The sequence below is a fragment of the Lissotriton vulgaris genome, chromosome 9, assembly GCF_964263255.1.
Source record: "Lissotriton vulgaris chromosome 9, aLisVul1.2, whole genome shotgun sequence".
Classification (NCBI taxonomy): Eukaryota; Metazoa; Chordata; class Amphibia; order Caudata; family Salamandridae; genus Lissotriton; species Lissotriton vulgaris.
This window is the reverse complement of record NC_141697.1, coordinates 300,447,826-300,519,914: the sequence shown is the minus strand read 5'-3', so window position 1 is coordinate 300,519,914 and position 72,089 is coordinate 300,447,826.

Sequence of the window (72,089 nt, the reverse complement as noted above, 5' to 3'; positions counted from 1 at the left end):
TCCTCCCCATACAGACCGGATTTGTCGCAACACACCCGCTGCTGCAGCGGGGCTGTCGCAAACGACTCCCCAAGGTCTCAGAAGAACGCATCGCTTGTTCTCCACCACACCAGCTTCTGCTTTTGGAACTTTGTTGCAACTACAGGTACTGTCAACCAAAGTGTGACGCAACTGTGAAATTTTCTCACGCAACTGTGGATTATTTTTATCGCAACCTTAAGAACTTTTTTGCAACCATATTCTTGAACTGTGTATGTAGGATTTTTGTCGTTTTGGTCTTGTGTAGTTTAGAATAAATACCTTTATTTTTGTAAACTGTTGTGGAGTCAGTTTGTGGTGTTTTCACTGTGTTACTGTGAGTGTTGGTACAAATACTTTACACATTGCCTTTTGATTAGCCTTGACTGCTCGTGCCAAGCTACCTAGAGGGTGAGCAGAGGTTATCTCTGGAGTTTCCTCCTTACCCTGACTAGAAGCAAGGGTCTGTATTTGGACAGTGGTACCTACCCCTGCCAACTAGAGACCCCCAGATCTAACACTATGGTTGAAGCAGCAGCAGCTACAGTGTTCATCATGAACTTGGCTCAGCAATTTTCTGCACATTGGGAATCTATTAAAGCTTTACTTTGCTTTGATTTCTTTTTGGAATCTTCAGGACAGGCCCTGCTACAACCAGCCTCTTCTGTCAGCACCACTGCTGCACAGAGCTAAAAGCAGCAAATGGTCTCCAAAATCCAGTACAGCTCTGACAACACTGACTATTGCCATTGGGTTTTTGAAGGATCTGGTCACAGTCGATCAGGCTGACATGCGCCTAACACCCCTGGCAAGAGTATGTGATGAAAGCAGTACCATCAGCAAAGTCAAGTGACACGCTCCAGCTCCTTCCCAGCTAGGAATCAAATGATGGTGCTAGCCCCAAGTGAGAACTATTCAACTGCTTTTGCAACACTGCCTCAGGCCTCCTTGCAGTAGCACTGTTGTGAACTATGCATGTTTTACAGGGGCACACAGAAGCTCGACTTTAATAGTAGGAGTGTGCTAAATTGGTGCAATATGTATTCGTGTAATTACATGAAATGTTGGCAAAATTACATGAAATTATATGTAATTATGGCAAATCCATAACCATCATTTAGAGGTATATTTTAGGGAGAAATGTGTCCTTGTGTCAATTTTTGATGCAAGAATGCATTTTGCACCAACATTAGTGCAAAGGGCCCCAAAAGCACTACAAATAAAAGTTGCTCAGTTTTTACTGTTCCTGTGCATTTCTGTGAATGGAGCATAATCACATGAAGTGGCGTATGCCATCACTTTGGAAATTTGAACAAGCATAACATGTAATTCATGAAATTATGCAAATTTAGCATGTGTTCTTTAAATTTCACCCAAGCTTACTTAAAAATATGCATAGTTCTAAAGGATAGTTATCTGAGCCATAAACAGAGATGCCTGCTTGTTCATCAAGGGCTACACACTCTTTTGCTAAGAGTCAAATAATTGTTGAGGCAGAACCCACACACTCTTAATGAATGAACCACCACTGCTACAGTTGCTTCAAAATATGCTGTTATGTTATGTTATGTTATGTTATGTTATGTTATGTTATGTTAGTGCTATTTGTTGAGAATGTAAACATAATCTAGATAGACAATGTGCCTAAACTGTAGCTCACAAGTTTAAATACAAACAAGATAGCCTATACTCCTGCACTTCTGCATTGAGAGTCATACCTAGCTCCAGGAATACTGTGGAGTGAGAGAGGAACTTAAAAGTGTAGATGAAGTAGAGTCACTCTGCATTTATCTGTGTCTTATTATGCAATCCCCTATCCTGTAAGATCAGGTTGTCTGAAGGAAGACTGCTAGGGAAATAAATAACTACTTCTTGTGGAGCTTTCTAATGAAATGGTCAATAATAAAAGCCATAATAACAAGATAGGAATGAGTGAGACTGCAGAGGGTGTAAACTAAGCAAATGTGTTCGGACCATAATACCTTCTTTCTGTGAGTATGGCAGAGGGCATATCTTTGAATGCAAACAGTGTAATGAAGAGAGCTAGCAAAGTTGTTTTATTAGATCCCAATTCCCTTCCAAATAGCTAATCCCAAATGTTAACCTCCTTCCCCAGTATGAGTCCCTTGTCCCTATCACCATGAACAAAGTTTTAAATGGTCTGCTTATCCTACTTGAAAGGGTATTTTCACCACATTGCTAAGTTTTTAGTAATGTCTTCTAGTCTAAATTAGCAAAGGCAATAGGCCTGATATGTGCACAACTTGTTGAATATTTTTGTTCAATTTTACTATTATTCTAATTTTTAAGTCAGTTGAAAATGAACAATCTTTTACAATGAAATTAAACAAAAAACAAATAACCTTTTAAATTTCATTTTCTAGAAACCTTTCCTACTTCATATATTTTATAGCTCCATCAATTTAGTGAACAGTGATAGGACTATTCAGATATGTGATACTTTTGTCTTAAATTGAGGCAACTTCAGTTTTGAGAGGAACTCATATTCTCTCATTGTATACTTTATCAGCATAGCAATCGTCGCAGAAGGAGCAAATTGATCACTGATTGTTTGCTTCAGAGAATGCCAAACTAATTTCTAATTACATGAATCCTCTTCCTAGGCAATGAACTATCAATTTGTCATTCTTTGAAAACCACCACCCATTAACCCTGTCACTTTCTAAAGAGAGCCTTGTATTCTAAATATACTTATCTCTCACTGATGTGTTCGGATTTAATTGATACTGTTGTGTAGCGTTTTAGGACCCTAATGTAATTTTCCCTATTCATGAAATCATATAGTTATAAATCACCTTGTCCTTATACAGGCATAGAAATCATAACCATATTTAGACATATCCCATGCAGCCCAAATACGGCATGGCTAATACGGCATGGTTACTTCCACTAGTTCTGAAAAGCCACAACGATTTCTTGGAAAACTCTGCTTCAGCATTTAGGGACTTCCCCTTGCTTGAATATTGATTTGTCCAAGAACTCATGGAGTTTTCAAAGAACTGAGACTCTTTGATGACGTCATTATGTCCACCTTTACGTCAAACTCGGCACCTTCAAGGTAAAAATATGGCCACACTGGCCCACGCAAACACACGGTGGCTTGGAGCAGTTCGACTATCAACTTGCCCGACGCATCTAGCTACAGTAAGTGCCAAAGGAAGCCGAGCCTCCAGCTGACGCACTGAGAGAGACGCTGTCTTTTTTCTGGCTGAGAAATCCAGCTCCAGTGTTTCCAGGCTCCCCTTGCGGGGTGTTGGGAAATCAAGTCCTGAGACAGAGAGATACCAGACCTACTTCATTCTAAACCAAGGTACAGAGCTGATTAGACCCTAAGAGAAATCTTGGATAGATTCTTGGCAAAAGAATACTAAACGTATGCTACACCACACTTACTTCTTCCCTCTTACTAGACTTAGGTTAGGTACATCGGGGTAGGTGTATTTTAGAAGCACCAGTTGAGTACTTTTAGTCTTTATTTATTTATGTATGTATTTTATGGCTTAGAAACCATACCATGCTTTTACAGTATTATTTTATAATACTCTTTCTGCTGTATGCATTATTCTTCTTTACAACCAGTCTTACAATTGTAGAAGTTAATTTCTTCTGCATGAGAAAGTAGACAGTTCAATAAATACATTTATTGAAAACGCCTGTCTCTCTATTTTTCTGCACCTCGGGTGAAACGAAGCATACACGAATGACTGAGTGAAATATCCATCTATTGTTTCCACGACTCTGAAGATACTTTTTATCTTGGGTAAACAAAGTTGTCATGTTTATGCGGTTGTCAGAAACTAATCCCTTCTTGTGAATTCAAGAAAGTTTATAGTGACCTCTGAGCTAGCTGTCACTCACAATTAAGTTTAATATATTCGATAGCGACCTAGTAGACATAAATCCTACGTCACATCTATAGGATATATTATTCCAATGTGCAGAGACTATTGGGGATATAGGAACTACACTACAATGCAAAAATTATCTCCTATCATAAGATTTTCCCCCACTTATTTACCCAAATCTGCATTTCTTGTTATGTACCAGCCAGTTTCTCCCAAGAAATATCATAGATTTGACCTGCCGACATTTATCTGGGAACAGTTTTAATTGCAAAGCTCATAATTTCAATATGTTGGTAACAAACGTTACCACATATATCAGAAGATATATGGCCAATCATAAAGAGGGAATAAAAATAACATGTTTTTTAATGTTTAATTTTTTTTACATAATTTTATGCAATATAGATTTTGGGTTATTTTGAAATGTTTTCTCATTTTGTGTGTCTTATAATTCTGTGATTGTTAGGTTTTGTAATTTGTTTAGTAAATTATATTTTAGAAGTTTTGTTTTTAAGTTTATTTTCATTTTTACATCACTATCAGGTTTGTAGGAGAGAATGATGGGATTTTATCAAAAATATATATTTAAATTCTTAATATATTTTTACATTTTTAAACTTCAATTGGTTAATTAGATTATTAGGTATGTAAATGATTTAATTGGTGTATCTTGATTTGTTAATTGCCAATTCATTTTATTTTTAGTTGGATAATTATATTATTATGTGAATGATTTAACTGTTTGAATTTATTATCGTAAACGTATTTTGTGAATATTTAAACAAACATTTAGTTTGATATTTTTGCTGTTTGTTGTGTTTTTGTTTATTATTTCAAATTTGTCTTGTATGTTATTGGGATTGCAGAAGAAGTAAGGAGGGAAGTTATTTCACTCCATATGTGTTGTTTTTTTTTAAATGGTGACTCATTTTTAAATGTGTTATTTTTGTAATAATTGCATTTTTTAAATGATTTCTCTAATACATTTCTAAAGTATTTCATTGTATATAAACATGATAAATATTTGTTTGATTTGTGTGTATTCATAATTAATATTTTTCTGACATTACTTTTTAAATATGTTATTTTAATTGTTATATATATTTCCAACACATTCCCCACTGTTGCTGGGATTGGATGGAAATAGTAAACCAGATCCCTTCAAAATCCAACCCTTTCCCTACTGTTGCTTATTAGGTCTCGCCTAGGTAGCGTGCATGCGCTGCCCCAGGAGAGGGCCTTAAGCAATCGGTCTTCACTTTTCAAGCACGAGTGCTTGTGGCGGCATCCACATTGTGGGAGCGAGCAGCGCCACACATGGGCCATATGTTTGTAATTAATGTGGCTGTGCCGCTGCTTGCTCCCACAAGGTGGATGCCGCCACAAGCACAAGTGCTTGAAAAGTGCAGACCGCTTGTTCTACTTTGAAACATACAGGCTCCATCTTTGAGCTGGAGTTAAGCAAAGCCATTCTCCCTTTCCCCACCTTGCTAAGGGGGCGGCAGTTTCTGGATAGCACTGAAGCATTTGTGCAGCTCTCCGAATGAACAAAGTTACCTCTGCTATTAAACATTGGTTAAGCATTATACTGGTAGTCATTCAGCTACTGCTGGATGAGCGAATGGAAGAATGGTATTCACTTTAGTCTTCCCTCCGACAAAGGTGCATACACTGTGCAGTTATCTACTTCCGACCAAAAGACTGATATGCCACATAATTCCTAGCTCTATATTATATAACTATGCAACTTTTCCTTCTCCTATGTTATGAATACACCTGTGGCCGGCATAACAGTCATGCCCACTTATACCATTGATTAACTATGTCTTAGATGTGCTTATTCCATTACCTTTATCCACTAGCTAAAAATCTCACAAACACAACGATGTTTTGCAGCACAATACCAAAAGATCAATGACTGTGTGTTTAAATGAGCATCTTGAAATCAAAGCGGAAGAACCCTTACACAACAAGCACTGACAAAGGCAACAGTCTAAGCTTTTTGATCCTATTGGCTTTGCCAATGGTGTTTAATTACGCTATAGAACTTCCCCGAAGCTTTACAGTATGGCTAAAAAAAAAAGAAAAAAAGGTGCTATGGTGCTGTGGTGCATCATTTTGTAGGCATGCACCACACACGTGACAGCTTACAAAATGAAACAAGACTCTACTTATTTTTTACATTTACCGTGTTGGAAAATTAAATAAAAAGAAAAAATAAGTAGCGCAAATCATTTTTATTTCTCAATGTGTGGGTGTGGAGGAGCTATACCAAAGGCCCAGGAAGGAGAACGCGTTACAAAGGATGAGAATAGCAGAAAGAAACAATGAGTTTGTGGGTTGAGGAAAGCAACGTGAAAGGGGTGCGGTTTGAGGGAAGCTCAACTATCGATTGGCAACAAGGCGGAAAAAAGAGGAAGCTAAACTTTGTTTTGTACAAAAGTACCGCATGATCGCCAAGGCCATCAGTGAAAAAGCCGACTCACTGACCTCCTCTCTCGGTGCCCTTCATCACCTTCGCTCTCTGTGCCCTCCACCACCTGCGTTCTGTCCTTGCCCTCCATCATCTCTTCTCTCTGTGCCTTCCACCACCTGTGCTCAGTGACTAACTAACTGACTGACTATCTCACTGACTGACTGACTCAACTGACTCTCTCACTCTCTCTCTCAGACTGACACTCTCTTAACCTTTCTCTCTCACTGACTGACTGACTCTCTGACTGACTGTTTCTCTCATTGACTGACTGACTCTCACAGACTCTCTGACTGACTGACTCTCACTCTCACTCTCTCTCACTGACTGACTCTCTCACTGACTGACTGAGTGACTCACTCACTGACTGACTCACTCACAACTTACTCTCTCAGACTGATACTCTCTAAACCTCTCTCTCTCACTGACTGACTGACTCTCTGACTGAATGACTCTCTCTCTCACTGACTGACTGACTCTCACTGACTCTCTGACTGACTGACTCTCACTCTCTCTCTCACACTGACTGACTGGCTCTCTCACTCGCTCTCACTGACTGACTCTCACTAACTGACTGACTGACTCTCTCACTGACTGACTTTCACACTTACTCTCTCTCACTGACTGACTGACTCTCACTAACTGACTGACTGACTCTCTGACTCTCTCTCTCACTGACTGACTGACTCTCCCACTGACTGACTCACTGACTGACTAACTCTCTCACTAGCTGACTGATTCTCTCACGCTCTCTCTCACTGACTAACTCTCTCTATCACTGACTGACTCTCACTCTCTCACTGACTGACTCTCTCTCTCTGTCACTGACTGACTGTCTCACTGACTGACTGACTCTCTCTCTCTCACTGACTGACTGACTCTCTCTCTCTTTCGCACTGACTGACTCTCTCACTGACTGACTAACTCACTCTCTTAATCTCTCTCACTGACTAACTGACTCTCACTCTCTCACTAACTGATTGACTGACTCTCTCTCTCTCACTGACTGACTCTCACTCTCTCACTGACTGACTCTCTCTCCCCCTTACTGACTGTCTCACTGACTGACTGACTCTCTCTCACTGACTGACTGACTCTCTCTCACTGACTGACTGACTCTCTCTTTCTCACTGACTGACTGACTCTCTCACTGACTGACTGACTGACTAACTCTCTCTCACTGACTGACTGACTCTCTCTGTCTCACTGACTAACTCTCCAGACCATAACACGAAAGTACTCACTGGTTACGAAGCAAGCGGGACGAGAGCAGGCTGAAACGTCCTTGAGCACCGGCACCGGTTTCCGACGAGTGCAGGAGCGCACCAGGTCACACCGCCACCAACCGCGCCGCCGCTCCGGGACTACACATCCCGGCAGCCTTTGCGGCGGCGCGTTGCCCTGACGCGTGCTAAGCGCCAGGAGGGGCCAATAAGTTTCAGAGCCCTCGGTGGAGCGGGGGGGAGACCATAACACGAAAGTACTCACTGGTTACAAGGCAAGCCGGACGAGAGCAGGCTGCAGGCTGAAACGTCCTTGAGCACCATCACCGGTTTCCGACAAGCGCAGGAGCGCAGGAGCGCACCAGGTCACACCGCCACCAACCGCGTCGCCGCTCCGGGACTACACATCCCGGCAGCCTTTGTGGCGGCGCGTTGCCCTGACGCGTGCTAAGCGCCAGGAGGGGCAAATAAGTTTCAGAGCCCTCGGTGGAGCGGGGGGTGACCATAACAAGAAAGTACTCACTGGTTACGAGGCAAGCGGGACGAGAGCAGGCTGAAACGTCCTTGAGCACCAGCATCGGTTTCCGACGAGCGCAGGAGCGCACCAGGTCACACCGCCACCAACCGCGCCGCCGCTCCGGAACTACACATCCCGGCAGCCTTTGCGGCGGCGCATTGCCCTGACGCGTGCTAAGCGCCAGGAGGGGCCAATAAGTTTCAGAGCCCTCGGTGGAGCGGGGGGGAGACCATAACACGAAAGTACTCATTGGTTACGAGGCAAGCGGGACGAGAGCAGGCTGAAACGTCCTTGAGCACCAGCACCGGTTTCCAGCGAGCGCAGGAGCGCACCAGGTCACACCGCCACCAACCGTGACGCCGCTCCGGGACTACACATCCCGGCAGCCTTTGCGGTGGCTCATTGCCCTGACGCGTGCTAAGCGCCAGGAGGGGCCAATAAGTTTCAGAGCCCTTGGTGGAGCGGGGGGGAGACCATAACACGAAAGTACTCACTGGTTACGAGGCAAGCGGGACGAGAGCAGGCTGAAACGTCCTTGAGCACCAGCACCGGTTTCTGACGAGCGCAGGAGCGCACCAGGTCACAACGCCACCAACCGCGCCGCCGCTCCGGGACTACACATCCCGGCAGCCTTTGCGGCGGCGCGTTGCCCTGACGCGTGCTAAGCGCCAGGAGGGGACAATAAGTTTCAAAGCCCTCAGTGTCGCGGGACGCGAGCGGGACGCCTGGGGCTAAGCCCGGGCAAAGGGCGGGCCCTCTACGGCCCTCCAAGGCTAAACAAGGCTTGGCTTGGCATACCCTCTAACTCCTACACTCTGATCCTGGCTGCAAATAACTCACCACACACAAGCTCATACCACCAGAAATGTCTACATCTGTAGTTGATGATCTTCCATCCAGGGTAGGAGTATCCATCCTTGGCCCACTGGATAAATACTTTTCTAGAGCAATTGCAGATGTCGATAGAGATATTGCACTGGCTGAGCGACGTGCGGTATGTCGCCTCTCTATCGAACTATTAAAAAATACTGCTATTGCCTCTATCCCCAAGGACACAAATATATCACATCTAGATAACGCCTCCATGGAAAATACAGATGCTGATTTGTTTAATACTGAGAGTATTACTTTAATCTTTCAAGTTAGCTCGTCCCCAAAAAATACCAACATGTCGATATCCGTTGCCACTCAGTCAGACCTACCTCCCCCTACTAATCTAATTATTGATCTTAATACCCCCATAGCTCCAAAGGCTCTTGAACATCCTAGTCCAAGTCTTTCCGGGGCTCAAATAGGCTCGGGGGCTTATCAGCAAGTGCAAATACGAACTCCCCCTCCTGTGGAACCTAAATCATTAACTGATAATAATCCTCCTAAAAACAAACATGGAATTATTCGCTCGCCTCCTAAAAAACGAAGGAAAAGAGGCACAGGAAAAACAGCGAGCCCTGCTTGTAATTTATTGCCTCCTAAAGTCTCTCTGAGAAAAGAACTACTCGAAATTGTAGAAGGGGTCTCGACTAGTTCATCAAATATAAACCCTTCTCATCTCCCACCATCTTTAAAAGACTTTATTGAGGCAATGGAACACCTTTTGAAAGCTTTGCGTCTACCAATAGTAGAGAGAGTTAAGAGACTAGGCGCCCAACTGGATACACTTGTCGAAGGTTCTAAACTAAAAACTCCAATAAGAAATGATGTAGTAAAACCAATAAACTCAAAGGAGGCAGAAAAAGTAACAACTAAGGTTATAACAACACCCGCAGTAAACACACCTATTTCACAAATGCCTTCTGCTAAAGCAAAACCAGCAAATACTAAGGTCCCCACTTTTACTAAGAAGATGCCCCAAAAATGACAGTCGCAGTCCTCTCAAATAAATGCACTCGTGGAATCAGCAAGAATAGGGAATAAAAAGACCCCTTCCCAGCTGAACAAGGATAAAACTAAATCAACCCAAATTCTACATGAAAGAAACGTGGATTTACCCCCAGATGCTTCTAATAATGTCATTATTTTAACAGGGGTTTCGCCCTTATCATCAGGATCCCTTGAAAATCATACTAGCCTAAAAAATAAAGTCATCTATTGGCTATGTAATAACAGGCCACTGCCACCTCACATAAATGGTGAGATAATCACTGTGCGACGAACAAATTGGGTCGGAGTGCGACCAAAAGACATTGAGGGCGATGTTGTAATTGTTACTTTTAAAGATCGCAGAGTTATCTCGCACATTAGGGACTGGTTCTCAGATTTTAACAGGGGGTCGATTACTCCCAAAATTTTGAGTTACTTTTATCCTGAAGCCTTGATGCCCCGTAAAAATTATCGTCTAATACAGCTCTATGATAACTACTCTTTTCTCCAGCACCATAGACAATTATATAACCCCTACCCCTCAAGGCTAAGAGGTATGGAAAATACATTTCCCCGTTCTTTCCCACATGGTTTCGCCGGATATGGTCATAGTCTGCCACCTATAACACCTCAGTGGAATATTCCTTGTTACAACCAATACGCGCCTCTTTCCGGCCTGGACGATATTGAATGACTCTCCACCTTAGATGCAGACTTGACAAACTGCTGTGAACATCGTTCTAAATATCAACAGCCGAACACAGTGCCCACAAAACACTCAATTGCAAAAACATCTTTGGGGAGTTTAAATGGCGATGAAGGGGCATGGTCCCCTTCTCGTAAAAACAGTACCCGGAAGAAAGGATCTTTTCTTGAGTTCTTGGACCCACAAAAAAATGTACATCTTCCTATAGTTGGTTCTCAGCTCGATACTAAAGCTCCAGGTAATACAAGGGCCCTTTCTAGGTAGGATAGCCATGAGATAGGAATGTAATTGGTGCAACTCTTGATGTAGCACCTTTAAATAGTGCTTCCCTGTGTACCAATTTAGATGTTAGTGGGACAGCTAGCCGGGTATATTTTTCGGACCCCTTAACTATACTATCCTGGGCAAATCAGGTAAAACACAGAGGTACCCTACAACCATCCTGAGAATCGAGCCAACATTTCCCCAAATTCAGATTCTTAGCTGGAATGTGGCTGGTATTTCCACTAAAATAGGTATACCATCTTGGCTTGATGTAGTTAGCTCTTTCTCAGTCTTATGCTTTCAGGAGACGTGGGTGCAAACCCCGGTACATCTTCTGGGTTTTCAGACCTTCCACTCATCGGCGCTACAGAGTAAACTAGGAAGAAATAGGGGGGGGCTGTGTATTTATGTAAATGTTGTTGGGGGTTTGAGTGTTCGGAAACATTTTCTCAGGGAGTCTTATCAAATTATTTCCATTCAAATGGGTAAATCTCTGAACTGGTTAATAATTAACTTTTATAACAACATGCCATTACAAGGATTGGAGAAAGTGTTAAATGAATTGACCCATGCTGTTGTTTCCGTTAAAGAGCTGTTTGGGGGTGAATGGGCCATTGCCTTTATGGGTGATTTTAATTGTTACACCTGCCAATATGCTCCAAGGGGACTTTGTGAGTTTATTTTCACCCCTGAAAATGATGATATCTCAAATCATTTTATGCACTCAAAAACAGGGGAGGCATTAAATAACTTTTTAGCACATTTTAACTTTGCCTTTGCAAATGAGCTATGTTCACCACCAAGACCTTTTAAATCTTCTTTTCATGGAAGAGGCTCAAATTCTACTATTGATTTTGTACTCTTTTCTAAGATGCATGCTTCCCTGATATCCTCATGGGATACACTAGACCAGATATATGGTGATCATTAACCCATAGCCTTTTCTATTCTTTTACCATCTTCTACCACTTGCCATCATTCCCATCTTATAAGCTATGATCAACCAATCACAATAGGGGCGACAAATGGCTATACCCTGAAATGGGAAAAAATTGACTCTGCTAGTCTCCTTAAGAACCTATTAGAGATGAGGCGGGAAGAGGTGCACACCTGTCTGTCCTCGACTGAACACCCTCAAAAAATCCTAAAATCTTTTTAAAAAATACAAGAAACCTTAAAAAAGTTACTTACCCGCCAGTTCAAGCCAGGTCCCTCCATACCTAAAGGATGGTTCGATAATAATTGTACAAGAGCACTAAAGATTTTGAAAAAGGCCTTACATTCTACCCCGAAGTCATTATCCGAGATATGCCAGGCTAGAACCCGTTACCGTCATGCTATAAAGAGCAGGATAAAATCTTTGAAAGCGGAGGCTTGGCAGACATTGTTGTTAACTTGTGAAAGCCGTGATTCCTCAGCTTTCTGGAAGTTTGTCAATGCCCCACTTCCGTGGGTTAAAATGCCTGAGAGGAGGTTAGACTTGGCAATTGATGGAGATACAGCAAACCAAGTCCTCCCGGCATACCTCCATCGGACCTTATTCCTTCCTCCAATAGTACCACAATGGGCCAGAGAGAAGGTATCCCTAATTTTGTTTTTCCTGTGATGAGGTTGCTCTTGCCATTAGGGAGAGCCCATCTGGTAAGGCCCCCGGTCCAGATGCCATCCCAGTGGATGTCTTTAAGGCCGAAATAGATTTTTGGGCCCCGCTATTAACTTCTGTCATGTCATGAACTGTGCAAATGTTTATGGTCAAATTCCAAATTGGTTGGAGGCCATTGTGGTACCTATATATAAAAAAGGAGATAGGCATGTACCCTCTTGTTACCGTCCTATCTCCTTGCTTGATGCCTTAATGAAGGTTGCGGGACGCATTATTTTAAAATGTATCCACAACTGGACAGAGGAGGCAGATGTTCTTTCTAGATTCCAATATGGCTTCCGAACTGGTAGGGGCACAGTCGAACAGAGTTTGAATTTATATTTTTTAATTTCGAAATATGTTGAGGCTAAAAATGGAAATCTTTTTGTCACATTTATAGATTTAAGCTCAGCGTTTGACTGTGTCGACCATAACCAGCTATGGAGTGTTCTTGAGCACCTGGGATTGAATGTACCAATTCTTAATTTTATTATTGCTTTGTATAGAGATGCGGGGGCCAGGGTGCGGTACGGTCAGAGAGGGGAATGCTCCCCAAGATTCACCATTGCTAGAGCTGTGAGGCAGGGGTGCATTCTAGCCCCCCTGCTTTTCTCACTTTACATAAATGCTGTTGGTGACTATATGCAGAGTTCTGAATGTGACTACCCAAAGGTGGAGGGTCATGCTGTCCCAATCCTGTTGTACGCAGACGATGCGGCCATACTGTCTCAAACAAGGTTGGGGCTGCAAAGGGCTGTCACTAAATTCACTCTCTTCATGCAAGAAAAGGGTTTGAAAGTAAATATTGATAAGACCTTTTCCTTGGCCTGTAGCAAGGGAATTAAGAAAATCCCATGCCCGATGTTTATTGAAGGAAAAAAGATAGATACTGTGGAACAATTTCCATACTTGGGTATTTGCTTCCATAGAAAGGTGACCTGGCAGTCCGCTGTAAAAGCCAGGAAGCTTGCTTTTATTAGAGCGATTGGCGCACTTCGAGACTTTGCTAGTAAAATAGGGGGGAGACCAGACAAGCAGCTTATTACCATCTATAAAGCAAAGTGTGTATCAACGGCAATCTATGGGGCTGGTCTCCGGGGGACCGACACCATAACATCCATCCAGAAGGATGAAAATAAGTTCCTCAGGTACCTCCTAGGGTTGCCGAAGTCAACGTCCACTTATTTGATTCACATAGAGTTGGGGCTACCGTTCATTTCTGATATAATTAAGACTGAGCCCATTCTTCTATGGCATAAGATTTGGACTACTACAGAGACGGCTTTTAATCGAGAAGTAATTGCTGATTGCCAAAAATTGGAGGGGGCTAAACACATAAAATGGATGTCTTTCGTCAAAAGGTTCTGTTTTGAAATTGGCCGCCCAGAGTTTTTTACCGACCCACTGAGTTTGGAGCAAATTTCCAGGAAAGCTCTGAGAAAGCTCTTAATGGATCATTTAGAAGCCAAAAGATGGACTACTCAAAAGGACAATAAAACAGTTTTGGCTTTTCAAAGGATTGCCATGATCCAGGGACTACAATTATATCTCGCTACTGACATTACTTGTTTCTCAAGAATGCTCCTCTCTAGATTCAGACTGAGTTCCTTTTTTCGGTTAATTACTTTCCCCTCCTGTAACAACTGGTCCCGAAACCTGCCCCCTTGCCCATGTGATGATATTGCATCTCAATCTAACATTCATTCTATACTTTTCTGTAAATACTATATAGTACCTAGAAATTTTTTATTGAAACCTCTATTGAAAACCTGGGGTTTGCGGTCTTGTAAAGACGCTTTTGTCCGTTTACAACAACTGGAGAATAGGGACGTGATACTTATTATGGAAATGTTTTTGAAATTGCTGCTAAAATTTAGGAACTCGTTATGATGTGACATATGAATTTGTATACTTATTTATTGTTTTTTGAACTTTCTTAATATTGTTTTTATGGAAAATGTTAACTCTTCTGTTCCCTGTGAAGCTACGTTTTTCTTTTGGCATTTTATAGACTTATATCTGGATTTTAATTATAAATTGATTAATGTAATGTATGCTTTTATGATAACCTTGTGATAATCGAATAAAGCTTATTTTGATTTGATTTGATTTGACTAACTCTCTCTCACTGACTGACTCTCACTCTCACTGACTGACTCTCTCTCTCTCTCTCTCTGACTCCCTCACTCTGTCTCACTGACTGACTGACTCTCTCACTGGCTGAATGCCCCTCTCTCTCACTGACTGACTAACTCACTCTCTCAAGCTCTTTCTCACTGACTGACTGACTCTCACTAACTGACTGACTGTTATTTATGCCCACCCCATAAGAAAAAACCCCATAACAAGCAACCATTGGGACAGGCAGATAGAAGATGCCAGAATTGAAAGGACAAAAAATAATCAAGACATTGTTTATTGTAATCCTTTTATAATATGGTCTTTCAGTTGTACATAATGCTTTCTTGGGTATATATACGGTAAAAAAAATGCTTCTTACACTTCTTTATTATAACTTATCAGCATGCTGCAGACTTCCGTACAGAACAGCTTAAAGACATAGGCAAAGTCAATAACTCTGGCTAAACACTTTAAGGTCTCAAAGGCGAGCCCAATTGGCTATGCCAAAGCTTGTTGGAATAGGATTAGTAAATTTGTCTCCTCCAAAGTCCCACACTTTACCAATGTTGCTTAGGTTGAAGTGAGAACAGTAAATCTAAACTACCAAATGAAAACACTTTAACTAGTGTTGTTTGGATTGGAATGAGAACAGTTAATTTTTTTGTTGAATCTTTTAATATAAATGTGTAAATATAAATGTATATATAGAGAGAGATATTAAGGGAAAAGTCCACGCTAAATCTACATTATTTACGTGACAATGTGTTTAGTTTGTTGGTCATAATCCATTTTGCAGTTATAAGTTTTGAGTGTGGTGGTGCCTATTGAATATCTGCATTTGTTTTGTCATTTTGCGACGTATTTGTGGCGATCGCAGCTATTGATATCGTGACACTCTGCATCACCGCCAAAACTGAAAATCGGTTTAAATGATTATTAATATATAAACGCACTACAAAAATATGACTTTAAGCAGTGCAGTAATAAACGCCTAATATCTAAAATACTGTAAAATGAATGCATATATGTGTTTTACACATCTTAAAAAAGGTGTAATCGTTGCAGCTACCGATATCATCATGACACCCAGCGTCACTATGAAAACAGAAAAACTGTTTAAATGATTGTACAAACTCACTACAAAAATATGACTTTAAACAGTGCAGTAATAAACCCCTCATGCCTAAAATACTTTAAAATGTGTGCATATATGTGTTTTACATCTCTTAAAAAAGGTGTGCTCATTGCGGTTACCGAAGGCATCGTGACTGTTGGCGTCATCGCGAAAACATGAAGTAGGGTCCAAACACTTTTTTTTGGGAACTTGCTACAAATATATTTGTACAAACATGTACTTTAAGGTATTAATGTGTCTATTGTAAAAGTTAGAATTAATTTTTAAGTTATAATTTTTGAATGTGGTGATGGGTCATTTGATGTTTGCATTTGTTTTGTGATTTCCCAACATGATTGCGATCATCGCGATGTCGCCGCAAGTATAAAAATTGAAAGAAAATAGAAAAATAGGCCTAGTAATCCACTGAAGAACATTGAAGATTATAAAATTCAACCTTATGGAGCCAATTTAGACAGAAAATACCATTTAAAACCTTAAACATCTTATCAAAAAACGTATAGGTTACATTGACGTTAGAGTTAGGAAACAGAATAAAAAAACAGAAATTCACTGAAAAAACAAAGGTTACAGGGACGTTAGAGTTAAACATTAGCATTAAAAACCACCTTAGAAATTCACTGAAAAACTTAAAGGTTACAGGGACGTTATATTTAGGAACTGGTGTGCATGTGTCAATGGTTATCAGAATGGTAGCGTGGAAGTTGGAGTGGTTGAATGAAAGGTTATATGAGGTGTGAGTGGCTGCCTCAGAAATCCTGTGGATATTGTCATCAGTGATGTCATCATTGATGTCATTTGAGATGTCATCAGTGATGTCACTGACCATGTCATGAGTGATGGAATATGGGAGGTCATAAGTAGTGCATTTGGTAGTGTATATGGTTACACACTTTCTTCTTCATGGATATATTGAGGAGAACATAACATAATTGGCCATGTTTTGACAGGACAACAAAGACCTCAACAAAGGGAGGTTGGGCGCACTATTAAAAAAATGAGGCAATAAGATATGTCAAAAGCCCAATGGGGAGCATAGTGAGAAGCCCAAGCCTAGCCTGCACAGCACAAAGAAAACTTGTGTATACCCATATCAGCACAACACATGAAATATGTACACTCAAGCCTAGCATCAGGAAAACTGGGGAGGGCTGAACCCAGCCAGCTGGCCTGGATTGTAATGGCTATTTACATTCATTGACATAACCCACAATCCCAAGCCAGGGCTGAACCCAGGAACCAAAATCTCTCTTGGCAAAAATTTCCATTCTCATTCCAACCTGGTCATGGCAACATTTCTCAAACCAAGCCTGCTCTTTTACTCTGCCCACTCAATCTCTCTCTTTGTACATTTTGGGACACCGGTATCCAGGCCTGCAGGCATGGAAAAATCTTGATTGTGAAAGAGTGCATTGCTTAACTTGCAAGACCAGGGAATTCAAGCTGAAACAGTGTCAAGGAACAGTCAAAAGTTCTGCATGGCAGAATGTAGCAGAATTATTGCCCATAAAGGAAACTTGGTGATGGATAGAATTTCTGATCAGGCTTTTTAGATCACTGACCTCTTAGTGAGTGATATATAGATTTTGGTGCATGGACCTTAACATTTGGGGCCATTGACATGTTCTTGATCTATGTGTGACTCCTGGCAGTGATATACCACAGCATTCAAGGTTCATAGGCAAAATGAGGTGATGGTTCACAGTAATAGACCATCTGCCATGTCTGAGCTTTATGACACTTCACAGATGCACAAAGGCTTGGGCTTAGTGTGGGTCTACCTAAATCATTAGAGATTCACTGCACTGGAGAACCCATCCAAGTGGAGAGGTGTGGTGCAACGGCCAGGGCAGCTGATTTCGGAGCACAGGGTTCATGGTTCGATCCCCGGTTCCGGCTGCAGCTCAGCTCAGCACCATGTGACTCTGGGCAATGGCTCACATAGGGGCCCATTAGGATGGCGGGCGGATTGCCCCCCCCAGGCTAGCGGTAGCCACAGCCGGCCTGGCGGGGGCAATCCGCCCACCATCCGCAGTGAAATGACCCCCCTCCACATTAGGATAGCTGGGGGGTCCACGGCGGACGGAAAGACCATCCGCCGCTTTTCCTCCCTGGTCGCCTTGCGGCCGGGGCGGGAAAGATTTAATATGGTGGCGCTGTCTATTAGACACCGCCAGCCATATTATGATGGGCCAAAACAGATGCCTTTCCATGGTGGCGAAGCCACCACGGAAAGCCATGCGGTTTTCACTTCGGAGGCCCACTGCTCGCGCCAAGAATGTAGGAGAGGTGGGGGGTGCACACGGGGGGTACCTGTGGTACCCCCTGCATTTGCATTAACAAAGCGTCAGGCCTGCCGCTTTGTTAATGCAAATGCATTTGTGCATTTTTAGCATTGTGGCGGGCAGTGCTGAGAGCACCACCCGCCACAATGCTAAACGTAATCGTACCCTAAATTTCAACAATTTCCACAATGGATCCCAGCGCCTTGAGACCCATAAGGGTGAGTAGTTTGCACTTTACATATATGGATTTATATATTTTTTTTATCTTCTAGCACTGTCTGTGAGACTGTATTCCATGAGAGGATTTCTTAAATATTACGTTTTGGAGATCTCATCCAATAAAGACCAATTTGATGCATTTTAGTTGAAATTAAGAACACTGTGTGTGATGCTTTGCATTGTAGAAACTGACACGAAAGACAGTATTTATATTTATATCTATCTATATATATATATATATATATATATAGATATAGATATAGATATAGATATATATATATATATATATATATATATATATATATATATATATATATATATATATATATATATATATCTATCTATATCTATATATATATATATATATATATATTACCATCCAGTACTACTGCAGTCCTGCCTGCAGATGTAATGGCAGGTATCAATGCATCTTCTTAAATCAATCAATTAATCAATCAATCAGTCAGTCACCCATGAGGGTATTTTGGCGCTGGTGGGGTCCAGTGGTATAGTCAAAGAACCATGACTTCAACTCTGGTAATGATGATGAGGTCTGAAAGTGTAGAGGGAGGTCGTTCTCCATCTTTGCTGTGAAGTAGGAGGAGGCGCAACACTTTTGTATCGGCAGATGCAGGGGGTAAAGGCAAGCACAAGTGAGGGCGAATGGTCTGCTGGACTGCTTGAAGTTCAAACTGTAGTTTATGTAGGGGGAGCCACCGTTGTGAAGGCCTTTGTATGCTAGGGTTCGTAGCTTTAACTATCATCTCTTCTGCACTGGGAGCCAGTGAAGTTCCTTGATGTGAGGGTTGATGTGGGTTCGTCAAGGGAGGTCGAGGACAAGTCTGGTGGCTGCATTCTGTTTGACCTGAAATCTATGGAGTAGGTGAGCTGCAAATCCTGTGTACACAGCATTGCCGTAGTCCAGTCAGCTGATGATGAGGGCTTGAGTGACGGTGTGTTTTGGGCTCTCTGGTAGCCATTTAAAGATCTTGTGCAGCATACTCAGGATGAAGAAGCTGGAGGAGGAGACAGTATTGACCTCGGATGTCATGGTTAGCTTGCTGTCTAGGCTTATGCAACGGTTTCTGGCATGGTCAGATGGGTCAATGCTTAGCCCAGTTCCGCCGGCCACCAGGATTCGTCCCAGTTGGAGCGGTTGTTTGCAAAGATCAGCACCGCTGCTTGCCTGTGTTGAAGCTTCAGGCTGTTGTTCATCATCCAGTTGAAGACACTGGTCATACATTTAGTATGACCAGTCCTGGTGGCGGCAGAGTCCTCTGAGTGGTAGAGGGTAAGTTGCACGCTGTTGGCATATGAGATGATGTTGAGTCTGTGGGATCTGATGATGTCGGCCAGTTGGGTCATGTAGATGTTGAAGAGGGTGGGGCTGAGCAATGAGCCTTTGGATATTCAGCAGACGATTTATTAGGGTTCAAAGGTCAATGGCGTTAGGCAGACTTTCTGTCTTCTTCTGGTGAGGAAGAATGTGATCCATTTGAGTGAGGCTCTTTGGATGCTGATGCTGTGCATCTTTGTGATAAGTGTGTGTCGGAAGACTGTGTTGAATGCTGCTAATAGGTTGAGGAGAATGAGTGCTGCTGTCTCTCCTTAGTCAAAGAGGGCTCCGATGTGGTTGGTGGCTGTGATCAGGGATGTCACAATGCTGTGGTTGGTGGAAAAGCTGGATTAGGAGGTGTCAAGAAGATGGTTCTGTTCCAGGTGCTTGATGAGTTTTTGGTTGATGACTTTCTGTAGGACTTTGGCTACTAATTGGAGCAGGAAGGTAGCTTGGTAGTCACTGAGTTCACTGGGGTCTGCTGAAGGTTTCTTTAAGAGTGTGTTGACCTCACCATGTTTCTAGACCTTGGGAAAGGAGCTCATGACTATAGATGCATTGAATAGGGAGGTGAGTTCATGGCGGATCCTGGTCCCTCAAACGTTGAAGATGTAGTATGGGCACAGGTTGGTGGGGGTCCCTGAGTGGACAGATGGAGATGGTTTCCTGGGGGGTGAGCTGATTCCATGCGGTCAGTCAGTTACTTGTGATGGTTACAGGGTGGATGAGTTGTTTGAAGAAGTCAGTGGGCTTGGGCTCAAACCTTTTCCCATTGTGCCAGAAAAGTATCCCTGAGTTACAGCAGTGAAGTGATGAGCCTTCGGATATTTGACAGACGATTTCTTTGGGTTCAGAGGTGAACGTGGTAGTTGCAATTTCTGTGTCCTTGTGGTGAGGAAGAAGGTGATCCATTTGAGTGAGGCTCTTTGGATGCAGATGCTAAGCTTCTTTGTGATAAATGTGTGGCGGAAGACTGAGTTGAATGCTGCTAACAGGTTGAGGAGCATCAGTGATGCTGTTTCTCCTTGGTCAAGGAGGGCTCCAATGTTGTTGGTGGCTGTGATCAGGGCTGTCACGGTGCTGTGGTTGGTGCAAACGTTGAATCAGGTGGTGTCAAAAAGATGGTTCTGTTCCACGTGATTGGTGAGTTGTTGGTTGAGGGCTTTCTGTAGGACTTTGGCTAGCATTGGGAGCAGGGAGATGGCCTGGTAATTACTGAATTCCCTGGGGTCTGCTGAAGGTTTCTTTAAGTAGTGGGTTGACCTCTGCACGTTTCTAGTCCTTTGGGAAGGATCTTGTGGCTATAGATGTATTGAATAGGGAGGTGAGTTCATGGCTGATCCTGGTGCCTCCTATGTTGAAGAAGTAGTATGGGCACGGTCGTTGGGGGTCTCTGAGTGGACAGTGTCCATGATGGAGGTGATTGCCTGGGGAGTGAGCTGGTTCCATGGGGTTAGTTGGTTACTTGCAGTGGTTACAGGGTGGATGAGTTAGTTGAAGCAGTCAGTGGGCTTGGGCTCGAAGTTCTTGTAGATCTTGGTGATTTTGTCATCGAAAAAATTGCTGAGGTTGTCGCAAAGCTCCTGGAAGGGGGTGATGTCATTTGCTGCAGTCACAGGAATGGAGAATTCTTTTACGATTTTGAAAGGTTCTTTACTGTTGTTGGTTCTGGTTTCGATGCGCATGGCTAGTGTTGTTTTCTTAGTCTCTTGCAGCTGCCTGTGGTAGACATTGAGGGTATACAACGTTTAGCATGCATTTTTTACCACGCACTACCACTACAACGCAGGCATTACCACGCATACCATTACAACGCATTGCGCTGGGGGGCGCTCTAGGATAGGGAATAAGTATAATTTTATATCCAACACCTTCCCTAGTGTCCACGGGGGCTGGAGTTGGAATATAAAATTATACTTACCACTATCCAGCACCTCTAAGTGCTATGCGTTGTAACGGTATGCGTTGTAACTACCGCGTTGTAATGGTATGCGTGGTAAAAGTATGCGTGGTAACGTCATACATCCGACATTGAGGGTTGCTTTGAAGAAGGTCCAAATGGTGGTGTCCTTGCTAGTACACCATCTCCTCTCTAGTTGTTTGCAGCAGAAAAAGGGGTCCTTCGGTGTACCAACTTGGTTGTTTGGTGACTCTTTTGTGACTGTTGTTGCCAATGGGGGCAATGCTGTCTGTGCTGTTTGTGATCCAGTTGCTGTAGTGCCTGATGTTTTGATCTAGGTTGTTGGAGGAGTCATGGTGGATGGTGTAAGGGCATCATGCCATGTGGTCTCCGAGATTCTGCTCCATGGAAAATACCCTGTCCATAGTATTTGAAAGTGTTAAGAGAGGATGACTGTGGTGGAAGTTTGTGAAATAGCTGTCATGTTCTCAAGATTCCTAGAGCTTAAAAAAAAGTCAATATATTTTTTGTATGGGGAAAGGTTCATAAAAAAGGTTGTTATCAGAAAGAAAGCCTTATAGCAAAATTACCAGCTTTCTTCTGTCTAGCTTGGAGTAGTACTTCAAAACAAACTTGCCTCATTGACCTTCCTCGTATTGAAAGAAAACATGTTTCTTATTTCAGCAGACAGAAAATAAACACTCAGATGATGTAACTAGGAGCATAACAATTCCTGCAACTGCATTACCCTCTCCATGAAATGCACCTTTACAGATCTACCCAATATAATTGAAAGAGAGGGCAATGCATTAAAAAATGAAAAAGAAATAACAGAAACATTGTACATAGAGAAAACTAGCCTCTCCTTTGCTGTTTCCCTAAAATAAATTCTGTATAATGTTTTTTCTATTTTATTTTTCTGTAACACAAGTCGAAAATTATTAGAAAATACGGACAGAAAAAAAGTGAATTAATGGAAACAGAAACAATTGAACATGCGCTGCACTTAACATACTATGCTACAACAATGCAACATATGTAAAGATGAAAAGCTAGTGAACCTCATAGACGAAAACCACAAAACCAAGCTTACTGGAACACGTGTAATTGACGGCAAACAATCGCCCTATCTGTGACTGCAAACAATCACGCAATCTGTCACAGACGCTCATTAGCAGGGAATTTGCATATCAAACGAAGCAAACATTTCATGGTGTACATCTTTGAATTGAAATTGCAAATCATGACTTAAATTAGGCACCGATCCAAGATTGATAAGGGAAGAATTCAAATACATTAAATAAGAGGAATTATAATTAAAATAAATAATTTTTCAAAAATGATTTAAAAAAAAAACTCCAATAGCGAGGAGACGAGGCAAACCTCGAAGTTTGAATGAAAAATGTGAGTAATCTATCTACCTGGTCCCTGACAAACAAACCAAAAGAGCAGTCCAGTACTTTCTAGTGAATACCGAAGTACTAATGGGTGGTTTCTAGAACAGATATTATAATGGAGACAATAAAATGCCGGAATTGCCTTCAAATAGAACGCAACGGTGAACACAACTCTCCATGCCGCTGCAAATGCATATTCTGGCAAATAGGCGTTGTTCTGCCAATGGAAGTAGTTGAAAATCTACTTAAAATTGGACTAGAATGTTGCTGTAAAAAGACAAGTACCATTTACAGACTAATGGGCCCCAGCAGTCTGAGAGTTCTCAGGAGAAAGAAATTGATTTTTATGTGCTACAGTGACTCCTTGGTTCAGAAAAAAACGAAATTAGAGTAAAAGGGAAGGTTTTTGTATCATCTTGGAGTTGCCTTAGCATGGCTGGAAGATCCATTGGGCCTCATTTATGAAGCTCTGCGTCACTTTTACGCCGCCGGTGCGTCACTTTTTGTGACGCACCAGTGGTGTAAAAAATGCGCCTTGCTGCGCCATATTTACAAAGTGACGCATCTAGGTTGATGCGTCACTTTGTAAACCCCTGCGCCACATTATATCTGCGCCAGGTATTATGTATGCAAGGGGGGCGTATTGACGCAAGGAAGGGTCGTAGAAGTGACGCAGTGAAATCTATGAGATTTCACTGCGTCACTTTTGTGACACACTCCAGCAATGCGTCACTTTTGCGCTTACAGATACGTCAAAAATACTGACGTATCTGTAACTCTTCGCGACATGATGCGTCATACATTAAATATGACGCATCAGGAATGTCGCAAGGAGTGCGCACTGAGAAGTGACGCATCGCTGCTTTCACGCAGTGATACATCATTTCTCATAAATGAGGCCCAATTTAGTGCGTGGCAATGTCTAAGAGGTCTGATGAACCCACTCAACTATGATCAACTGTCTCCAGGAGATCACCCAACATGGACACGAGCATCAGCTCACTTCCACGACTAGGCCAGCTACCTGACTGGATGAGGGACGGGTAGTTTTAAAGTTCCAGGAAATGTCTTACTGCATTTTTTAGATGAACTTGAAAAGGAGCAGGTTAGTGATTGACCTGTAGCTGACCAGGTGAGACAGGACCAACAAAACCCTTTCAATAGTCGTATCTAGACTTTTTTTTTACATCTTAACATAGGCTTGGTGTCAGCCAATGGAGAGATGATTTTCAGTATATTGCCCGGAGACATGTGTGTGGGAAACATTAATTTACAACCATCTCAAGGAAATATTCAATTATTCCTTGTCACTATCAGATAGGGTAAAGGGTAAACTATATTCTATAAGAGCATATTTGGCTACGGTATGTACATCGTGATGTGCTCTTGTGGAGACTGTTGACTGTCGTTTTAGGCCCCACGCCGAATTGCAGCCTCTGGGTTACAATGTGGCACGGTTTATAATCTAAACACACTTCAAAATGCAGTTCTCTGTGCTCGTCAACTTATCAAACACTCAGTTCAGGAAGAACTGTTTAATGAAATGCATCCTGTAGCAGTGTCGGTGATAAATCATTCAAGTCTCCAGGCTCAAATGAGAATGCTGAAAATGAGGCCATCTACCAGATCAGTGCACAATTCTCGGGGTCATATTACCAAGCAATAGCGCTAATTATCGCTATTGCTTGGTTAGAAACAAAAATTTACAGTTGAGCTGCGGCGATTTTTATCGCAGATAAACCTTGGTATTACCAAGGTTTACCGCAAATGCGATAAAAATCGGTCGCAATGCATGAATATCGCTGAAAAGTCCGCGATATTCATGCATTACAGAGCTAATGCTCTTAGCCATGTTATCCACCTCCCATTGGATAACATGGCTAAGAACTGCTCAGGGCAGGTGTTAGCTTTTGGAGATATTCGCGCTTAGCGCAAATATCTCCAAAAGTTGGTAATAGGAGATAGCGATGTTAGCGACTGTTTCCAGTTGCTAACATCTTGGCACGCCCACTTTGCATGTCATTAGTGATAAATATCACTGACATGCAAAGTGGGGCACAAGATGGTCGCTATCTCCTACTAGCTGTCGCTAACTGGTGTTAGCGACAGCTAGGTAATAGGGAGATAATTGTATCTCCGCTTTCTTGGCTTTTAAAGCCAAAAAAGATAAACCCCCTTGATAATATGCGTTCCGATTCTTAAGAAACTTTGCGAAGTATGAGAAAGATTAAAAAATGTAACGAAGCTGCATCATTTGAATCAGGTTATCTCGTGAAAGGAAGAAAGAAACAAGGAACAGAAGAGGTAGTGAAGGAGAGATTACAGAATGAAAGCAAAAAAAGAAAGAAAGGAATAAGCAAACGGAGAAAGAAAAAGTAAAGAAGGAAGAGAGGTGGATAAACATTTTCCAGAGAAAAATGATGAGAAAGATAAAACAAGGTAGAGAGCAGTTCACAAGGAGAGTAAGCATGTTAATAAATATGGGGGAGAGAAAGGAACATTGCAGACACAGAGAAAAGGAACGATAGTAAAACCCTTCAATAAAGAATTTAAAAAACAAAAAGGAAGCCTGAGGAAAAGTGATAAGGAATAAAAAGAGGTTAGCCTGTAGTGTAGATGTACCACACCCACTATCTATAAGAACATGTTTTTTTTCGCACAAGCCTTAAGGAAGGAGCATTCCTAGGCCACAAAAGGTGTTTGGGTCATACTTCCAATTTCAAATTTCACAAGGTGAGGCAAGCACTTTGTGGCACTAGAAACAACACCCTGGAATGTGCCACCATTTACAATGGGAGTGGATTCTACCCACCGTATTAGGGAGAATTTATTTTAAGAAAACAGGTCTCGCAACGCATTGCTGTGTAATCAGTAAAGAACATCAGCGCTTGTATGCTCTAATTTTGTGTTAGCACTATAGAAAACATAAACAAATATGAAATAAGGCAAGCACGGACTCCTTCACCAACCAATTAGCAGCAAAGTCAGTCAGCCTTTGGGCCGTGTAAATCTATGAAAGATAGCTTGTGGTTCCAGAATAGAAATATCCCAAAAAGTTACATGATAGTATATTATTCAACACTGGACGGCGACTTTCCATAACACAATTTCATAAGGAAGACCACGATGTGGTAGAGCAGACAGTGAAAGGCAGATATATTATTTCATCTTGGCTACCCTGTGTGTGATTTGTTGTGTCACAGGTACAGTGTGTGGTCTGATTATGGATGCCTTTTGTACCTTGGCATATTATTCATTCAGTTTTAAATTGTGGTCCAAAAAAAGGTATCACAAATCCCACCTCGAAAAATGATACTTCAGTTTTCTGTGATACGAATAAACTCAAACAGATGCTGAATTCAAGCTGGCAGATGCAGTGTACAGCTGTTCCAGGGATTAGATGAAAAATGTCACGATACGGGAAGATAATTAGTTCGCTAGCCCCGTGCCAAGCAACAATTAAAACGCTGTTATTACCCGAGGGTTTCTAATGAAAGAATGCTCACTCTTAGACTACAAGAGAGGCCGGTAACGCGTTGGCTTTGGAATGGAGACGATTTTTAATATTCCATTTTCAATATTCTGCTTGACACTGGCATAGCCTGAACATCAGTGGGATTTTACGCGGATGAACACCTGACCTGGCTCAAACCTTTAGAAACGAAGAGGAAAAGTAAGCTCACTGAAGTTTTACAACTTTTTACAGTACTATAGCACCCTGCAGTGCACCAGATGTTGTGCTGCAATAGTAGGACAAACATAATACCAAAAGTAAAACATGAGTTGCTATCATTTTGTTATTTTCTCGTTTTTATAAAAAGAAGGTTCAATTCAGACTTTCCCACCAGGTCCAAGTGGTTTCTTTAAATGAAGAAACAAAATTGCGACGCAAAACACTTAAGGTCTTACACTAAAGAAAAATCCCAAAACTGCACAATAATCAGAGAGTCTGTATTAACTCTCGGGTATTTCTGCAGCTCAGAAGTGGTAGTCCTTGGGCTAGTTCTATGGCAGCCAACTCCAGGACTCCGTCCTTTTACATACTTCTAAAAATCCACAAACCATCACGTCCACCACCGGGACGCCCCATTGTTGCTGGGATCCAATCTGTGCTAGAGCCGCTTTCCCAGTACGCTGACTTCTTTTTGAGAGAATCCGTGGTCAACCAGAGATCTTTTGTAAAAGACACTACGGACATTTTGAATATTTTTGAGGACACCCAGTATGATCCTACTGAAGAATTCTTTGTCACAATTGACATTGAATCTTTATACACTTGCATACCCCAGGACGCGGCGCTGATGGCGGCAACCCGCGCCCTGGGTAACCTGGAATGGTTTTATGATACCACCCAGGCATTTGTACTTCAATGCATTGAGTTGGACCTGACAAGAAATTACTTCAGCTATAAAAACCAGCTCTGGTTTCGGGGACCTCAATGGGGGCCACAATGGCTCCCAGTCTAGCATGTATCTACGTCGGGCAGTTTGAGGAGCACGTCATCTATTCCAATAACAACCCCTTCCAGAGTAATCTCCGACTCTGGAAGAGATATATAGATGACGTGCTCTGCATTTGGTCAGGCACTGAGGAGAATCTGCTTGAATTCCTGAATTGGCTCAATGTGCAAGATGCCAATCTCAAGTTCACCAGGACCTATGACAGGCACAAGGCGGTATATCTGGATCTAGATATTGAATATAGAGACTACATGATAAACACCTGTGTACACCAGAAGCCTACTGACAGGAACTCACTCCTGTCCTACAATTCTTTCCACCCGAGGGCGTTGAGAGATAACCTGCCCGTGGGGCAGTTTCTGAGATACAGACGTAACTGCTCCTCTACTAACACCTTCCTTGAACAATTGGAAGAATTGGCATCCAAACTTACCAATAGGAATTATCCCACTAAAACTGTAAAACAAGCTAAAAAGAGAGCTTTAAATACACCAAGGAGTGCCCTTTTGGAAAAAGTAGTTAAACCAAGAGAAGAATGTGTACCGGTTGTTATGACATACGACCCAATGGCGACCAAAATAAGACAATCCATCCGGTTGACAAGAATAGACTATGTGTGGTGTGTGTTGAGTGCACGTGAGTGATAGCACCAGCTAGGGGTATGAAATAAAGTTTTTTCACACCACCCACTAGCCAGGTACTTTTTAACTTTTCACTACACCCTTCACTCACATTAATCCCCTCACGTGCACTCAACACACACCACACATAGTCTATTCTTGTCAACGCTCCCGCGTAGTCGCAGGTCGCAGCGTGCCGCATCCCCTTAGCGGGGTGCGAAGACCCCGATGATGAAGCATGACACCAAGGGGCCTGTTGGTGTGTGAGGGGTATTTTACACAACACTGAGTGTTCCCCATCCTTGTGGTGCACACTGGAAGTAGGATTCTCCTTGTTTATTTATCAGTGCCTGTGGAGTAGGAATCCTATCTTTTTACTCTACCTCCCTTCTTTGGTATTGCAGTAGGATGAGATTCCTGCAGAGGATAAATCTGTAAGAATACGAATATAAGAGATTGTGATCTGTAACACTTGCTGTATTCCGGACAGAATTTACACCACTGTCTGTACGAATGTATGAATACGAGTTGAATCACTACTTTTTGAGCCTTGCATCAATGATACTGGTTGTCCTTTTTTCCTACACATTTGCAAAAATATCTTTTGTCTTTACTAGCAGAAAGCTCAATGCTAAGTGAAGGCGAGAACTCACATTCGGAGTACCCCTATATCCTTCTCAACCCCGGGGCGGCTGGTATGAGCAACTAGGCTGACTCTGGGTAAATAATGGATATATATCACATTATACATACGGCTAACAAGTGCTTTGTTTACATGCTTTTAATTGGTTCTTAGCGCCTCTTCTTCCTTGGCAGTTTACACAGAACAAGTGTCCAAAAGTGGAGTGGCGGCATATAGTGCAGCCCTGATGAAACTGCTTAAATTGATATGGCAGTGAAACATGTCGGTACTGGCAATAGGTAATGGTATGCATGAATAGCTACCAGCCTTTTTATTGTTGCAGCATATAACAACTTCCCTATAAATAAAGTTGGTTAAGGGAACTCTATGCTGTGTTTTATGCAGTTGTTTATGTTATATGTTTGTCACTAGCAGATGTCTCTGCTTTCCACTGTTTGTTACACGTTTTTGGTTGTTTGTTTTGGACACTTTCTTTCTTTCTTTCTACTTTCTTTGAGAATCAAGTGACTACCGATGATGAGACAGGGGCTTGTCTGGAAATTACATACCAGTTACCCCGTTGGTGGTGTTTCCGTGAGGTGTCATTTGTTTCTCACACATTTTTTCGAAGTAGAATTCAGTCCAACACCGGTGGTGTGGACCTCTGACATCGACCTAGAATGGTCATAGTACTTGTTGTTCTGTGTTTCTGTCAATGAGGATAGGTTCTTTTTTAATGTTAATTTGGGCGGAATACTGTGCATTGTCCCCTCATAAATTGTAGAGGAGAGGAATAGGTAACAGTACAGATTGACTGTCCTTTTTAGTCACTGATATGCTTTGACGTCCGTGGATTAGGTCTTTTGTTGTAGGACTAGTTCTATGGCAAGACAAAACTAGGAAGTAACATAATGTGCTCATAGCCGAGATCACTAGACAGTCTTGGGAGCATTACATATGACATTTCTTGGAATTGAAGTAACAAAATGTTATTATACCTAAGGCACCAAAACTGTTGCATCCCTTGTTGCTTAGTGAGGGTATGTGTTTTGAGAGTGGACCCTTCACAGACATCTCCCTGTGCCTCTCCAAGGTGAGCCTGGACCGTTTCATAGTCAGTCATAAATAGAAGCTCGTGGACAAGAGGCTGTGCAAAAAGGTGAGTGGCATCAGGGATGATACTTACCTTCATGTACCGCTCTAGTTCATTCTCATGCGGGGAAGTGGGTGGGCACAACTGCATACTACTAGGGAGGGGCGTCTAGGGCCTGAGCTCTGCCAGGGAATGCAGGAGACAGTAGAGTTTTCATAATACCCTGCTCAGCCGTGCACTATTGTGGATAACAACCTTAATATGATTTAACCACCATCAGGGTTGCGAGCTGAAATAAGATCCTTAATGATATAGCAGATCGCTTACAAGATATCATCTCCTGTGGCTAAGTAGGAACAAATCCTGGGCTTTTCATGAATTTCAACCTTTATCTCAGACACGCTGTCTTAGTCTTCCCAGGTTTCGGTAAATCTTCTCTGCTGCTCACATCTTTATTCCTGGACTACATTTTAACATCCTGCTCATGGCAATAGTTTTACCGAACACTGATGTTGGCAAAGCAAACCTGCCTCAGCTCACTATGTGCCCCTCGCCGATTTTGAGATGTGATCACTTAGGCGGCAATTCCTTTATGGTGACATAGCCCTATTCCTTCAATGTCTCCACTGAAAGCATTGGAAAAACTGGCTTTTTACACTTACTGGCTTGTTTTCAAAAAAACACATCTCAAAGAGAATTCTTGAGACATTTTTTTCTTTACCTAATTGTCTTGTAGTAAATATGTTGCATTTTGTCGCTTCAGTACTGTGTTCATTTAACCTGTTGGAGGTGGAGATGGTGGCAAATACAGCCAATACGGGTGGAGCAGATGGTTGTATCTAGTAATCTTTGGTAAGAAGCCCCAAATCTACCTAGAATTCATTCAGAGGTATCATGAATAGTTCAGGACAACTCGATGGAAAGACTACTGAGAAAAATGTGAGTTTATTGCACTCTCAAAAATAAACAACTGAATGCAATAACTAACTGTCAATTTAGTATCCAGAAATCTCGATAATAGCCAATTAATTTTCCTAAGATATAGATAAGCGGAGCATCAACATTGAGAGCTAATTACTGATAGAATTGATGCAGTATTGATCCCCGTTTAGAATAGTGTATATATTCCATTCCCATATTCTCACTGGGTTTTGTGCGCCTCTTTTGCAGAATGTATGTTTATAAAGATGTCATTAGGGCCCAGACCACAGGAAAAGTAAAAAACATTAAAGAAACCCATCAGCACTGCATAGCGAAAGCCAAGAAAAAGCAGCAGTCTGCATGTTGATACAGCATGAAATACATGTCAGAAGAAGGATTGGGTCTGCAAGAGCCTGCGTTGTAATCACTGGCCCTGAAGCCTGACACCATCCAATGGCCAATGTAGGAAATTAGAGAATAGAGATGGAATATTTTTTTGGTAATCAAAATGTTAAGTAAAGTGATACTTAGACAACAATAGCGCTGCAATTCCTTTTGGGGTTGCTGCTACCACTTTTCAAACAAGTACTTATCATCATCAGGTTAAAATACTGTTCTCAATCATCTCAGAGCAACTGAGTTGGACAATCTGGGAAAAATCAAGTATGCAATTATTTACATCCAACGTGTGATAAAGGCTTCAGATGGTGGATGAACCCAAAGATACCCTGAAGTAGAAATATTTCCCAACACTACAACTGAAGCTATCAAAAGAAACACGAAACCGAAGAAGATACTTACAATAAACCAACACACCCAAAATGGCTGACAATGATTCCCTTCAATACAAGGGCAAAGCTCCTACAATAACCATACCTCCTGTGGCTGAGTCTTGGGGGGCGCGGGGCTACAGCATTGCAGCAGGGGAGGAGGAGTGGTGGGAAAAAATTTAAAAACAGTGCAGGTGTCCTGCTAAATAAACTACAGCTGGTACAAGACAGACTGGGCCTCCCACCCCTCTGTACCCTGGTGCGATTGAATAGGTTGCTCCATTGAGAGATACAGCCTTGTTGTGCTGTAATCATGCCCCAATTTCATACGTGGGCTTTCCCATGCAACCAACATGGGTTTTTAGGCAAATCCTTATTTACTAACATTGGTAGACAGAGATTAACATAAAAAATGATGGCTTCTTGAGGCAGAAATAAAGGTGGAACATTACCTAAATGTATTTAAACTTTTTAATCTTTGGATGCATGTTGAATTGAACAGCACACATATAAAGTGGGAAAAGTTGTAAGGTATGACTGAGCATGATATTTTTTACTGGAAAGCTTTTTTTTTATTGAGCTGTTAATAATATTGATTTTATATTTGCACATAGTGACCATTATATTTCAACATATGAAGACATATATTTCCTTAATTCTAATGAATATATGATAATGAGATGGATGCCAATCACCCAGTTCCTATAAACACTCATGCTCTGCTCCTCATTCATTTTCCTCAATGCTTGCAGTATAGATGATACTCTTCCTCTCACTGAGTTAGTGCCAGTTCAGAAGAAGGTCCTCCTCTAGTTAGATCTCTTTCAGTGTCCAGGGTTGTGCAGACACAGTGTTTACATTAGTCGTGATTTGTTGCCTCAGCTTAGATGGAGTGTTGCCTCCTCTTGCACCACCTCCTCTAACAGAATTGTTGTACTGCTGCCTCATTGAATTTGGATTATCTGATTCCCTCAGGAGGCATGCTGGCTAATGGAATTAGATAAGTAGATGTATGGCTTTGTAAAAATGTGGATTGATTGAAAATCCACAAAATGGCTGGCAAATGGTAAACGTTTGGAAAATGGACATTAGAGACAAAGTGCTGCTAGCATGTGGAGCAGTATATTTTTGATTCCCTCCTAAGATAATATAGGAGTGCATTATAATCATGTGTAATCAGCACTTAAATATAGTCTGTGTAATTAATGGTACTAATGGAAAGTGGGCTATTGTATATTTAAATACTCCATATGAAATCTCATGAGAAATATACATTGTGTGCTTAGAAATGTGATTACTAGAGTTTTCTGCAATAATTATATATTAATACTCCGAGAGAAAACTAAGCTTGTACCATGTCCTATTGTGAAGTTAGTAGTATAAGATGCATGTGCAGACTAGTGTTTAGATGTTTATACATGAATTCAAGAAATTATATTGAGGGTAGTTTACTTTGAAATGACATCCTTTTGTAATCTTTTGTGTTTTATTAATTTGTTAAGAAACTGCATTTGCTATACTTTTGGAAATGTGCACGTATCTGTAACCCTGGGCACCATTAAGTTGACATGATTTTGCAACCTCAGGCATAATTTCCGCACAAGCTCACGTTTAAGTCTAACATTTAATATGTATTTAACCTTCAATGTGGAATGTGTTGGAATGCATTTTTGTTTTCGCTGGAGATGCGTACATAGCTTCATTATTTGGTAAAGGAGGCTCTGTGTGTTAGTTAGACAGCAAGGAACAGAAGATGGATCTTGGCAAGGAGAAACATGGTAACAAGCAAGGAGGCGAATTCCCATGGAGGAGGAGAAGACTGTCCAAGGACGAATGGAGTGAGAGAGCGCAAAACTAAGAAAACGTATAGGTGCACCATATGTATAACCCAGTTGCACGAATTCAAATTAAAGTATCTAGAAGTGTTGAAAATATATAGTCACATATGCATATGAATGTTTAGTCAATATAGAGAAACATATATAGAGTGTGAACTAGTGTAGAAATGTGTGGTTTTGTTTAAAATGATAGAAGTGTTAATCAGAGTCCATGTTATGTAGCTGCTACTGAGGGAAATGTAATGCTGCAAAACGTAGAAATGTGCAGGCCTTATAGAAATGTACGAAAACCGAAACGTGTACTTACATCTGTGGAGAAGTGTGGCTCAGGGGTTAGAGGCGGCAGACCCGGAAGCTGAGATCGGCCCTGGACCAGGCCTCGGCGGGTCTTGGGCTCAAAAAAAATTCCACGGACTCGATAATTCTCGCTCCGGTGCCTTCTCAACTCACGGGTTCACACTCTGCGACTCTGGGCAATAGCTTGCTTAATCTCCACAACGGCCCCTTGCGGTGGGATGCCTGGCTTTCACCTTGTGGATACCCTGCCGGGGTTATCTCACAGGGGAATACCAGGATGGGTTCCCTAAGGGAAACCCTTTGTGGGTAGCTGTGCGCTATATAAGCTCAAATACATTTACATTTACATGACATGGATTTACCATTATTCAGTAATTTCTGCTCACATGTTAAGAATCATGCTTATAAGAGTGTTTTATATATTTGTGTTTTATAGAAGTGTTTTATATAACCAGAGTGTATTAACAAGAATTGTTTTAGTTTTAGAAATAACGGTTCATAGAGTGCAGGCCACTTGCTAGATAATTTAGTAGGCCTGGAAGATAAAGTGACTTCTTTGATCTGCACGTGTTAGTTAGAGTCGAGTCTCGTTAGAGCATAAATTGTCATTCCTTTGTAAAGTTTATGGCCGGGGATAGATAACCGGAGAGTGGAATTTGGGGCCCTATTCATGGGTGTCTGTTTGCAGGTGCGAGGGGGTTCCAATCAAGAGGGTGATTAATAGAGCTCTGTCCAGGGAGACAGGCACAGGCCTGGAGGAGTATATTGGAATGTTCTGGGGGGTACCGGCGAGCTGGAGAAAAAGCCTGGGAAGCAAGGTCAACGCTAACGAGAGGCCCAGAGGAGAGTCATCATGGAAGAAACCAGAACTGAAACCACGTGAGGGGCGTCTCAGAGGGGCGTTCTAAATTTGGATTGTGATTTTGTATTAGGGACAGCACCCTGGGGTGGAGGCAGAGCAGATGGCCTGAGGACCCTAAGAGAGCGGATGGGTAGGCAGAGAGGACATGACTGCAATGCATAGGTTCTCACCTAAGCCTAAGAGAAAATGAGTGAACTTCTTTGGAAGTCACCACGGCTGACACCTTTTTAGGTTAAGATTCTGCTAAGTAGGGATGTCACCTAGTCCAGTGTAGGGACAGTCTAACCTGATATTTTCTTCATTCTGTAAATGTCTCGCAAGCTTCAGCTTGTGTCTATATTGGCAAATCTGTTAATTCTTGAATTAGCATTGGTAGTATTTTTCTGTCGTTTAAGATCTTTCAGAGAATTCATGTTTCTGTTGATGCCAGTGTACCTTTTAAATCTGATATTGAGATGTTTATACCTTCAGCTAACTTTGGCCTTACAATAAAACTTTAAAACTGATCTGTGGTAAGTGGTTCTTCAGAGTCGTGAAATTATTGGTTTGATTAACCTAGTAGTGGATTACCTGTTTACTCAATGACAGGCAACAAAGATTCAGTCGAACTGAGCAGGGATTTAGATCAAGAGTGATCAGATAGGAGATCAAAAAAATCCCGCCCTCCCAGAGAAGCAACTTATCAATGTGGGAAAGGTTGTGCCAGAAACCAATTTGTGCTGGAATTGTGTCAAGTTACTAGAGCTGGTCATGTGATTTACCTTGAATGTAATGCATGTCTTATGCTGTAACATAGTGAGGCTCAGAGAGACTTCATAGAACTTCATGAGGGACAGACCTCTACTACTGGTTTATTTGGCTTCATGCTACTTGACCCTCGGTGGAAGTTTCTCCTACTGAAGACTCTGACAGCTGACACCTTTCTACTTTATCATTTTACTTACCTACTTATGATTCTTAGTTTAGCATTGTCCATTTTAAGGCAGTGTAGGGAGAGATAGTGTGCTCATGCTTATCTTTGAAAACCATTTGATGCAATTTAATGTTCACTTCGTTTTCTTATTACTTGCATCATCATAACCAAATTAGCTGTATGCTTTTTGTTATATGGTAAATATCTTTAGGAGATTTGGACTCATTCTCTTTGTCCTGTATTTGTATAGTGTGATGCTGAGATTGATTTATATCAATCTATTTATAGTTAAGCCTTACTAATCTTAGTTTTAGGTGTTGAGTGGGTTATTGTGTGACTAAATTGGCTACACTGTATTGAAACTAAAATTCTGTTGGTTCCTGCCCTCTTAACTCTTAAGCAGGTAAAAAAGACCATCTAGCTGAGTAGGGATGTTTGTGTGGCCCAAACTCTCATATTCATCCAGCAAAATGCATTCCTCTTCAATGAAAATGAGTTATGGAGCAGCAAAACGGATACTCTCATTTTTACATGTAATTTCTTATTGACACATTGTTTCCATGCCTGAGCAGTTGTCATATATCTTTACAAGCCGAACATTTAATATGTGGTAAAATCGCACCTTCTACAGGGTCCGGAAAATACTCTTAATTAATCGATTTCTGAGTCCATTGACAAATTTTGGGCTATTAATGGCAAAATCGGGTGCAATTTTAACGCATCTGATTTACTCACCATCTCATATTGAGGACCTAAATTGGATAATAGCAAAACTGTATAGTGAAAGAAAGAGCAGTATAAAATCAAGTTATTACTAATTTCTTTATTGAAATTAACAATGAAAGTTGTGTTTTTTAAACTCTTGCTGTCACCAATTAGTGTTGTTTACGCAGCACTTGCAGCAATGGAATTTACTATTACCAAACTCAATGGTACTCACTTTATCAACATCAGAAGACTGTAAGACTGAGTTGGCTTGTGGCGATTCCAGCCACTGACCTACAATTTACTGAGAGATCTCGGCAGGGAGGGTTTTAATTGCTGAGCTAGCTTATCAAAATAACACGTATTTTCCTTTTTTTTACGATTCATATAGTTCTTCACTCCTGCTACAATAAATTAGGAAACATCTCAAGTTAACCTATTTTTTGTGTCAATACAAAAAAATATTACACTAATGGCTATCACTGTATCTTTAAATATGTTCTTAAAATCAAAATGTGTAGTAAAAGGCATCACACTTTTTGGCGAGAATATCTATATTCCCTCCTTTAGGAATCTTCCGTAACAGCTCACATGGCAGTGCCTTGCCATTGTCTCAGATGAGTTTATATATTATTTCTGCATAATTCAGACAGTTAATCTTCAAAAAGGAAGTGCATTGTTCTTTTCAATTTGAAAGCCCCTGAGGAAGCCATGTGAGAGGTGCACTTTAAACCTCGGCATTTCCTGCAGCTCGCAGCCCCATCGCTCATGGCCTGATATGTAAATAATACCGGTAGCCTGATAATTTCCCTTATGATTGATACCTTATGGAAATGACTCCATTAGCCGGCAGACAATATATCACACGCCACGTCCTGTTCCACCTTATCTCGCTCATATGAGAGAAATGAACAAGGCGAGACGTGTGATAGAGCCGAGGAGGAAACATTAAAGCTGGACCACCAAATGAAGTTTATTGTAATAGCCGCGCAACAATTTGATTCCGCAGCAGATGATTCGAGAGGACATGACAGACACGGGAGAAAATTTGTTTTGCTAAGTGTTGTAAATCTTGTGTGAGATTAATTATATTTGAAAATCACATTTCATTTGTACTGGAATGGCAGGTGACTGGGAATTATGTTAATAAACGGAGTTATTTAGAGAATATACATGCAGTCTTGGTGTATCAGGCGTATTTTTTTTTTTTTTTTACTCAGTAGCAAAGCCTCCAGTGCCGTGGCGCATTTGCGCCTGATCAACACATTAGCAGACAGCACAGTGCTGCGAAGGGCAACAAAGAGCCCTAGCAGAGTAGAAAAACAGGTGAAAAGCTGAGAATCCCCAAGCAAAAGCGTGGTCTCCATTGAGGTTCGATAATTTACAGCAAGAGGAGGCTCAAAGGAGTAAAGGGAGGAGCTAGCAATAGAGACAATCTCCTCCCTATCAGCGGAAGCATCCGTCTGCCCTATGGCTCATTACTTTAACTATAGTTAAGTTAAAAGATTCTGGGGCATATTCTCAATTCCCCATCGCCACCAGTGTCACTTTTAGTGACGTTGTGGCGATAGGGGCATAGCCCTATTCACAAGGCAGCGTTAAGCCACGTTAAGTGGCTTAACAGGGCTTAACTCTGCCTTGTGAATAGGCCCCCCCCTTCACGCTGTTTTTAGCGTGAAAGGGGCATGCAGTGGGTGTTGCGGTGGGCGTTCCACTGCAACACACATTGAGTTTGACGCTATCCCCCATTCACAAGGGCAGCGTAAATTGGAGATAGCGCCAAACTTAATAATACCAGGTCTTGAGGTGGCGAAACAAAGAGAAATGCTTTATTTCTCCTCGTTTTTTTGCTATTTCCATGTGTGCTGCTTTGTGCAGCATACAAGGAAAAAGCAAAATGCCATGGTTTGTTTATGTACAGGAAGGTGTCCCTTCGTGTACGTAAACAAACCCTTTTTCTTAAACGTTAATTTGTAACTTACATGTGTGATGTATGAAGCAGCACACATGTAAGTTATAGACTGGCATTTAAGGTTTGTTTTTGTGCAGGAAGAGACACCTTCCTGCACATAAACAACCTCCCTGCTTGCAGACATCCTTGCACTCTGGTGTAAAGGTGCCTTCGTTGGCGCTAAGTTGTGAAACTAAGCACCATCGCAGAGGGAAACGAGAGGCTGCACCATATCCTTGAGACTAGGGTGCAGCCTTGCGTTTTCGAAATGGCGGAGAGAGGCGTTAAGCCAAGAGGCTGATGCCTCTCTCCGACACTTCCTTTAGAATATGGCCCTCTAAGTACTTGTCAAAAATGTGGGTGCAGCCCACTTTCCAACAAGCACAATTCCTAGCATAGAAAAACTCCCTGATCTGGAACATTGTAGGCCTTTCCATGACGTTGGATGACTCATATCTGAGAGCTTTCCTAAACTTCTTCACCCATATATCCCTTCAGGAAACATAGGCCACAAAAACACAGGAAGAGGAAGGTTATGCAAACAAGGTACTGCCACTAGAAGCAGCAACAAGAAGTAGTCACCATCGCAGTCTACTGAACCAAAGAAGTGCTTAGTGCTCCAAACTTGCAAGAGAAGTACCCAAGGCACAGTATTAAAAGTAAGTTTCTCATTTTATTTCGTCAGAATAGTTCTGGCCATGAGAATTTGGATACTATACTGAAAAATATAAGTGCTTATTGTTCAGTAGGAAAAGTAGCTAAAATCAATTGCATAAATTCCCGGTTGGAATATTAGCAAATCTACAGAGTTCTCCACAATGTGATTCCCTGTAACCAAAAACCATTCGAATAAGATTGTGTGAACAAAACTGTCAATAACTGCTACAAAAACAAGTAATTTTCCATAGCGGAGGCAAACTTCAACTCCATTAACAACTTCATGGTAGGGGGAGAGGCAAGCCTTACTAGGAAGTTCGTTCCAGAGTCTGGACGCAAAGATATGCAGAAAGGCGTCCTACACATGAAGTTAAATTAAATATTGACCTTTCAAGAATTGATAAATTATAGCATTCCATGGGTTTAATGATATAACTTTGCTTTTTTCAATAGCTAAATCACTAGCAGAAAAATATACTGCCATTATACAAGTTTGGTGATGAGTGTAGAGAACATAATAGTCATTTGCAACTGACTTTGTAGGTGGAAGCATAGAGCAAGAGTTAAGGCTGTGGAGGAAACCTGTATAAACTTAATCACAGTAAAACAATAACTCCTATATTATAAAATGGTACATGTTCAGAAGTAAACAAATTAACTTCAATGAGTTCTTAATACAAAGTAGAAGAATTAACTGAAAACCCTTTGCATTTTTGACCATCAAATGTAGGGAAACTTTAAGTCTAGTGTGGAGATCACATTGACATGAGAGGCGTGAACTGGTTACTTCTCAAGAATATTTTTGGATCTCCTCAGAGATAAAACCCCAGAGGAGGGACGATTGGTAGATTATCATCTATTTTCATGTTCATATACTTACATTACTTGGTAAACAAAGCAAAAATATTAAATTGTCCTTGAAAAGTATGAGAAGTAAGAAAGCCTAAAGTTTATCCAGATGAACAGTTCACATTCCATGGAGACTGGTGGGCAAAAGCCTGTTAATCCCATCCTTAGTTGCTCTCCTTCATGAGACAACTTCTCTAGCTGAGCCAGCTCTCTTTTAGCTAATCAGTATCTTCTACATGGAGAAAAAGATGTATTCCAATCATAATTTCTTAGTGTGTGGGAAGTTGAATAGTTGGTAGGCTAGTTACTTCTCCTTACAACATACCGCAAAAAAGAGACACTTATGGCAGGGGGAGAATGTCACAGCTACATCTCAATCTCCCACCTCCTTTTACAGGCCCCACCCTGCACAAAATCTAGAGAATCAACCCTCAATCAGTGACCTGCCAACCCTCTAGAGCCCCATCACCCTAGCATCCACATCTGCAGCATCTCCTCTTGCCTTCCACACTGCCTACATCATCAAACAAGACCTTTAGAGCGTGGCTAATCACCCAAGAGGGTATCCAGGCGCTGAGGAATTTGCTGCGGAGGCTCAGTCGAACAACCAGGTCTTAAGTCCTTTCCTGAATTCAAGTAGAGATGGTGAGGTCGGAGTTGAAGAGGGAGGTATTTTCAGAACCTGACCGCAAGGTAGGAGAATGAATGAACTCTCCTGTTGCTTCGACGTATGCAAGGGGTGTCAGCGAGGTAAAGGGAGTTGGAGTGCAGGTGTCTGGCGGGGTTGATGGAAGTTCAAGCGGGGGTTGATGTATGCTCGTCTTGGGTTGTGCAGGGCCTAGGTGTGGATCAGCATCTTGAAGTGACATCTCTTCTGAATGGGGAGCCAGTGGCATTTCCTGAAGTGGGGGGGTGGTGGGGGCGGGGTGATGTGGGTCAGCTTGGGGAGGTCAAGGATGAGTTTGGCTGCTGAATTCTGTATGATCTGTAGTCTCTTCAGGAGGTGCGAGGTGATCCCTGCATAGAGTGTATTGTATTTCAGCCCGCTGGTGATTAGGGCTTGTGTGATGGTTGGTCCGGTGTTGACCAGGAGCCATTTGAAGATCTAGTGGAGCATGTGAAGAGTGAGGAAACAGGCGGAGGAGCCGGCATTGATGTGGTTCTTCACAGTGAGATTGCTGTCCAGGCTGATGCAGAGGTTACGGGCATGGTCTGTGAGTGTGGGTCCAAGTTCAGAAGGCCACCAGATGTTCTTGCACGGGTAGGTGTTGTTCCTGGAGGTCAGTACTTCTGTTTTGAGTTTCAGGCAGTTGTCTTTCAACCAGTCGGCGATGCTTGTCATGCACCTGAGGAAGTTGGCCCTTATCGTGGACAGCTCTTCTGGCAGCAAAAGGATGAGCTGGGTGGATCGGTGTAGGAAATTATGTTTAGTCCATGGGCTGTGATGATGTTGGCCGGGGGGTTCTTGTAGGTGTTGAACAAGGTGGGGCTGAGGGATAAACCTTGAGAGACACCGCAGATAATGCTCTTGTATTCGGAGGTGAAGGGAGAAAGGCGGTTTGTCTGACTTCTTCCGGTGAGGAAGGAGGCAATCCATCTGAAGATGTCTCCTTGAATTTTGATGTGGGGGAGCCTCTTGAATAGGGTATGGGGATACAGTGTCAGATGTTGCTGAAAGTTTGAGGAGGATCAGGATTGCCATTCCTCAAACCTTTATTAAAAAAAAGCCAACCTCGACAGACAAGAGTTGAAAAATTATCGACCTATAGCAAGTCTCCCATTTTTAGCGAAAATTGCGGAGAAAGCTATGAACCAACAGTTGTCTGATCACATAGAGAGATATAATCTGCTCGATGACACCCAGTTTGGGTTCCGTAAATATCACGGGACGGAAACTGCTCTTATTAAAGCAGCGGATGATATAAGAGCCATCCGAGACCAAGGAGGGACAGCCCTGCTGGTACTCTTAGATCTCTCCGCAGCATTCGACACGGTTGACCACAAGACCTTAGTCAACCGTGTCGAAAAAATGGGTATCCAGTCTACTGCGAGAAATCTGCTGGCCTCCTTCCTGGCTAACAGAACCCAGGCTGTCACACTAGGCCCATTCCAATCTGCCAGTCAGTCGTTACCTTGCGGGGTTCCTCAAGGCTCATCCCTAAGTCCGACACTTTTCAACATCTATGTGTCGGACCTTGCTAGTGTCATCAAAGCACATGGGATGAGCCTAACCTCTTACGCTGACGACACGCAGCTGGTGCTGGCTATTAAGGGTGACGGTCAGGAGGTGGCCGAACGGTTTCAATCTGGCATGACAGCCATAGGTGAGTGGATGGCAGGTAACTGCCTGAAGCTAAACTCCGACAAAACGGAGGTAGTCATCTTCGGCAATCTTTCACCATCCTGGCCGACATCCTGGTGGCCATCAACTTTTGGCACCCCACCTTGTCCTACCTCCAAGGTCAGAAATCTGGGAGTTATGTTTGACGACCAGCTCAACTTTATGGCCCATGCCAACAAGGTAGCTTCCACGGCCCATTTTAAACTCAGGATGATTAGGAAAATCCTGCCTTTTCTACCTGACACGGCCGCTAAGACCCTGGTCACATCACTGGTCCTCACCTCCCTGGACTATTGCAACAGACTCTTTCTGAACGCTCAAAAAAGAGTCACAAAAAAGCTTCAGACGGTACAAAACGCGGCCGCACGCCTGCTATCCAAAACACCCAAATTCGCCCCCATCTCAGACACTCTGAGAACTTATCACTGGCTTTCTATCCAAAATAGGATAAAGTTTAAAGCCATGTGTATAGTCTACAAGGTAATGCAGGATCAGGGCCTTGTTTCCTTAAAGAGCAATTAAAACCTTACAAACCAGTCAGAGCACTCTGCTCCTCTGCACTGAATCAACTAATCACTCCACGTAGTAGGACAGTTACATGGGGCGACCGTCGCTTCCTTGCCGCAGCCTCCAAGATCTGGAACATCCTACCTCACTACATCAAATCCAGCCCCTCACTCCTACAGTTTAGGAAAAAACTGAAAACGTGGTTATTCGACCAGTAACACAACCACTCAGCCCACTGTACCTACTTCTAAGGAGAGACATTACTGCAGTCAAGCGCCGAGACGCCCAAGGGTATTTGGTTGCGCTCTATAAATGCCAGTAATAAATAAATAAATAAATAAATAGATTCCTCCTTTGTCAAGAAAGGCTCCAATGTCGTTGATGGCAACATTGAGGGCAGTTTCAGTGCTGTGGTTGGTGCTTAATCCAGACTGGGGGATGTCCAGAAGATTGTTGTTCTCCAGGTGTTCCATGAGTTGGAACTTGATGGTTTTTTTGAGGACCTTGCTAGGAAAGGGCAGCAGAGAGATGGTACAGATATTCTTCTGTACGCTGAGCTGCCACAAATTACCTGCACATAACTGTATAAGGAAGTTTGCTCTCGGCAATCACAGATTACCTGAAGCAGGATTTCTCATTCACAAAGCATCCTGCTGCAAGCTAATACTGTTTTGCAGTGGGCCAGATGGGTTTATGTTCGTCTTGGACAATGTTGAGAAACTTTGCCTGCCTTTTCCAAGGCTAACACTTCAAAATTCACCTGCCTTTGCAGGTGAAGGCAACTCCATCAGCTGGTTCTATTCAAATTCCCTGCAAAAGGAGAACTGGGCTACACATTGTCAACCAAGCCAAGAACCCAACTGTTTTCTGTAAACTTGTAAAAACAAAGTCATTGGTTGCTAACAAGATGGTGAACCAATTCTTTCAAAACTGTTTCCTTGAATGTTCTTGTATAAATTGTGATTCCTATGTTTTCAGATACAACGCAGTGCATGTGTTTTATTTTCAAGTTGTAATTGCTGAGGCTTTGATTATAAGTGTCTCCCTAAATCGCAGCTCCTGCTTACATAAGGGTCGAAATTACAAGTGGTTCGATAAAGTTTGCACCCAGAATTTCAGTAGTGGAACCCTGGTGAAGTGTAACAGAGAAAAAGGTCAATTCGATACTAACTATGCAGAGTTTGGTGCAGAAAGAACAAATATCTGCACATTAATCCTCTGTTATGCAGGGAAAATTGTAAATGGTTCTAAATATTGCACCTGGTCAACATCAGTAACTGGGATATTAGATTTTACTCGGTGTGATAATTAGCACCAAATACTCTGGAGCACTCATAGTTGAGGCCAAAAATTGCTTTTTTCACAAGGATTTTATAGATTTTTTTCAGTTGCTTTATTTTACTTCCTGGTTCTTCTGAAGTTGTATTCCACATTTCCACATTTTCTTTCAAAACAGATGGAAAACATCTTCTATGCCAATTCAATGGTATATTTTGGCACTGTAAACATTACTCACTATAGGTAATTTCAGGTTTCGGGACCACCAAGGATATAGGATGGGATTGATGGTAGTTCCCATTACCTGGGGTGCTGTGTACATGTCTCCAATGGAAAGTATCCCTCCTAAGAAACCTTGTCTGTCTGGATAACTGTGGATGAGCTGTGATGGCATAGTTGATGGTGCAGGTCTCACATTAGATATAATGCAATCCAGTTATTACTACTGCAACACAGATGTAATCGTCCATTCAGAGCTGGGGTTTTTGTGAAAAGAACACAACTTTAACAACATCTCAAACACATAGTCATGGGTGTAGTAAAAATGAGGATCAAATATTCAACAGCACAATAATCAAAATGTGCAATGAAATCAATGCAATGAATCTCAGGTGACAAATAAGGCCCTCTATGTATTAAAATGTCACACACTTTTCAATCACTATGCAATAGGAAGCACTGGGATCCTACTGAAACCGAGAAGTCCAAAACAATTATAGATGAGTTACATTGAATATCAGGAATTTTTCTCATCAAGGGGTTCATATTCACATGGAACAGATGAGAGCGAAGGTCGAGTTGTCTGTGATATTACTCAAAAGCCAGTGGTGAATATTATCCCTGTTTTTCCCATCTGTATTTTGTGTTGTATATGGCTGCCATATCATCTGTCTCTGCTTATATCAGATAAACTAGTGCAGCGGAGTAATGGGGGAGGTATGTATAATATATATTTTTTTTAAAAAGAGGGTGGTGGAGTCAAGATGGCAGAGGAGTAGGACTCTCCCTCCTCTGGCTTTTTCAGTACTGCGGTCCAATAGGCGGACGCCAGACAAAGTGGTGACCCTCAGTTACAGGTGGCCAGGAGACTACACTAACATTTATACATGACTGCACATGTCTGCTCTCCCGATTGCCAGACCAAAGATGGCAGATGCAAGTCCATTGGCCCATGCTGGAGCTCCCTTGAGAGTGAGGTGAGACCAAGCTGGTGCCATTGTGCGGGACTGTAACCAGGAGGAAGATGGAGAATGCGGAAACCGTCATGAGCGGTGCATAGATTGGACATTGCCTAGACCTGGCCCTGCCACCACATATTGAACTTTAATGTATGGAGATTCTCCATGCCTAGTGCTGCAATCCCCTACATGGGGGCCCGTAGGTTGGAGCCACAGGTGAGCTCTTGAAGAGGGGCGCCTTGCAGACAATACCATGGAGCAGATGTGAAGTTCCAAGGCTGCCATATAGTGAGGGAGGTTCCATGTGACATGTCGGGGGAGGGGTCTGCCTTATGTATGCTACTGAATTCTAGGAGCCAGTAATGTCTGCAGGAGCACTTCTTGGAGGCCACCGGCACAAACCAGCCACAGAGTGACTTGGTTGGGGCAATTATGGTGCAACAAGGCTGCTGTTGTAAATCTCCACTGGAGAGATGTCCTGTCTCCTGGAGTAACTGAGGTTGGGAGATAGGAGCCTGTAAGTGTGACAGCACATCACCACCTACTGCCCCCGCCTGAAACCTAAGTACGATTTTAGTCAAGGATGCATCTTGACTGCGTTTGGTGATGTAGCCTTCATCCAGTCTAGTGACTGCTCCCCATTGTGTATGTGTCACAAGTGGGGCCCTCGTCAGCCTTAGTAAAGGGTCTGTTGGAGTTCAGCAAGCCACCTAACTAAGGGCCAGATTCACAAAGGAACTTATGATGTATAAAATTAAGAATGCAGAATCTCTGCACTCATGGTAGAATCTTAGCACTTGGACAGAATCTCTGCACTTCAGTGCTCAGTGCAGAGAATCAGATCTAAGTTTGGCAATTCCACCACAAGTGCAGAGACTCTGCATTCACAACTTTACGAGTCACAAGACCCTTTGTGAATCAGGCCCTAGGTCTTTTTAGTCCCGCTCCCCTCTGGGGCCCTGGGATAATGCCCTCTGAGAGGAATTCGAAAGACTCTGCTATTAAGGACATGTTAACCAGAGTGGAGTCCCAGCATACAAACCAGTCTTACAGGGCTGAGAGAGATGAGATCTCTGTTGACAGAGGGGAAACTAAAGCTCAGATCACCCAATCTTTCATGAAGGAGCTGTGTAAATGAACTGAAAAAGATATAGTGCACCTTAGAGACAAAGTCTCCAAGGACTTGCAGGTCATCAAATAGTACTTCACGGCCATGAGACGTAGGATGGAGAATCTGGAGGATTCTACAGGCACCAGGAAGGGGGAATTGGAGCTCATGGACCAGGAGATACTCACAGTTGAGAGAACAGAATATAGACCTGCAGACACACACACCTCAAAGACTTGGAGGACTGCTCCAGGTGGCACAGCATCTGCATCCAGAGGGCTTCTCACTTGGTGGAAGCACATGACATCAATCTCTATGTCAAATAGATGTTTACGCATCTTTTGCCTGCCTTGTCAGAAGGTAACATTGATCTAGGTTGGACATACAGAGTGGGTGCCTAAATACAGAACGCTGGGGCTCCTTACTTGTGTGCACCACTTTAAGCAGAAGGAGGCCATTATAAAAGCAGCCTGGTCAAAAAGCCTGCTAACGATCCAAGAGAACAGTATTCATTTATTACAGGACCACTCCGTGATCACCTTGAAGAGGAGATGTTCCTTCCAATGGATAACATTGTTTCTGAGATCCAGGGGAATGAAATATAGATGGGGGAATCCCTTAAGACTTGTTTTTCAATGGGAGGGACCCAACATCAGGCACACTCTGTATTTGAGGCCCAAGAGATTCCGGTGCTGGACCTGGAGGAGGAGATGATGCAGTTATTGCAGGGGTGGCCCAGACAGTTGCCACTACAATGACTAAAGCAGGATGAGTGGCAGGTAGTGGGTGCAATGGGATTAATGCAAGTTCTATGCATTCATGATTGAGCCCCCTCTTACCTTTCCATTTGGCTCACCTTTGCTTCCGGTCACGGATGGGAGCAAGAGGGTGTGGGTAGGTTAGTGAAGGAATGTGTGATTTTCACATTAGGTGCTTGGCTTGTCTGCATCTTGATCTTATTTGGGCTAAGACGTGGTTTTATTTGTTTATTGCAGGTTTTGTTACATAGGACAAGGGTTTGGGTGGTTTCCCGGAATGCTTCCATCTCCGTTAGTGACATAGATGGGGGCAATATTGACTTTACCGACTTCACTGTAATCGATTTCTGCTATGGAAGCTACAAACAGGCTTCTGAGCCTTGCGGCCTTGAACAATTATATGGCTGTCTTGTCTTTCTTGAGGGACTCTGGGGTTTAGATTTGTCTTCTCCAGAAGATGAATCTCCTTAAGTCAGATTGGTTTGGCATGCAATGTCACTGGTTCCCACACCAGTACTACTACCCCACCATAACTATATGCGGGGAGTGACTGTCCTACTTTCGGCCTTGCTTCCAAGAAAGATGGAGGAGATTGTAGTTATCTTGGAGGCAAGGTTTCCAGCACTCACATTTTCAGTGGGGGGTCTATAATTTACCATTGGATTCTATTTATGCTGTGAGCTCGTCATATGGCTCTGTCTCACGGAACCCATGCCTGATTCTAAGGTGGCGCCTACAATACACAGCTACCGCTGTCCCTGCCTGCTCATCAGGTGTGCTGTTACGATTGTTGCTTCGACTGGGGGTCTTGTGCTGTGGGCTAATCCTGGAGGGGACAGACATCTTGCACACCATGCTCCCCTGTGCCCTGCCCTAGCCCAGGAACACCAGCCCTTCCAGACATCGGATCTCAGGATCGGAGGCCTGAGGCATGACCCCCCCCACCTGTCCCAGACATCGGAGCTCAGGTCTTTCTTCCCTGACCCCTGGTCTCCAGATTGATCTCCTTTGCCCCAGCTCCTCATGAATGATGAGGCTTTGACTTTACTGCGGACTGCCTTTCTCCCCCACCCCCGGACTTGCTGGCTATGGCAGCCCTCTTCCTGGACTATCGGACTTGGACCTTTGTGCTCCTCGCCATTTTCTTTTGTGACTCGCATCTTCTTCTACCTTTCTCCTCCGCAATTTTAGTGATCTCTGACCTCCCCCCTGTCCTAGCGACCTTTCTATTGTCTCTCCTGTTGCCTCTGACACACTCCTCACTGTCTCACTCATTACTATCTGCTTCCCTCTCTCGTTTGTCTCCCTTTCCTGCCTTTCTCTGTCCCCCCCCCCCACTGGTGCTGTGACTGCATCCCCCTCCGACCCCACTTCATGGAACTGGGCTTTTCTGTATATAGAGATAACTCTAATCACTAGTATATGCAGTAGACCTTTGTATATCTACCATTCCCACGTGACTCTTAGAGTATATCCAGTCATATCCCTTCCCTATGTATATAGAGATAACTCTAATTACTAGTATATGCAGTAGACCTTTGTATATCTACCATTCCTACGTGACTCTTAGAATAAATAAAGTCATATCCCTTCCCTATGTATATAGAGATAACTCTAATTACTAGTATATGCAGTAGAACTTTGTATATCTACCATTACTACGTGACTCTTAGAGTATATCCAGTCTTATCCCTTCCCTATGTATATAGAGATAACTCTAATCGCTAGGATATGCAGTAGACCACTGTGCTCTCTACCATTCTTATGTGACTCTTAGAGTATATCCATTTGTATCCCTTCCCTAGGTATATAGAGATAACTCTAATCACTAGTATATGCAGTAGACCTTTGCACTATCTACCATTCCTATGTGACTCTTAGAGTATATCCATTTGTATCTCCTCCTTGTGTGACTGAACATCTTGTACATTTGCAATTTTTTCTGTTTGTATCCTTTATGTAACGCATGTAATCCTAAGTCCTTATGTTTTTCAACTGGTTCTTATGTAAAGAGCTCTGACACCTTCGGGTAAAGTTTGCGCGATATAACATCGCATAAATAAATAAATAAATAAATAAGATGCAGACAGGGAGGAATAAAACCCTTTTTGGGGGATGTCACAAGATATGCTAAGATGGGATTTGGATCCTATATGGGATTTTACCCTCAAAGGCAGCGAAATAGATGAAGGTTATCTAGAGAAGATAGACGGCAACAGGATTTTCGACAGGTAAGAAAATTGTGAAACCATTCAGATATTCCACTAAATGTGGGTGGCAGACCAGCACAACTTTATGTGAACTGGGAGAAAGCACTACAGAGGAGGGGTCCTCAGGAGATAAGATTTTCAAAAGAAGAGAGTAACTTAATAACATAAGGGATGAAGGAATTGGACGCAATGGGAGCCATATCAGAGGTGAAACATGGTGTCCTGGGTTTTATAATCTTTTTGGTAGAGAAGACAGACAGAGGGATGTGCCCATTGATAATCCTAAAAGATTTAAATGAGTGGTTATGTATAAACATTTCAAGATGGAAGGAATTGATCTTGTGAAAGATGTGTTAAAGAAAGGAGATTGGTTAAGAAGGTTTGATATGAAAGATGCTTATTTGATGGTTCCAATTTGGAAGCACATCAGGCATACCTACAGTGCAGATGGATGGAAAAATTGTGGAAATTCAATTGCCTCCCATTCGGACTCTACTCCGCACCTTGGTGTTTTGCAAAGGTCCTTCACCTAGTAGAAGGTTAGTTAAGGGTGAGAGAAGATGGATAATATATTTTAATAATGGGTCAGGATAAGGAGGCTGTTTTACAAAATTCAGGGATGGCTATGGAACTGTTGTCGTCTCTGTAGTTTGTAGCAAACCAACTGAAATCTAGCTTAGTACTGAGTCAGGAATCTCAGTTTCTAGACATTCTTGTGGATACGATTTGGACAGAGTTGAAGTTATCAGCGCAGAAGCTGATGAGGTTAAGAAAGGAGCTGAAAAAGTTATTGAGGATATAGGATTTTGGCAAGAATTCTCAGACTATTATCTTCAATGATTCAGGCAATTTTTCCTAGACCCCAATATTACAGAGCCCTACAGAGGTTGAAAATGAGAAGTCTGAGAAGGAGTTGGTTGTCTTCTCAGAAAGTAATTTTTTGTCAGGAATCAATAGATGAGATAACCTGGTGACTCACAAATGCAGAGGCTTGAAATGGCAGAGCTATATTTGGGGCTATATTTGGGGATGAACCAGAAGAAGTGATAGAGTCAGATGCGACTTTCTAAGGAGGGGTTTCAAGACCTCATCCACATGTGGACATTGGACAGAACACGAGAAGAATATACATCTCAATTGTTTGGAGTTGTTGGCAGATCCATTTGCAATTCATTGCTTTATTCAAGGAATGATGTAGTGTTGTGTAATGCTTCACATGGACAATGTGTCAGCTGTACGGTATGTCAACAAGATGAGTGAAACTCGATCAAAGGGCTTGCCAGATTTAATAAAGGTCTTTTGGGAATTCTGTATGAGAAAATGGATTTCAGTCATGGTGGTGCATTTTCCTGGTCTGAGCAATAGTATGGCAGGTTGATTCAAGACATTTCAAAGATTTGAGCAATTGTAAATTGAACAGGGTTGTATTTCTTAGGATTCAGGTAATATGGGGTCTATTCAGAGTGGACCTATTTTTCGACAGCCTGAATGTACATTTGGCAGGTTTTTTTTCAGTTGGAGACCAGACCAAGAGGATTTGGGAGTAGCTATGTTCTTACAAGATTGGGGGGCACTAGCTCCTTATGCTTTTCCTCCTTTTACGATGTTGCAAAGTCTTCTGGTGCAAGTATGCATATGCAAGGAAACCTTGGTTGTTGTAACTCCAATCTGAAGATCACAGGCATGGTCCCCTATCATGATGGAGATAACAATAGATTTTCCGGATTATATTCCAAAATTCAGGGATTTGACCCTGGGACTTCAAGGAGAGTGTCACACTATGGTGGAGCATCGCGTACTGGTCTTGGGCATGAAGGATTTCAGGAGACAATGGGAAATGCTGAGCCTTTCAGCAGAGAATCCTAGCCTTCAGGAACAAGAAAAGCATTTAGATTGGCCTGGAAAAAATTGATTTATTTGTCCTTTCAGTGGGATTTTAAACCCGGTTCAACAGATGTAGTTTTTGTGGTAAACTATTTGACAGAATTGTTTGAGTCAGGGCTTTTATATAGGAGGGTGAATGTCCAGAGCTCAGCTATAGGCGCAGGGAACTGTTAAGTAAATATGGTGTCTGTTGGACAAAATCTGGTGATTAGGAAAATAGTGTGTAGTATGAGGGTATTAAGCTTCCAGTGGCGAAGTATACTTCGTTGTGGGATGTAAGACAAGTTTTACCCATGGTGGGAAGCTTGGGAGATAATTTAGTCTCAACACTGAAACAGATTTCATGGAAGTTAACATTGTTACTGTGTTTGGTGTCTTCTAGATGAACATCACATGTGAGGGCCCTGGATGTTACACGTAGGGCTTTCCAACCAGAAGGAGTTTGATTTTATGTTAAAAGGAGAACACAGACTTTGTCAAGGACAATATTTTATCCTTATTTTGGATTGAATGAAAGACTGTTGGTGGTCAGCTGTTTCAAGGAGTATGCCAGGAGAACTGGGAGTTTTAGGTGGAATGATGTGGCTCACTTCTTAATTTCTTAGCAGATAAGCCTGTTCCACCAGCCACTTTAGAAAGATGAGTGAAAGAAGTGATGGAAGAGGCTGGTATGGATGTGAGTAGTTTTCAAGCGCACCTGGTTAGAGGTACGTCAGCATCAAAACCTTCAATTTTGGGTAGAGAATTTGGAGAGCTGCAGATTGGTCAAATGAGAATATGTTTGGAAGTTGTTACTTTAAACTTGTTGTGAGCAAAATGAATAATGAGTTAATAGGACTTTAACTTTGTAAAATGTTAGCCTCTGTGCCTGGACATAAAATGTTGATTTTTCACAGCCTGGTGGGCAGAAAATCTGGATTTTATTAAAGTCACGGAGGCTAAGGTTATCCTGCCACATTTATTTGAAAGTCAACTCCATAGGATTACATTTTGTTTTGAATATTTCAGATTAAAGGAAGGCTTAGAAGAGAGGCGTTGGGATAATGGCAGACAAAAGGATTTATTCATGTTGGAGTTTTTTAGCATTATTCAAATACGGTGTTCCTTCTTATCTTGTTCACAGCATTTAAAAGAAGGAAGAGAGCAGCGTGTTCCTGGGTTTATAGACTATTATAATGTTTAAAATATCAACATTCCTTCTATTGTTGCTGTGGATGAAGCAATAGTGGAAGCAGTGCATAATCTTAAACTCTGTGTCCTTAATAAAATCCAGATTTTCTGACGACCAGGCTGTGGAAAATTTACATTCTCCCTTACTAATACAACTCCTTTGCTGCTTCTTCCTCCCTCACTGACAGTATGCATGAGGCTTCCATTGTCAATATTCCCAAGCCTGGCGAGGACCCTACCCAGTATTCCTCATACAGAAGGATATCCCTCCTTAATATTGATACAAAACCTTTCTCTGGGTTTCTGGCGGGACTTCTGGCCCCATTAATGCAGGGTCTCATTGACCCTGATCAAGCAGGGTTTTTGCCCGGTAGGAACACAGCTGATAATGCCAAACTCTTAATTGATAACGGGTGAGGATCCTATGCCCCGGCGTTGGTTTAAGCTGTTTTTATGGTCAATCCTGGGGAAGTACGTGCTTGGACCCAGATTCATGTTGTGGTTCACCAGTATCTGCACTCACTTGGGGCCTCATTTATGAGGTTTTGCCATAGGGCAGCGCTGCAGGCCTTCCTGCTGCGCAGCCCTATGACAAAAGAAAAGAGCAGGAATGTGATGTATGTATCAAATATGGGGCATTTCTGTCCTTGCCCCCTGCGCTGGTGCACAATGGGACACCATGCACCAACGCAGGCACCTTTGCACCTTGCATTGCAGGGATGATTATTTGTGTGCAGGAAGGAAAACCTTCCTGCACAAAAGCAATCACAAGAGGCTTTTCTGCAGCACAAGGAAAAAGAAAAAATGAGGTAAAATGAAGATATTTCTCCTCGTTGTGCCTCCCTTTTGCCTCCGATGGGGAGGCACACATTTTTGGCACTGCCTCAGTTTTAAAATTTCTCGTAAATCTGGGGCAGTGTCAAAAATAACCCTGGGCGTAGTTTGCATAGAGCTCTACGCGTAGCTACGCGAAGTGCACTTCGCACTACGTGAGCTACGCGAACTGCATAGTGCGGTAGGGAAAATGCTGTTTGCACTGATTGCACAGTGCCGGATGCTTGTCTGCACTGTGCAATCATTGCAAACCGCATCTTGCACAGTGCAAGCAGACGTTTTCTGATGCTCAAGGAGATTTGTACTCGAGCTGCAGCTTTCTCAATGCGGACTGGTAGTTTCTCATCTCAAGCGGTCGCTAGCATACGTGGCCACTTGCAATGGGAAACTTGACATCCCCGTTTTGACAATCTCACCAGGAGGTTTATTTTCCACGCTCACGATCGGCAACTTGATGTTGCTGATCGTGAACGAGGAAAAAGTCTTGCTGGGATGTTATGTTGCTCATTTGCGGTCGCCAACTTGACGTGAGGATCGCGAGCAGGGCCGGACTGACAACCGGGCATTTTGGCATTCTGCAGAGCTGGGGGCTGATTTCGTTGACGGGGACCTGCGTGTGCAAAACGAAATTCGTTTTGCATTATTGATTTCGAAGCACACGCAGGTCTCCATCTACGAAATTAGCCCCCACCGCAGTGACATCAGCCCCCAGCTCTGCAGAATGCCAAATCGCCCTGACCGCGAGCAAGCAAAAAATGCCAGCTACGCTACGTGTTTTTGCACTGTGCTACGCGCAATTTCTGTAGCACGTAGTTGCGCAAACTACACACGCTTTGAGAGTGTAGCGTAGTCCTACGCTCAGTGTTAGTCAAAAAGCCATGAATGTTGCGGTGAACGCCCCCAGTAATACCAATTGCATGTCCCTTTAATGCACAAAACTGCGTTAAAGGGAACAGTCCCTATGAGGCAGCATTGAAGCCCAAAAAATGGCTTAGTGCTGCTTTATAAATATGGAGCACTCTCCTGCACCATGGAACGTCACAAAAAGTGATGTTCAGGTGGCGCAAGGCCGGCAGTGTGCAAACTTATGGCGAATGAGGGGCCTCTGATGTGTTTTGGATAGAGGGGGGCAAGGCAGGTCTGCCCCCCTCTCGCCTCTCCCCCTTGCTCTTTGCTCTCTATATGGAGCTGCTAGCAAATGCGATAAGGGCACAACAGGATACCGAGGTATATACATTGGCAAGGAAGAGCACACAATTTGTTTATATGCAGATGACATGCTCCTAACACTAACATATCATATGCTTTTATTGCTTCCTCTTAGAGGAACTGACGAGATTTACACAGTTAGCAGGTTTCAAAACTAATCTCCAGAAGATGCAAATTTTGATTATCCCTGCCACCTAAATGTGAGGAAGAATTACAGACCCATTAACCCTTAGTCTTGGCCAAGAAATGTATCAATTCAAAAAAAGAGGGGAAGGAAGATGGTAAACTGGGCTCGGCCTCCTCTGCATCTAACTTATTACAAAAATAGAGAAATCCAGCTTGTCACAAACATAAATAGTAACTCTCAGAGAAGGCTGACGAGGAGGGGATCAATCCCGGGCTTAATAGACAAAGAAGAGAACAGGCACGAAACAGGGGCAGAAATTACGGAAGAATTCGTAAAATATTATGAGGATATCTACGCCTCCCAAGCTGGATATAATGCAACTGAGTGTAGAGAATTTTTGAGAGCTATCTAAATGACTCACCTATCCCAGGAAGTTAGAAACCAGTTGGAGGAAGATCTAACAAGCAAAGAGGTAAGCGCTGCATCACATGCACTTCAGTCTGGGAAAGCAGCAAGCCCCAATGGCTTGCCGGTTGAACTGTATATAACAATGGTCGACGTAACTGCTAAACATATACTAAACATGTTTAACCAGGCGTGGAAGGACAGAGTACTACCGGTGGATCAAAGAACTGCTTTGATAACAGTAATCCCAAAGCCGGGAAAGGACCTTTCCCGCTGCAGCTCATACAGGCCAATTTCCCTTTTAAATTTTCAAATAAAGGTGCTAGCCAAACTCCTTGCAACAAGGCTAGCAAACGTCATAGAGACTCTTATTCACCCGGACCAATTGGGCTTCATACCTCATAGGAGTACGAGACTAAACATCCAACGACTTTTTGGGATCCTTCATATGACTCAGGCACAGGAGCAAGCGCCTTTATCGTTAGACACGAGCATGGTGTTTGACAGCCTGGAATGGCAGCACCTATATGCGGTTCTTGAACATTGTGGCCTTGCACCAAGATTAATTGGCTAGGGTAGTCTTTTATATAACCAGCCCCTAGCCAGGGTAAAGGTTAATATCACCGTTTCTCGCACGTTCGTTCTGCAGAGAGGAAAAAGGCAGGGGTGTTCACTCTCCCCACTCCTCTTTGTACTGGCATTAGAGACGGTGGCAGCATGGGTGAGGCAGGACCCATTGATCTTGGGGATATCGATTGGTGGGGATGGGAAGGACCAGATATCACTTTACGCAGATGACGTTTTGTTATATGTCAGGAGACCTAGACAATCAATCGACCGCATATTACAGATCTTCCAAATATTCGATGAGTATTCGGGATATCGGATCAACTGGGACAAATCCCTGCTTTTCCTCCTGGCAGGGGTGGCCCGATTTTAACGTTGAGATGCAAATGTGCCCATCCAGGAAAATGGTTTAAATATTTGGGAATATTTATTACCCGGAACCCAGATCACTTTTACACCCAAAATCTGGGACGACAGGCAGATAGGCTAAAAAACGACACAAGGCATTGGGGCACGCTCCCATTGAAACTCATGGGTCGGGCGGCATTGTTTAAAATTATGGCTCTCCCACTCCTGCTCTATGCACTACAAAACTCACTATATGAGGTCCCACCCCCCTTTTTTTGAAGAGTAGACTCAGAAATCCGAACCCTGATATGGAGCGGACTGCCCCTAGAATTACATTGAATAAGCTACAGAGGGCGGTAAATGAGGGTAGATTAGCAATACCAGATGTACAGGGATATTACTGGTCCTCTCAATTGACAAATTTTAACGGCTGGATGTTCGACAACAGTGCAGGGCCCGTTACGACTACTATATACAAAATAAATTGACAAGTATGTCCCCACACATACCAAAACAGTAGTGAAAGTATGGAAGACAGCTACAAAATATTTGGGATGGAACAAAAAGCTATTGGGTATGACTCCTCTCTGGGTGGGCGACCGACTGGGAGAAGTCTGTTGGTAAGGGAATTTCGCTAAATGGGAGCTTCTTGGATTGGAAAAATTGTATGATATCTGGAGAAGAGAAGCATGTATTGATTTTAAGATGCTACAGAGAGAGTATGAGATGGGAAGGAGAGAATGCCTAAGATATATCCAATTGCGACATGCAATTCGGAAATATTTGTGGGAAGGTATACACTGAGAGAAGCTTCACCATTAGAAAACAGGGTCTTGACTGTCAGATATTGTAAAAACTATATCACCACCCCCACTCCCCCTTCATAAAAACAACTATCCTTTATCACTGAAAATGAAAGTAGTCCTCTCACGCAGTTCGTAGGTCGCAGCACGCCACGATCCATAGCGGTTCAGGATGGACCATAAGATGAAGCATACCACCAAGGGTTAACCCTGGTGGGTGAGGGTTTAACAAGAAGAACTATGTATTTTCTTTTTCTTTTTTAAGCGGAGAGTTACTATTTAAGTTCGTGACAGGACTAGGCTTCTCTATTTTTGGAGCAAGAAATGTATCATGCACCTGGGAGTTACGATCCATGCATTTCTGGAGGGTAGAGCTTATAATGGCTATTCAGGCTGACCTTCACAAATGGTACAATGGAGACTTCTTGTGGTTTGGTTGCATAGCCGCAGATAATATGACTGCTTTACCCAGATTACTATATTCGGTCCAGTCTCTTCCCTTACTCCCCCAAGCAGGGTTCTCAAACAGATTCTGCAAATCTGGACAGGCTTTAGTGTATTGGGGCAGGGTGGGTTGCATTCAGTGAATGCTTTTCAGACACTGCCTGGGGCACACAAGGTGCTCCATGCATTTCCCAGTTCAAACCGGTTGCTGGGGCACTCAGTCCCAGCTCTGGCATGAAACTGGACAAAGGGGAAGGGGTGTAACCACCCTCCCCCAGGTCCACCCATAGGAGGGACCTTAGAGTTAGTCCAACCCCTAAACTTGCTATAAGTATAGAACGCCAGTCGTTAGGACATTAGATTACCCTGGACGAAACTCTGATACATAATTCCTGGACCTTCAACATTCCATATCGACTGGAAGATGGAAGAAATGAAATCCCCTTGTGGTCAAAGAGTGACCACCCTGTCCAGACAGGCACCAAAAGCATCTTTGCCAGTCTGAATTTTCTAGGCTCCTGCCGGAACTTGAACAATCTGTGACACAGGACACAAACTTCCAGACATCTCCAATGCTGACCTGTGCTCCCAGCAAAGCTGAGACCTGTGGCGGACACGAGAGACATGGGACCGAAACTCCTGGACATCCTGGATTTTTGCTCCTGCACCTACTGGGGTATTTGAAGCCCCTGCCCGAGCATCTTTTGCACTGAAGCTCAGAGGCCCACACTCCACGAGTGTCCCGTGGGTCTGCTTTGTGCATTTCAGCTTAATGTGTCTTTGCAGTCCCTAGTCCGTTGGCTAGTGAGCCCGCACGAAGACCAATCTTCACTTTCCTTAGCTTTCCTGGTTGCTCCAGGCTTGCTCCTACTCCTCTCCAAAGGATGAGTTCCTCAGACCTTGCTGGTCTGCACCGAAGCGCATCTTGACATCTGTGTGGATTGCGTTTGCCAAGACTTGTTGGGTCTAATCTGGATTCCGACACTGCAGTCAACTAGATCCTTTGTGGAACAGCTTGAATCCAGCTCCGGGTCATCATCGACACCTCCTGGTCCTCGTGGCTGAAGAGACAAGCTTCACCTTTTTACCTGAAATCACCCGACATCGGCTGGCATCTTCCTATCGCCATCCTGATCACTGGCTAGTGACCCACACTCTCTCTCCTTTGCTTTCAGGTTCTTCATATCTCTGAAACACCCTTGATCCACCTGGACACTTTTCCTCTGGTCGCCTGCAGCACTTCTTCGCATTTCTCCATTGGAATTGACGACGAAACCCAACACCAAAAGAAACCTATGCACCGGCTTCCCGGGGTGAGGTAACACGAGTACCCCGGTGCTTCCGTGGGTCTTGACTCTCGAAGTGTCCTAGTCTAAAAGGGTTGCATTGTAGTTCACCTAGAAGTGCCCTTAATCTTTAAAATTGTAACTTGTTTGTTCTCCATAGAAAGTCAATGGTAACCCGCGGCTGTGTTTAGACACTGCATGTTACTCCTGTGTGCCCCCTTCATCCTGAACTTAGAAGTTGTAGGTGGTAAGGGCTTAGCACACCCGGACTACAACCCCTAGAAAGGTTCTCTACCACAAATAGTAGGAAACCAAGTAGTTTGGGTAGGTGCACACACCACACCTCACTAGTCATGGCTTTAAAGGCAGGGCCTAGAGTGCCTCTGCAAGATGACAGCCCAGTGCTGCCATCTAAGTTTGACACATTCTCTTTCCACCCAATGCCTGATAGATATCTTAGTGGCAGATGACTTAGCCAAAGCATCAGAGCCAGCTACCCAAGGTAGTAAGGAGGAGGGCCATCCATCATCAGAAGAAGATCCTAGTGGGGTCCCCCACCAGGACTCTGAAGATGATGTGGATGCAGACCAGGAAGTGGTTAATGAACCCAACCTGGGTGACACAGGGCTACCTGGAGATGGAGAGGGCCTACCAAGGCCTCCCTCTATCCCCCCACATAGGCCTTTCTGGGTCATCAATAGGGTCTTCTGCCTCATCTCATAGGAGAAGAAGTTCTCCCAAGAGGAGGGAACATGAAGCTAGAATGAAAGAAGTCCAGCTTAGGATCAACAGGCAAGAAATTGCCTTGGAGAAAGAGACCCTAGCTCTTGAGAGAGAGAGAGACAAAAGAGGGGACTAGAGTCCCCTGGTGGCAGCAATGATAGGTCTTATGACCATAGAAACCTAAACAAGATTGTCCCTCCCTATCAGACTGGGGATAACATCCACAAATGGATCACTGCCCTGGAAAGGGCCTGCAAAGTATAGAAGGTACCCCAGGAGCAGTGGGCAGCAATCTTGTGGCACTCCTTTGCAGACAAAGGAAGAGATAAACTCCATACTGTAAGAGAAGAGGATGCTGATGATTATAAAGTCCTGAAGAGTGTTCTAATAGATGGGTTTGGCCGAACCACTGAACAGTATAGGTTGCAGTTCAGAGATACCCAGAAGGCACAGACTCAGGACAGGACTGTTTTTACAGATTGTGCTACTAAGGCTCTGGAAGGCTGGTTACTGGGCAGTAAATTGTGTGACTATACAGGATTGTATAATCTAATCATGAGAGAACAGATTCTTAATAATTGTCAGAACCAGTTGTTGCATCAGCACTTGGTTGACTCTGATCTGACCTCTCCCCAAGATTTAGGAAAAAAGGCAGACAAATGGGTCAGAACTAGGGTGAAGCAGAAGGTACAGAACCAAGGTGGTGACCAGAAGAAGCAAGACCAAAAGGGTGGGGAGCAAGCTAAAGACCCGGGGCCTAATTTACGAAAAGTGATGCATCGCTGCGTGAAAACAGAGATGCGTCACTTTTCACTGCGCACTCCTTATGACATTCCTGATGCGTCATATTTAATGTTTGACGCATCATGTCGCAAGGAGTTACAGATACGTCAGTATTTCTGACGTATCTGTAAGCGCAAAAGTGACGCATTGCTGGAATGTGTCACAAAAGTGACGCAACTCCAGCAATGCGTCCTTTCACATGGGAAAAGCCCTATGTGAAAGGGCTTGTGTCAGCCTGCTGTGAGACAGGTGCAAGATTTTGACGCAACAGCGTCCTAAAAGTGACGCAGTGAAATCTCATAGATTTCACTGCGTCACTATTACGAGGCTTTTTGCGGGGTAACGCCCCCTCTGCATACATTATACCTGACGCAGATATAATGTGGCGCAGGGGTTTAAAAAGTGACGCATCTACCTAGATGCGTCACTTTTTAAATATGGCGCAACAAGGCGCATTTTTTACACTGCTGGTGCATCACAAAAAGTGACGCACCGGCGGCGCAAAACTGACGCATGGCCTCATAAATAAGGGCCCAGAAGTCTTCACAAGGTCCCTAAAAAGCTTCTAATGGTGGGGGTCCCCAACAATCCAAAAAGAAAGAAGGTCCAAAGAAACTTTGGTGCACCAATTGTAAAGTTAATAGTCGCTGGACCAGTGATTGCACCAAAAAGGAGACAGCTCCAGCCACCATTGCCCCTAAGGCAACTGTTCCCCCTAGTTCAGCTCCAAGTGGTGGTTCTCAAAAGAAGGGTGTAGCAGGGTTAACCCTGGGAACTGATATGGGTTCTGACCTAGTCAGAACACCAACTCAAGCTGTTTTGATCTGTGATGGAGGCATGGATGTCCTCCTCTGTGAGTTCCAGTAATCTAGGCTAGTACAAACAAACTCCTTTAGTCAACGGGAAAAAGGCTCAGGCCTACAGGGACACATGTGCCAGTGTCACAATGGTGATACCTGACTTTTTGGACCCAGGACAGATCATACTTGGTGAAACCTACCAAGTGACTAATGCTAGCAATGTCACTACCACACATAGTATGGCAGTTGTTAATTCCTCCAGGGGAGGGGTAACTGGCCTTAAAAAGGTTGTTCTTAGTTCAGACATCCCTGTAGAATGTTTGCTTGGCAATGACCTAGAGACGTCAGCCTGGTCTCAAGTGGAGTTTAAGACACATGCAGAAATGTTAGGTATCTTAGCACATGTTCTTGCAGTGACTGAGTCACAGGTCAAAAAGTGCAACACTGAACAGGCACTGGATTCCGGAAAAATGGACCAGTTGCCTACCAGGAAAAGGAGCAGTAGGGTTAAGGCTGTGCCTTCCCCCTGCCTCAGAGTGAGGATCAGCCTTCTGAGGAAGCTGATTGTGAGCCTAAGAAGAAACTGTTCTAGAAGAACTTAAACCTGATCAGGTTGAGCTTCCTGGGGGACCTTCCAGGGCAGATCTGAGGCAGGCGCATTTGGACTGCCCTTCTCTTGAACCCCTCAGACAGCAAGCTGCTGTTGAGGCTGCAGGGAATGCTAGTGGCACCCATACAATTTATTGGGATGAAGGGCTCCTGTATTCAGAGGGTAGAGACCCCAAGCCTGGTGCTTCCAGGAGGTTGGTCATACCTTTGACATCCAGGGGCTTCCATTTGACACTAGCCCATGATATTTCTCTTGCAGGACATCTTGACCAGAACAAAACTTGGGACAGGCTTCTCCCTCACTTTCACTGGCCCCACATGTCAGAAGAAACAAAGGAGTTTTGTCGCTCCTGTGTAACCTGTGAAGCCAGTGGCAAAGCAGGTGCCACTACAAAGGCCCCCCTTATACTGCTACCTGTGGTGGGGGTTCCATTTGAAAGAGTGGGGATTGATATTGCTGGACCACTGGATCCTCAGACAGCCTATGGGCACAGGTTTATTCTGGTGGTAGTGGATCATGCCACCAGATACCAAAGCTATACCCCTTAGGACTACTACAGCACCTGTTGTAGCAAGAGGCTTCCTGGGAGTTTTCTCAAGAGTGCGTTTCCCTAAGGAAGTTGTATCGGACAGAGGTGCAAACTTTATGTCTAGTTGCTTAACTGCAATGTTGAAGAAGTGTGGAGTTGACTATAAGTTCACAACAAAATAACAACAGAAGGGAGGTAGAGTATAGAGATAGGATTCTCACTCCACGGGCACTGTTACACAAACAAAAAGAATCCTACTCCTAGTGGACAGGGAGAGTGTAAACCACAGATGTGGGGGACACTCAGTGTTTTGTAAAATACCCCTCACACACCAACAGGCCCCTTGGTGTCATGCTTCATCATCGGGGTCTTCGCACCCCTCTAACGGGATGCGGCGTGCTGCAACCTGCGACTACGCGGGAGCACTGAAAGTATAGACTATGTGTGGTGCGTGTGATGGGAGTGGTTGGGTATTTTAAATGTGAGTGGTGGCCCGGGGTATAGTGAAGGTTAAAAAGTACCTGGCTCATAGGTATCAGGAAAAAACTTTATTCACAACCTCGGGCTGGTACTAGTAAAAGAAGTGCAGTATGAGGTGGTTAATTGTCGTAATTATGGACATTACCTCTGGTGTGCGTCAACATGTTTCGGAGCTTGTGCTCCTTCTTCAGGACGGGGGCACAACTTCCCCACCTTACTCAGTTTTTTCCTAGGAGTAGGATTCTTTTTGTTTGTGTATAAGTTCACCACACCCTATCACCCCTAGTGCAATGGTCTGGTTGAAAGATTCATCAATACCTTAAAGGGTATGATTAAGGGTCTCCCAGGAAAGCTAAGGCGGAGATGGGATATTCTGCTACCCTGCCTTTTGTTTGGATACAAGGAGGTTCCTCATAAGGGGGTTGGCTACAGCCCATTTGAAATTCAGTTTGGGAACCCTGTCAGAGGCCCACTGTGTCTAGTGAAGGAGGGATGGGAGTTACCTCTCAAACCCCCTAAACATGACATTGTGGACTATGTACTTGGTCTCCGCTCCCGGATGGCTGAGTACATGAAAAAGGCAATCAAAAACCTGGAGGCCAGTCAGGAATTACAAAAGGCCTGGCATGACCAAAAGGCTGTGCTGACTGTTTACCAGCCAGGACAGAAAGTGTGGGTGTTGTTGAAGCCTGTGGCCCCAGCAGCTCTCCAAGACAAGTGGAGTAGACCCCACACTATTGCTGAGCAGAAGGGAGAGGTTACCTACTTGGGAGATCTTGGAACTCCCCGGAGTCCCCATAGGGTGCTTCATGTCAACAGACTGAAACCATATGTTGACAGGGCAGATATGGGCTTGCTCATGGCTACTGATGAAGGACAGGAGAAAGAGAGTGACCCTCTCCCAGACCTGCTCTCTCAGAACCCTGATGATGGGTCAGTTGATGGTGTAGCCTTCGCAGGCAGCCTCACTGACCAGTAGCAAAGTGACTGCAGACAATTTCTGCAACAGTACAGACATATGTTTTCACTGACTCCAAGTCAGACTACCTGGTGCACTCATGAAGTGGGGACAGTTTGCCTGTTAAAAATAAAATTTACAGGCAACCTGAGCATGTCGGGGACTGTTTCAGGACAGAAGTCCAGAAAATGTTGGAATTGGGAGTTATTGAACATTCAGTGAGCTCTGTGGCCAGTCCAGTAGTCCTAGTGCCAAAACCTCACAGAGGAAAGAAGAAAGAGATGAGGTTTTGTGTGGACTACAGAGGTCTCAATGCTGTCACTAAGACAGATGCCCATCCAATACCAAGAGCAGATGAGCTCATAGATAATTTGGCCTCTGCCAAATTTCTGAGCACATTTGATCTGATATCTGGCTACTGGCAAATCAGGCTAGCTGAGGACGGCAAGACAAAAACAGCATTTTCAACCCCTAGTGGGCATTATCAGTTTGTGGTGATGCCCTTTGGTCTGAAAAAGGCACCTGTCACATATCAAAGGTTTGTGAACAAAGTCCTCACAGGCCTGGATGACTACTGTGCAGCTTATCTTGATGATATTGCTGTCTTTAGCTCCACCTGGGAAGATCACCTGAGCCACCTGAAAAATGTTTTGGAGGCCCTGCAAAAAGCAGGCCTAACTATCAAGGCTACTAAGTGACAGATAGGGCAGAGTCAGGTTGTGTACCTGGGCCACCTTGTAGGTGGAGGGCAGGTTCAACCATTGCAGAGCAAAATCCAGACCATAATGGATTGGGTTGCTCCAACCACCGAGACTCAGGTCAGAGCTTTCTTGGGCATGACTGGGTACTATAGGAGATTTGTCAATGGGTATGGTTCCATTGTGACACCCCTGAATGACTTAACTTTTAAAAGAATGCCTAAGAAAGTTCAGTGGACAGTCAGCTGTCAAAAGGCATTTGATGACCTGAAGCAGGCCAAGTGCACTGCACCAATTCTGCAAAGTCCTAACTACTCCAAAGTGTTCATTGTTCAAACGGATGCTTCTGAGTTGGGAGTGGGGCTGTGCTATCACAATGAAGAAGGTCAGGATCAGCCAGTAGCTTTTATTAGCAGAAGGCTGGCCCCTAGAGAGAAACGTTGGTCAGCTATTGAGAGGGGAGCCTTTGCTCTGGTTTTGGCTCTGAAGAAGCTGAGGCCATACTTGTTTGGTACTCACTTCACAGTTCAGACAAGCCATAAGCCCCTCTCATGGCTAAAACAGATGAAGGGTGAAAACCCCAAACTGCTCAGGTTGTCCATTTCCCTACAGGGGATGGACCATACAGTAGAACATAGACTTGGGAGTAACCATGCCAATGCAGATGGACTCTCCAGATATTTCCACTTGGAACCTGAAGACTCAACTGGTCAAGGTTAGTTTAATGTCCCTGCATTTGGGGGAGGGGGGGGGGTGCAGGGGAGTAGGGTCTGCTTCCTATGGTTACCCCCACTTTTTGCTGTGTTTCACTGGTTTTTCGACTTTAGTATGGCTGGGGCCTGCTAATCAGGCACACAGCCTAGCTCTACTCTCCCTAAATTGATACTATGTATTTTAGGTACATACCAGATGGTTACTGCGTCACTCTTGTGAGCCCCTGTATATGGTACCTTAGGTACCCAGGGCATAGGTGCACCCTAGGTCTACCAGGGGCTGCAGCATGTATTGTGCAACCCCTGGTTAGCCTTCCAAACTGACACCACAGGTCTGTGCTGACAGCCTGGGTAAGGTGGCGTAATCACCACTTACTTAGATATAGTATATCTATATCTACCTTATATATAGACAAATAGTAACCTATAAGTCACTCCTATGGCTCGCCTTGACAATCCTGGAACAGAGTGCTTGGCTTTGTGTGAGAGGGTGCCCTAGCATGAGCTGAGCTCCTCTGCAGCTTTGAGAACCATCTCCTTATAGCTGTTTTATGATATAGCCATACCATATACTCTGAAGTGCATTATAATCCTTACGGTTAATGCTAACTTTGGTTTGGCTTCATCAAAACATGTTGTGTAAGGTGTTAAACACTTTGGAATACTACCCACCCCCGTAATTTCTGGCGGCGGGGGTAGCATTCCACCCTTCCAGAGGGAGAAGACATGTAGTTACTGGTAAATACGGTTAAAGTTAAACAGAGCCCCAGCATCACAAAATGGATGCTGCTGCCACAGACATGAGTCTGCCCTCCTGCTGCTGGACGATATTCCAGCAAGGGAGGTATGGACAATAGGTTTCCTGTCCAGGGAGGTGCCAGCACCTCCCCAGACAGGCTTTAGTGTATTGGGGCAGGGTGGGTTGCATTCAGTGAATGCTTTTCAGACACTGCCTGGGGCACACAAGGTGCTCCATGCATTTCCCAGTTCAAACCGGTTGCTGGGGCACTCAGCCCCAGCTCTGGCACAAAACTGGACAATGGAGAATGGGTTTAACCACCCTCTCCCCAGGTCCACCCATAGGAGGGACCTTAGAGTTAGTCCAACCCCTAAACTTGCTATAAGTATAGAGCCCCAGTCCCTAGGACTTTAGAATACTTGGACGAAACTCTGATACATTATTCCTGGACCTTCGACATTCCATATCGACTGGAAGATGGAAGAAATTTCCCTTGTGGTCAAGGAGTGACCACCCTGTCCAAACAGGCACCAAAAGCATCTTTGCCGGTCTGCATTTTTGATGCTCCCGCCAGATCCCGAAGAATCTGTGACACAGGACATGAACTTCCAGACATCTCTGATGCTCCCAGCAAAGCTGAGACCTGAGGCGGACACGAGAGACGTGGGACCGAAACTCCTGTACATCCTGCATTTTTGCTCCTGCACCTACTTCCCAAAAAATCCCAAAATTGTGCATTGGGGTATTTGAAGCCCCTGCCCCGAGCACCTTATGCACCGAAGCTCAGAGGCCCACACTCCATTATGTATGGGCGAAATTTGCGAATTCGCATTCCGCGAATTTGTGCCAAATCGAATTCGCAATCTGCAAAATTCGCAAATTCGTGCGAATTTGCGGATTTTTGGTTTTTTGCGTGTTCGCTGTTTTTTTTGCGTGTTCGCGGGGCTTTTTGCGTGTTCGCGGGCCACTTGCATGGCGAAGTTACCCATGCAGTCGTGTATGGGCACAGCACCCTCCGGTTCACCATTGCCACCCTCTGGTTCATCATTGCCACTCTCTGGTTCACCACTGCCACCCTCTGGTTCACCCCTGCCACCCTCTGGTTCACCCCTGCCACCCTCTGGTTCACCACTGCCACCCTCTGGTTCAGCACTGCCACTCTCTGGTTCACCCCTGCCACCTTCTGGTTTAGCACTGTCACCCTCTGGTTCACCACTGCCACCCTCTGGTTCATGACTGCCACCCTCTGGTTCATCACAGCACCTCTGGTTCACCACTGCCACCCTCTGGTTAACCACTGTCACCCTCTGGTTCAGCACGGCCACCCTCTGGTTCACCACTGTCACCCTCTGGTTCACCCCTGCCACCCTCTGGTTCACCACTGCCACCCTCTGGTTCATCACAGCACCCTCTGGTTCACCCCTGCCACCCTCTGGTTCACCACTGCCACCCTCTGGTTCAGCACTGTCACCCTCAGGTTCACCACTGCCACCTTCTGGTTCATGACTGCCACCCTCTGGTTCATCACAGCACCTCTGGTTCACCACTGCCACCCTCTGGTTAAACACTGTCACCCTCTGGTTCAGCACTGCCACCCTCTGGTTCACCACTGCCACCCTCTGGTTCACCCCTGCCACCCTATGGTTCACCACTGCCACCCTCTGGTTCATCACAGCACCCTCTGGTTCACCCCTGCCACCCTCTGGTTCACCACTGTCACCCTCTGGTTCAGCACTGCCACTCTCTGGTTCACCACTGCCACCCTCTGGTTCATCACAGCACCCTCTGGTTCACCCCTGCCACCCTCTGGTTCACCACTGCCACCCTCTGGTTCAGCACTGTCACCCTCAGGTTCACCACTGCCACCTTCTGGTTCATGACTGCCACCCTCTGGTTCATCACAGCACCTCTGGTTCACCACTGCCACCCTCTGGTTAAACACTGTCACCCTCTGGTTCAGCACTGCCACCCTCTGGTTCACCACTGCCACCCTCTGGTTCACCCCTGCCACCCTATGGTTCACCACTGCCACCCTCTGGTTCATCACAGCACCCTCTGGTTCACCCCTGCCACCCTCTGGTTCACCACTGTCACCCTCTGGTTCAGCACTGTCACCCTCTGGTTCACCACTGCCACCCTCTGGTTCATGACTGCCACCCTCTGGTTCATCACAGCACCTCTGGTTCACCACTGCCACCCTCTGGTTAAACACTGTCACCCTCTGGTTCAGCACTGCCACCCTCTGGTTCACCACTGCCACCCTCTGGTTCACCCCTGCCACCCTCTGGTTCACCACCGCCACCCTCTTGTTCATCACAGCACCCTCTGGTTCACCCCTGCCACCCTCTGTTACAGCCCTGTCACCCTCTGGTTCACCACTGCCACCCTCCGGTTCACGACTGCCACACTCTGGTTCATCACAGCACCTCTGGTTCACCCCTGCCACCCTCTGGTACATCACTGTCACCCTCTGGTTCACCACTACCACCCTCTGGTTCACGACTGCCACCCTCTGGTTCATCACAGAACCTCTGGTTCAGCACTGCCACCCTCTGGTTCACCACTGCGACTCTCTGGTTCACCACTGCAACTTTCTGGTTCACCACTGCCACCCTCTGGTTCACCCATGCCACCCTCTGGTTCACCACTGCGACTCTCTGGTTCATCACTGCGACTCTCTGGTTCACCACTGCCACGCTCTGGTTCACCCATGACACCCTCTGGTTCACCACTGCCACCCTCTGGTTCACCACTGCCACCCTCTGGTTCACCCCTGCCACCATCTGGTTCATCACTGCCACCCTCATGGTGCTGGGTATTAACAATGTGATGCATCTGAGAGATGTGGCACGCTGTAAAGCCCTGCGCCATCAGGAGGCGTTCCGGCACAGGGGAGGGCGTTCCTGCGCAGGAATGCCTCCTAAAAGTGGCTGAGTGAAATCTACAAAAATTCACTCAGTCACTTTTAGGCCAATGCTGCGTCAAAACCCTGCGCCTGCTTGAAGCAGGCGCAAGGCTTGATGCAGCATTGGGGAGATAGGGCCCCCCAGAGCATTGCTGGAGCTGCGTCGCAAGCTCGACGCAGCTCCAGCAATGCGCTGCTTTTACGGCACAGATGCATGACACATCTGTGCCGTTTTTGCCACATGGTGTGCCGCATTGTAACTGGCGCATCGCTGGGGATGCGCCAGTTATTGTAAATCTGCCCCTATACATTTAGCCAACGAGGGAGAACTTACTGATTAGACAGTAGAAAGTACTCCAGTTGAGTAGAGGTATTGCACAAAAAGGTGGCATCTTCGTGGACAAACACGCAGGGCGAGATTCATTCTGCCCCCTGTTAGAATCATTTTTTGTGCCCTTCTGCCCTCTGTTAGACTTGTTTTTCCCTTGTTTTTCTGCCCTTCTGCCCTCTGTTAGACTCGTTTTTCCCTTCTTTTTCTGCCCTTCTGCCCCCTGTTAGACTCGTTTTTTGTGCCGTTCTGCCCTCTGTTAGACTCATTTTTCCCTTGTTTTTCTGCCCTCTGTTAGACTCGTTTTTTGTGCCCTTCTACCCTCTGTTATTCCCTTGTTTTTGTGCCCTTCTGCCCTCTGTTAGGCTCGTTTTTGGTGCCCTTCTGCCCTCTGTTAGACTAGTTTTTGTGCCTTTCTGCCCCGTTAGACTAGTTTTTTGTGCCCTTCTGCCCTCTGTTAGACTCATTTTTCCCTTGTTTTTCTGCCCTTCTGTCCTCTGTTAGACTGGTTTTTTGTGCCCTTCTGCCCTCTGTTAGACTCGTTTTCCTTTGTTTTTCTGCCCTTTTGCCCTTTGTTAGACTGCTTTTTGTGCCTTTCTGCCCTCTGCATTACCACAACATCACTCAGCGCTACCCCAGCATCACTCAGCACCACCACATTATCACTCAGCACTACCACATTATCACTCAGCACCACCACAGCACCACTCAGCACCACCACAGCATCACTCAGCACCACCACGGCATCACTCAGCAACACCACAGCACGAATCAGCACGACCACAGCACCACTCAGCGCCACCACAGCATCACTTAGCACCACCACAGCATCACTCAGCACCACCACATTATCACTCAGCACCACCACAGCACCACTCAGCACCACCACAGCATCACTCAGCACCCCCACAGCATTACTCAGCATCACCACAGCACCACTCAGCACCACCCCAGCATCACTCAGCACCATCACAGTATCACTCAGCACCACCACAGCACCACTCAGCATCACCACAGCACCACTCAGCACTACCACAGCACCACTCAGCGCTACCCCAGCATCAATCTGCGCAACCATTCAACAACAACTGGTTCAAATATGTTCTCTCAATGTTTCAAACTTTATTACAAATGTCACAAAAAGATGTTAATATTTCACTTCTGTTCTTGGATTTTCGTCACAATAAAATACATTGAACATAATCTTCACGAAAGTTATTTACAAAAGTTTAAACTATTGCCATTATAAATTAAAATCACTTTTATTTAAGTATTAATTATTTAAAAAAAATTAAAAGCCATTGTAATTTGTAATATCCATACAGCTAAATCACGTAAATACAAAACATGTTGCATTACAAATGCTATAGGTGTCACATTTGCGAAAGTTATAACTATTGGCATTGTAAATGACAAAACTATTAATTTAGCTATTTTCAAAACCAACACATAAATAAAAAAAATTGTCATTTACAAGACCAATAGCTCAAACTTTCCTAATGTGAGACCTATTGCATTGCAAATGCTTGTTTTTATATATGTCAGTGCTTCCTGTTGAGGTTTAATTTTCGTGACAGGCGCCTCATTGCCTACTTGTAACTATTCTCTGACCCTGCTTCAAGGGTTAGAGCAGGGTCAGAGAATAGTTGCAAGTAGGCAACGAGGCATCAGGAAGTACTTACAGGCTTACAGCAGCAGGTGCCCAAGTTAAAGTTAATTTCTTTGTAACCCTTTTGTAAAAGGTTACAAAAAATTAGCTTCAACTTTTGCACCTGCTTCTGTAATCCTGTAAGTGCTTGACAAAAAAAATCGTCCCCACTGATTCGCGGATTTTACAGCGATTTCCCGACATTCGCAGATCTCGAAATCGCGGAAAATCTGCAAATTCCGCGAGCGGAACAAATTTTCAGCCCATGCTTACACTCCATGAGTGTCCCGTGAGCCCGCTTTGTGCATTTTAGCTCAATGCGTCTTTGCTGTTCCTAGTCTGTTAGCTAGTAAGCCCCCACGAAGACCAATCTTCACTTTCATTAGCTTTCCTGGTTGCTCCAAGCTTGCTCCCACTCCTCTCTAAAGGATGAGTTTGCTGGTCTGCACCGAAGCCCATCTTGACATCTTGTATTTACCAAGGCTTGTTGGGTCCAATCCGGATTCCAACACTGCAGTCAATTAGATCCTTTGTGGGACAGCTCAAATCCAACTCTGGGTTGTCGTCGACTCCGCCTGGCTTTCGTGGCTGACGAGACAAGCTTCACCTTTTTACCTGAAATCCCCAACATCGGCAGGCATCTTCCTATCACCATCCTGGTCACTGGCTAGTGACTCAGACTCCTTCTCTGCTTTCAGGTTCTCCGATCCACCCTTGGATCCACCCTGACACTTTTCCTCTGGTCACCTGCAGCACTTCTTCGCAGCTCTCCATTGGAATCGACGACGAAACCCGACACCAAAAGACACCTATGCACCCGGATTCCCTGGGTGAGGTAACACGAATACTCTAGTGCTCCCTTGGGTCTTGACTCTCAAAGTGTCCTAGTCTAAAAGGGTTCCATCGTAGTTCACCTAGAAGTGCCCTTAATCTTTAAAATTGTAACTTGTTTGTTCTCCTTAGAGAGTTAATGGTAACCCGCAGCTGTGTTTAGACACTGCACGCGTCTCCCATTGGCCTCCTACATCCTAACCTTTAGTGGTTCTAGGCAGCCCCAGTGATGCCACCATCCCTAGGACTGCTTTCTAACTCAGATGTAGTTCTTATACCTCTATTTTAGTATATGGTGTGGGAAGCCCCTAGGGCATAACGTATACTGTGCTACTTATCGTATGCTAATTAAGTTCCTTGTATTGCACTTTTACCTCTGACCTCATAAAGAGTCCAGAGGGGTTGTGTTTAGAATAAATACATATATATTTGATATATACCTTGTGTGATGTGCTTTCATTTGATCATTCAAGAGATTATAATTGGTAAAACAACTTGCTTAACTCGTCTCCAAGTCTTAGCCTGAAGGCTGTTCCCCACAGCTACCACTAGGATAGCTTTCTATAAGGTTGACTTTATAACCTACCATATTATATCTTTATTTCCTCTAAAACAAACCATAAAAGATGTACATGCATTTTAAATACTTTTTAAATAACACGGACCGAAAGAACCAAATCTGCGCCCATTTTTCCACAGTTCATTATTACTAATAAAAAAGACAATCAAAGGCATTTGCAATGCTAAAAACAAAAATACACTATTAAATCTTAAAAAAGATCAATAAGGGTCGTTTGGACTGATGCAAGGTGCCCACTAGAATAGTGGACATCATATTCCAGGCCAACTTCTCACATAAGGCTAGTTGTAAACAAGCTGGTAACTGCATTGGGTCTAGGACCTGCTATTGATGGAAAAAAAATAATTGGGGTTAACAAGCGGAAGTGACAGGTTTCAGTCTCTCTGGAAGGCCTGTCTAAGCATGCTATCTACTGAATTTCCTGAGGTTGCATGCTCTAAATATTTGGGTGTCTTTCATATCACCCTGACCGGACAAACAACTCCCATGGTTCTGGTTCAGCAATGATCAGCATTGAGGGTTTTTGTTGACATCTGCTGTTGGGTTTCAAGTTTCTATAGGTAGCTCGGACGGGTGGTGGAAGTTTCTGTATGGAGGAGTGGAAGGCGAGTGGGGCAGAGGGCTGTTGGCCATTATCGTTTTGTTATTCATTCTTGTGGTACCATGTATATAATTTATAAATTGCATATTGCCATACAAGTTCACTGACTCACACTGGCATTCCCCTTCAGCCAAGTGATGTAGATGGGAATATGGGTATCTAAAACTCAATAAACACAGTTAATCC